The 71,790-nt window shown below is 49.0% G+C and overlaps 1 protein-coding gene, 1 long non-coding RNA gene and 1 other non-coding gene across 11 annotated transcripts; 1 reads left to right on the top strand and 2 right to left on the bottom strand.

Moving 5' to 3' along the window:
- Positions 1 to 38,162: 38,162 nt before the first annotated feature.
- Positions 38,163 to 38,243, bottom strand: TRNAL-AAG (transfer RNA leucine (anticodon AAG)). Its single transcript has one exon. It is a non-coding gene; the product is annotated as a tRNA-Leu (tRNA).
- A 258-nt stretch (positions 38,244 to 38,501) lies between these two features.
- On the top strand, positions 38,502 to 51,834 carry LOC123190577 (uncharacterized). Of its 8 annotated transcripts, XR_006496419.1 has the most exons (12): positions 38,502 to 38,756; positions 40,838 to 40,949; positions 41,494 to 41,572; positions 41,684 to 41,789; positions 42,360 to 43,221; positions 46,965 to 47,031; positions 47,105 to 47,322; positions 48,061 to 48,208; positions 48,292 to 48,350; positions 48,429 to 48,630; positions 51,285 to 51,338; positions 51,429 to 51,834. It is a non-coding gene; the product is annotated as an uncharacterized lncRNA (long non-coding RNA). The 8 variants fall into 8 exon arrangements; XR_006496416.1 differs by having other exon boundaries at positions 42,360 to 42,528; positions 43,128 to 43,221; positions 48,429 to 51,834; XR_006496405.1 differs by having other exon boundaries at positions 51,285 to 51,834.
- On the bottom strand, positions 44,274 to 46,690 carry LOC123190562 (transcription factor MYB61). 2 transcript variants are annotated; one of them, XM_044603244.1, is made up of 4 exons: positions 46,425 to 46,690; positions 46,230 to 46,332; positions 45,965 to 46,094; positions 44,274 to 45,847 (listed from the first exon to the last, which is right to left on the bottom strand). In XM_044603244.1, the coding sequence occupies exons 2-4, from the start codon at positions 46,285 to 46,287 to the stop codon at positions 44,821 to 44,823; spliced, it is 1,215 nt and encodes a 404-aa protein (XP_044459179.1). In that variant the 5' UTR covers positions 46,288 to 46,332; positions 46,425 to 46,690; the 3' UTR covers positions 44,274 to 44,820. The 2 variants fall into 2 exon arrangements, with proteins under 2 accessions (XP_044459179.1, XP_044459172.1); XM_044603237.1 differs by having other exon boundaries at positions 46,230 to 46,689.
- Positions 51,835 to 71,790: the final 19,956 nt, after the last annotated feature.

The raw sequence follows: 71,790 nt of genomic DNA, 5'->3' as shown, positions 1-71,790 counted from the left end.
GTACCTAGGTGTAAGCGACTGGAGGATCCTGTCAATGATCGAGTCATCTGGAAGATTAACTCCCAGCTGAGATAAGCGGTTGTGCAACCCAGACATTTTGAGTATATGCTCGCTGACAGAACTGTTTTCCTCCATCTTACAACTGTAGAACTTGTCAGAGACTTCATATCTCTCGACCCGGGCATGAGCTTGGAAAACCATTTTCAGCACTTGGAACATCTCATATGCTCCGTGCTGCTCAAAATGCTTTTGGAGCCCCGGTTCTAAGCTGTAAAGCATGCCACACTGAACCAGGGAGTAATCATCACTACGTGACTACCAGGCGTTCATAATGTCTTGAGTTGCTGGGAAAATGGGTGCGTCACCTAGCGGTGCTTCAAGGACATATGCTTTCTTGGCAGCTACAAGGATGATCCTCAAGTTACGGACCCAATCCGTATAGTTGCTACCATCGTCTTTCAGCTTGGTTTTCTCTAGGAACACGTTGAAGTTGAGGGCAACATTAGCGTGGGCCATTTGATCTACAAGACATATTGTAAAGACATTTTAGACTAAGTTCATGATAATTAAGTTCATCTAATCAAATTATTTAATGAACTCTCACTCAGATAGACATCCCTCTAGTCATCCAAGTGATACATGATCCGAATCGACTAGGCCATGTCCGATCATCACGTGAGACGGAATAGTCATCAATAGTGAACATCTCCATGTTGATCATATCTACTATATGACTCATGTTCGACCTTTCGGCCTCTCATGTTCCAAGGCCATGTCTGTATATGCTAGGCTCGTCAAGTCAACCTAAGTGTTTTGCATGTGTAAATCTGGCTTACACCCGTTGTATGCGAATGTTAGAATCTATCACACCCGATCATCACGTGGTGCTTCGGAACAACGAACCTTCGCAACGGTGCATAGTTAGGGGGAACACTTTTCTTGAAATTTTAGTGAGGGATCATCTTATTTATGCTACCGTCGTTCTAAGCAAATAAGATGTAAACATGACGAACATCACATGCAAATCATAAAGTGGCATGATATGGCCAATATCATCTTGTGCCTTTTGATCTCCATCTTCGAGGCGCGGCATGATCACCTTCGTCACCGGCATGACACCATGGTCTCCATCATCATGATCTCCATCATCGTGTCTTCATAAAGTTGTCTCGCCAACTATTACTTCTACTACTATGGCTAACGGTTAGCGATAAAGTAAAGTAATTACATGGCGTTTTCATTGACACGCAGGTCATACAATAAATTAAGACAACTCCTATGGCTCCTGCCGGTTGTCATACTCATCGACATGCAAGTCGTGATTCCTATTACAAGAACATGATCAATCTCATACATCACATATATCATTCATCACATCCTTTTGGTCATATCACATCGCATAGCATACCCTGCAAAAACAAGTAAGACATCCTCTAATTGTTGTTGCATGTTTTACATGGCTGCTGTGGGTGTCGGTGTCAAAACCGGCGGATCTCGGGTAGGGGATCCCGAACTGTGTGTCTAAGGCGGATGGTAACAGGAGGCAGGGGACATAATGTTTACCCAGGTTCGAGCCCTCTTGATGGAGGTAATACCCTACATCCTGCTTGATTGTTCTTGATGATATGAGTATTACAAGAGTTGATCTACCACGAGAACAAAGAGGCTAAACCCTAGAAGCTAGCCTATGGTATGATTGTCTGTTGTCCTATGGACTAAAACCCTCCGGTTTATATAGACACCGGAGGGGGCTAGGGTTACACAAGGTCGGTTACAAAGGAGGAGATATACATATCCGTATTGCCTAGCTTGCCTTCCACGCCAAGTAGAGTCCCATCCGGACACGGGACGAAGTCTTCAATCTCGTATCTTCATAGTCCAACAGTCCGGCCAAAGGATATAGTCCGACTGTCCGGAGACCCCCTAATCCAGGACTCCCTCAGTAGCCCCTAAACCAGACTTCAATGACGATTAGTCCGGCGCGCAGTGTTGTCTTCGGCATTGCAAGGCGGGTTCCTCCTCCAAATACACCATGGAAGAGTTTGAATACAAGGAAGGTGTCCGGCCCTGCAAAATAAGTTCCACATACCACCGTAGAGATAATAATATTTCCATGAATTTAATTTGCTGACACATTTTGACAGCATGATATCATGCCATGGCTCGGTTATTTATTCGAACCATTTTTCTCAACCAGCTCCGCACATAACGCGAGGCGGTTTTCTTGACACGTCTTGTCAAAGCAGAGATCGTGTCCCCCTTATCACGGGATCCTCATCAATACAAACATCGGTAACCCAACCGTGCCTGACAGCCACGAGGAGGACGCCTGATATTCACCCTCTTTATAAAGGGGACAATGCCTTTTCTTTTTTCCCTCCCGTGCTCAATCGAATCCTTCCCCGCCTCGAGTTCTAACACCCAAAGCTCAGGTCAGGTGCTTCACACCTTCAACTATGTCCGGATCCAACCTTCAAGGTCGGTGGATGCCTTCCTCCGTCAGAGAGGAGGACATCAAGAAGTTGAGAGAGGCCAGATATCTGAACGCTGAAATTTTGCATAGGCTGACCGCCCGAACCAACGAGAGTGTTGTGTTCATCTCCCACTTCCTCCGAGGACTAGCCCTCGCACTGGATCCCTTTGTTAGGGGTCTTATGTTCTATTACGGGCTGGATTTTCACGATCTGGCCCCGGATTCCCTTCTTCACATCTCATCATTTATTGTCATATGTGAGGCCTTCCTCCGCATTACCCCTCACTTCGTCCTGTGGCTCAAGACCTTCGATGTGAAGCCAAAGATGATCGATGGGCAGCATGCAGCGTGCGGAGGTGCTTTAATAAGAAAAATTGCTGACGCTCCATGGCCAGAGGGTTCCTTTCCAGAGGTGTCCGGATTGTGGCAGCGGGGGTGGTTTTACGTCACAGCTCCCCGAAGTGCCAAGTGGGTAGCTGCCCCCACCTTTCGCTCGGGCCCCCACCACAACTAATGTCATGGATCAGCAGGGGGCTGAGCTGGGGTCCAGCAAAGGACGTGCAAATACTGCAGAGCCGCATCCGAGATCTCTTTGAGAGAGATTTCAGTCTGGTTATGGTAATGCAAGTTATGCTAGTTCGTCAAATCCAGCCTTGCAAACGCCGGCCCCTCCGCGTGTGGGAATTCAACCCGGAAGGACCGCGAGCTATTCAGCATTTCCTCGGCATAACGCCCGAAGAGATGTACAAATCATTCTTCAGACCCCAAATAGAGTGTCCGGACACCACCGAGGACGTGGGTCTGAGCTGCAACCGCCCCGCTGCCCAAGTAAGTAATCCCATGCTGAACCTACTGTCCTTTTATTTATCATGGCATCATTATAAAGAGCCGCTTTTTGACCAGGACTGGATAACAAAGGCGATGATGATCAGGTGTTTGGCCCCCTTCCAGAGGGCTTGGACAACCCAGTACTGGACAAGATGCTCGAGTCGGCGCCTTATCCAGTGCCCTCAAAGGAAGGTGACGGGGGAACAAAGAGGGCGAAAGCGGGCCTCACTCGCTACTTATTCCAACCGGGGGACTGAACACCTTCGCGAGGGAGGACAATCAAAGGGAAGAATCTGACATTCTCTCTCCACGGGGAAGGAAGAGGACTACCTCTGAAGATCTAGAAACTAAGGTTTCCAAACGGGAGAAGAAATCTTCATCAGAGGGTCCTGCCTCGGAGGGTATTCTTGCCGCACAATGTCCGTGCGGGGATCAGCCCTCTACCGAGCTGTAAGTAATCGAAAAGTACTTAATAGTGGAAACATCCTACCTTACTTCCGAAGACAATAACCGATGCTTATAAATTGTAGTCCGAATCGTAGCCCTTCTCGACAGAGTTCATCTTTGGGGGATCTTCTTCCGGAGATGATGGAGAGCAAAACGCCTCCCTCGGACACCCCGCCTCATGAAGCGGGCGACCTTGAAGTGTCGTCGCGGAGGGTATCTCCGGATCCACTAAGGCCAGAGGATAACCCTTTGGCTACCCGAAATCCCCAGTATTCGGCTCCTAAGGAGAGCGACAGCAAGGGTCCGTACAGTGTGCGGTCGGACGCGCTGAAGGATCTTCTGGGGCAAGCGGCCATCTCGGAAGCGCATCGTACGCTAATGGGTACCGTAATTGAAAGGATTTCATCCACTGAAAGTGGTTTGCATGAAGCTTTTATGAGTCTGCTGAAAGGCTTTGAGGTACGTGAAATAATGTATGTTTTTAACAGTACCGCATACGTTAGGTATGCCCTATGCAGATAGTAGCCCCTGAGACTCTGGTTGTCGTCGAAAACGGCGGCAAACAGAGGATCATAGTCCCAGGTAATAACCAGACCGCCTTTATGTGCAGGTGGTTGAAGCTCCGGTGGCTAGCTGGACTGATGGGTTTGCCGAGCTAAAGCGGCAACTTGATGCGGCAGATGCCGACATCGTGCTTGTCAACAAGCGGCTTGACGAGGCACAGGGTGAGTGATTTCTCTGGTGATCATCACATAATAAGAGTAACATGATGCCAGTATCTTTAATATGTTGTGACTGCAGATGGAGTTGCCACCGTGGAGACCCTTCGGGCGGAGCTTGCCCGAGCCAAAGAGCAAGCAAGGAGTAGCCATGCGGCCGCTCTAAAGGCGGCCGAGGAGTTAAGGGCCGAACAGGCCACGCATTGCGAGAGCAAGGAAAAAATAGCCAAGATGGCTGTAGAGTTAAAAGATGCCGCTGACCGTTACCAGCTTCTTGAAGAAGAAAACCGGGCGAAGGCGACGGACCTGGAGAAGGCCCTGGTGGCTGCCAAGGAAGCCTGCTCCAAAATTAGAGCGACGAAGGAGGAGCTGAATCAAGCTGCAGATATCATGTCTGGGAAGCCCTTCTTGTTGCGGACTAAGTTCGAAGATCCAAAGTATGCTCCTCTAGACCGGCTATGGAGTTCTGCGGACGCCTACATGGATTTGGCTACAAGTGCTGCTGATGCGGCCGAGTACTTCAAGGATCAGAAAGGTCCCGAAGTGAAAAAGCTGTTCTGGTCACAGTTTCATGCTCCAGTCCGTCTGCTGCTGTTGAATGAGCGATTGGCCGAGTGGGCCGAGCTCCATAGGTTGTCCAGACTTGCCATGAGGTCCGTTGTGGATCACCTGTGGCCGGGAGGGCCAAGGCCGAATAGCTACTTTAGCTTAGTGCAACAATTCCTTGGTGTTGTGCCACGAATCGATGTTGTAAAGAGATCGGCGTGCATAGAGGGTGCGCGGATGGCCCTTGCCCGTGTCAAGACATACTGGGCGGATATGGAGGCCACCACTGTTGCAACATAGGGTTCGACCGTAGGCCGAGTGGCCGCCGAGCACTACTTTGAAGAAGTTCTTGAAGGCACTCATTCGATAGAGGCTCAGTGCTCGAAGAATATTATGTTCTAGTGACATGTATTCCCATTGTAAAAACAATGTTCTACTGAATTATCAAGGTTGTATTTATACTTTTGCCTGAAAGTACTATGATGCCTCCTATGTGGTCGTTTATGTATATATGTATATAACCTAAAAGTTTGCAGTCGTCGGCTTCCGCCCCCACGCATATAATGTGGGGGTGTTCGCAGAAAATGCATATCAACACTTGGTCCAACGTCTTGGTCCGTTAAGGAGGTGATAACACAGCGAACGAGGCAATCAGACTATATTGCTTTAACACTTTCACTTAACCATAGGAGTTTGATGGTGGGGCTACTATATAGCCCCTGGTACTTCTGCGCTCGTCCGAATACGGGGAGGGTACATACATGACCGGGAAACGGCCCTTCGTTAATGCGGAGGAATCCCGAAGATTCCGATGAGTCATCGAGTGGTTGACCAGTCTCTAGCTATATCATGACAGTCAGTTTTCGGCTTTCTCTACTGAGGTGCTCGTCCAGATGAAGCAGGGTACAATAGCAGTAGTTCACCCAGTGCTACCTTAGCCGATATAACGGAACTTAAGGTACCAAAACGTGGGAGCCGGGCAAACCCAACATGTGACCAAAGACATGATTCGGAGCTGATGCATATAGGGCCAAACTCGCGACGCCGAACACTCCCTAAGGTGTTCGGTCTTTGTAACATATTCCGGGCTAAACAATGCCCTTAATAAGAAATCCCATGTGTCCAGGTACGTGCAAAATCCTGACGTGGCCACATGCCTATAACGTCAGCATCCTTCTCGGTCGTGTGGAGTATCCGGAGGATGTGAGCAACAAGAGACAGTAAAAAAAGTTTACGCAGGGTCTTAATCAAAAAAGAAACCTTTGGGCGGGTCCCTGCTGCACGTCTGCGCATGTGTCTCTGTTGTGCCGTGTCCTGAACGGGTGTAGCACGATTGTCATCTGCAAAAGGAAAGAACTTAGGTGAAAGTTGCCGTGCCAAAAAGAAGAATTGGTTATTGTCAATGAACTATCAAAATTCAAGACAAGCCAAGTTGAGTCGGGCTGGCCCTAATTACACGCGGGAAGCCCCTGGTATCGTTTATGAGGGTTTGATCATCAAACCAATTGTCGGGGGTTGGGTGCGACATATGCCAAACGATGGCTTATCATAGTGGGAGCGAGTAGAACGTCACCAGTGCTCGGAAGCGGGATTAGGCGTAAAGAAGAACGTCGGCGTACTTTACCCAGGTTTGGGGCTCTCCTAGGAGATAACACCCCTAGTCCTGCTCTATGGGGTCTTCGCATGATCACTAAGGCAAAGTGAGTACAAGTGTCGGTGTCAAAACCGGCGGATCTCGGGTAGGAGGTCCCGAACTGTGCGTCTAGGCCGGATGGTAACAGGAGGCAGGGGACATGATGTTTTACCCAGGTTCGGGCCCTCTTGATGGAGGTAAAACCCTACATCCTGCTTGATTGATATTGATGATATGGGTAGTACAAGAGTAGATCTACCACGAGATCAGAGAGTCTAAACCCTAGAAGGTAGCCTATGGTATGATTGTTGTTCGTTGTACGGACTAAAACCCTCCGGTTTATATAGACATCGGAGAGGGCTAGGGTTACATAGAGTTGGTTACAATGGTAGGAGATCTACATATCCGTATCGCCAAGCTTGCCTTCCACGCCAAGGAAAGTCCCTTCAGGACACGGGACGAAGTCTTCAATCTTGTATCTTCATAGTCCAGGAGTCCGGCCAAAGGTATAGTCCGGCCATCCGGACACCCCCTAATCCAGGACTCCCTCAGTAGCCCCTGAACCAGGCTTCAATGACGACGAGTCCGGCACGCAGATTGTCTTCGACATTGCAAGGCGGGTTCCTCCTCCAAGTACTTCATAGAAGATTTTGAACACAAAGGTAGTGTCCGGCTCTGCAAAATAAGTTTCCACATATTGCCATAGAGAGAATAATATTTACACAAATCTAATCTGCTGATGTATTCCGTAGTGTGACATCACAACACGGCCAAGTCTTTATTCGAATCGTTTTACTGTCCCACCTTAGCGCGTTTAGCGAGGCGGTTTCCTTGGCATGTCTTGTCAAAGCAGAGATTGTGTCCCCTTATTCCGGGATTCTCATCAATACGGGCGTGGGTAACCCAACCGCGCCATTGATTATGGCGCTTGGGAGATAAGCGAGTTTTACCAGGCTGGTGGGGGCGCATAGTCGTGTCCGCCCATATAAGGGGATAAGGATCCACCTTTTCACCCACGCCTTCTTCCTCGTTTGCCTATCCATTTCCACGCACTCGAGCTCCAGCGCCAAAGTCCGCACACCCCACCTCAACCTTCTCCAGCCATGTCCGGAGCGGGAGGCAAGTGTATGGTCTCCTCCGTCATGGAGGGACACTTCAAAAGATTGAGGAAGGCCGGATACTTGTCTAACGACATTGCGCACCGGCTTCCCGAAGAGGGGCAGCTCATCCCCACCCCTAGGCCCCATGAGAGGGTGGTGTTCCTCCCCCATTTCCTCCCCGGACTGGGATTCCCTCTCCACTCATTTGTCCGGGGGCTCATGTTCTACTATGGCCTGGATTTCCGCGATCTGGCCCCAAACTTTGTCCTCAACATCTTGGCGTTTACCGTCGTGTGCGAGGCTTTCCTCTGCATCCGCCCCCATTTCGGCCTATGGCTCAAGACTTTCAATGTCAAGCCGAAGGTGGTGCGCGGCACCCAGGCGGAGTGCGGAGGCGCCATGGTGGGCAAGATGCCCAACGTCCTATGGCTCGAGGGCTCCTTCGTGGAGACCCTAAAGGGGTGGCAATCGGGGTGGTTTTACATCACCGAGCCGCGCGACCCTGAATGGGTCGCAGCCCTCGAGTTCCGATCCGGACCCCCTACGCGGCTCACCTCCTGGAAAGAGACGGGCCTGTCGTGGGGTAAAAAAGGAGAGCTGACCGGACTCCAAACATGCGTCCAAACCCTAGTGGACAAGAAGCTCAAACTTGTCAACGTAGTCCAGGTTATGCTCATCCACCGGATCCTCCCGTGTCAACAACGGGCTTTCAACTTGTGGGAGTTCGACCCGGCGCAGCACCGAACTCTGAGCAGGCTCTTCGACACGATGTACGAAGATGCCTGGAAGGTGCTTTTCAAGGGCGCCGAGGCCCCCGCATCCGCTATCGAGGATCGCGGATTCAGCATGCAGCGTCATGCTAGTGCGGTAAGCTGTTTTTACCTTTTACAGGGTATTAGTTTTTCATAGTTTGACTCCATGCAGGATCTAAGCTCCCTTACCTTTGACAGGATTGGCAGGAGACATCCGGACAGATCAACTGTCCGGCTCCTTTGCCTGAAGGCCCAGCGGACGCTCGCTTGGCGAAGCTGCTAGTTCCGGCACCCTACGTGGTGTCGGAGAAGAAGGCCAAGAAGAAGGCCACGGGGACTCGAAAGAGTGCCCGGCGCCAGGAGGTGTCGGATTCATCATCCAATGACTCCAAGGCGCACTCCTCCCATGAAGACGAGGAGGAGGAAGAAGAGACCTCTCCCCCTCCAGTGGGGGGAGGGAAGAAAAGGAAGGCCACCCCAACTGGGGAGGACGAAGGGTCCAAGAGGGGGAAGACCCCTCCTCCGGACTACTCCACCAACGCCGACGATGGCGAAGAGGAGTGGCCGCATAGGGCCAAGCCCCTAGCGAGATCGTAAGTATTCGGATACCAGAGTGATTCATAGTATTCCCCCATTGCACAGCTTTTCCTTACGTCGAACATGATTGTGCAGTCCGCCCAAGGCCGGGCTCGACGAGTCGTCGAGCGGCTCCCTGGATTCGTCAGATGTGAATTCGCTTCCGACGGCTTCCTCCCCCCACCCTACGGACGGCGCTGAGGTGGCGTCCCAACAGGTTCCAAGCCAGGAGGAGGTGGTCCTGGAGGCGCCGCAAGGCAACCTCCCGGACTCCAGGCGTAAAGGGGATAGAACCCCCAAGGGCTCCATATCCGGCCTTGAGCCAGACACCGCGCCGGAACCTTCAACGGTTCCGGACTCGGGTAGGCAGCCTCCTTCCAAGAGGGGCAAGCCTACCGAGCCGGTGACCTCCGTCCAACCGGAGGCACCAGACAATTTGCTGGAAACGCTTAACGGCGCCTCCATCGACGAGGAGCACCGCACTATTATGAGTGCGGTGATTCAGAAGGTTCATTCCGCCAAGAGCGGACTGACTGAAGCCTGTGCCAGCCTTCTAACGGGCTTTGAGGTAAGTAAAGAATATGTAAAAATATTACCACATAGACAGTAGCCCCTGATGCTCTGTTCGGCGTTCGGAAAGAAAAGCCGAATAGAGGATCTAATAACATTCGCATGAGTCTAACATAATCAAGTCAATATGCGTATGCAGGCTTCGCTGCTGGCCTCCATCGTACTGACGGTGGAGGTGGATACGCTGAAGCAGAACCTCGAGCAGTCCGAGCAAGAGCTCGGCCTAGCCAAGCAGCAGCTCGAGGTGAAGGAAGGTAAGAAATACCTTATTGAAATATGTGAAAGGTGCAATTGCAAAAAGTGACAGGATTAACGCGGCTATTGTAGGGGCCACAACTGAGGTGGCGACCCTTAAGCAAGGGCTGTCCGAGGCCGAAAAGAGGGCGGCCACGGAGCGCACCGAGCGGGAGAAGCATGAGACACAGGTTGGCGAGGTGCGGCAAGAGCTCCAGGCTCTCATGAAAAAACATGAGAGCTTGGAGCTTGACTCGAAGACGCGAGAGTCTGAGCTCGCGGCGGCCATTGAAGATGCCAAGTCTGCCAAGGCCGAAGCCCAGAAGGCCCTCTAGGAGGTTGAGGCAATAAAAAAGATAGCGGCGGGTAAGGCATTCTTTATGCAAAGTAAGCACGCAAAAGTGAATTACTTGTTACTTACCCAAATCCGAAGCTCTCCAGGAGCATTCACAAACTTGCCCCGTAGCATGTCGGATGCCGCTGCCTTCTACCGAGCCGAGGAGGGAAGCTCGGTGGAGAAGGTGTTTTGGTCTCAGTATGCTGAGGCTGAACATCCGGTGCCCTTAAGCGACCAGCTGAAAATAGCTAGTCGAGCTCCATAAGGTGGCTGAACAGGCCATGAAGGGCCTCATAGTCTGGCTGTGGCCTGGAGAGGCCATGCCTGGGAGCTACTTCGGGCTGGTGAGGCGGCTGGTGGAGGCCTGTCCAAGGCTTGAAGTCATCAAGCGCTCTGTATGCATCGAGGGTGCCCGTAGGGCGCTTGCCCGTGCGAAGGTGCACTGGGGCAAGCTGGATGCTGAGAAGCTTGTGAAGGACGGGCCACTGCCGGGAAAGGAACATCGCAAGCCCGAGATGTATTATGAGGGCATTCTGAAGGGTGCCCGCCTTGTGGCGGATGAATGTTCCATGGATGTAATTTTTCAGTAAACTCGCTTGTTTTGTCCTGTGCGCTGAAAACTTGTTCATGTGCGCTAAGCAATGCTTTTTGAATTTAAAATATTACCTTCTGTGCGGCCGTTTATCAAATTTGAGAGATGGCGAGTCGTCGGCTTCTGCCCCCATGGCACGAGTGCTGGGGTGTTCGGGATAAACATGAGCGCTCTTTTTCCCATTCTTGGGTCCTTCGAGGGAGGCGCTCAACACAACGAACAAGGCAATCGGACTATAATGCTTGAACACTCTCACTTAGCCATAGAATTCTATAATTTTAAATTTCGGCAAAGCCCCTAGTGTCCGGAAGACCGAGTTCGGGGCGCTATCCACGCCTAGGCCGGACAAAGCCGACTCCTCGCTCTAAGCGGCATAAGTCTTTAGGGACTCGAAAACCTCTCGAACAGCGACCAACTCTTGCCTCATCATGACGGTCAGTTTTAGCTTTCTCTACTAAGGCGCTTAGCCCAGCTCAACTGGGGCACAATCGCAGTAGTTCTCCTAGTGATACCTTAGCCGATATAACGGAATGTAAGGTACCAAAATATAGGAGCCGGGCAAACCCAACTATTGACCCAAGACATGATTCGGAGCCGATGCATATAATGCTATAAGTTCGGGGTGCCGCACTTGTGAAAGTGTTCGGACTTCTCACACCGTATTGTGGGGTACTTAAGCCCCTGGTGTATTGGCCGTACCAAAGTGTACGGGTGCAATATGTCATTAATGAACATATATTCGTAAAAAAGAGTAATGCAATAATAGACGGAAGCTATGCATTGTTTATTTAAAAAGGTTGCGATCAAAGCAGGACGATACAAATAGTGCGATAAGCAAAAGATGGGACTATCAAATATGTCCTTTCCAGGGGCGAGCTGCGGAATGTTATGCGAAACAGGTATACTGCTCGTTATAGAGACCACCATAGAGTTCCGTAGGGCGACATAGCTTTCTGCTTCCCTGGTTGTATCGTTTGTGTGACAATTGTACTGCCGGACAAGCCTTCCGAAGAATGGAGTCCTGAAAATAAGAGAAAATTAAGAAATCGGCAACCCCTAGTGCGGTTTAAGCCGCGTTTCGAGCGTGCCGTGATGGTGCCCCTCCCCCTGTGCCCATGGTATTTCCAGAGCATAGTTATGTACGCGCAGCACTGGTTTTGCAAGTTCGCGAGGGCTGGGGTTGGGCCGCATTGCTACGGTTGCTCTAAACATGCCGGGCGGTCTTGGTGTAGGTTACTCCGGGCGCGCTTGATGGTGTCCAGACGTTTAATGGCCAGACTAGAGAATTGCCTTGAGAGGCTGCTTTGTACTTCCGCTGCGATAGCAGCCGTATGCTCCTCCATTCGGAGAGAGCGTTCGGTGTTTCCATTGACTGTGATGACGCCTCGAGGGCCTGGCATCTTGAGCTTGAGGTATGCATAGTGCGGCACCGCATTGATCTTGGCAAATGCGGTTCGCCCGAGCAGTGCGTGATAGCCACTGCAGAACGGGACTATGTCGAAGATTAACTCCTCGCTTCGGAAATTATCCGGAGATCCGAAGACCACTTCAAGTGTAACTGAGCCTGTACAGTTGGCTTCTACACCTGGTCTGACGCCTTTAAAGGTCGTTCTGGTGGGTTTAATCCTCGAGGGATCAATGCCCATTTTCCGCACTGTATCCTGATAAAGCAGGTTCAGGCTGCTGCCGCCGTCCATAAGGACTCTAGTGAGGTGAAATCCGTCAATAATTGGGTCTAGAACCAATGCGGCGAATCCGCCATGATGGATGCTAGTGGGGTGGTCCCTTCGATCAAAAGTGATCGGGCAGGAAGACCATGGGTTGAACTTTGGGGCGACTGGCTCCATCGCGTATACGTCCCTTAGCACACGCTTCCGCTCCCTCTTGGGGACGTGGGTTGCGTATATCATGATCACCGTCCGCACTTATGGAGGAAAACCTTTCTGTCCACTGTTGTTCGACGGCCGGGGCTCCTCCTCGTCATTGCTATGCAGCCCCTTGTCTCTGCTTTCGGCATTTAACTTGCCTGCCTGCTTGAACACCCAACAATCCCTGTTGGTGTGATCGGCTGGTTTTTCGGAGGTGCCGTGTATCTGGCATGAGCGGTCGAGTATTCGGTCCAAACTAGACGGGCCTGGAGTATTTTTTTTGAATTGCTTTTTCCGCTGACCGGGTTTAGAGCCTCTGAATTCGGCATTAACTATCGTATCCTCAGCGTTGTCACCGTTAATATGGCGCTTTTGCTTGCTGCGACGCGACCTACCACTATTGTCCTTGGTATCCGAATTACCAGGGCTCTTGGTCATGTTATTGCTGCGAGCTAGCCAGCTGTCTTCTCCCGCGCAAAAGCGGGTCATAAGTGTCGTGAGGGCTGCCATAGATTTCGGCTTTTCCTGTCCTAGGTGCCATGCAAGCCACTCATCACGGATGTTATGCTTGAAGGCTGCTAGGGCCTCTGCGTCCGGACAGTCGACAATTTGATTTTTCTTGGTTAGGAATCGTGTCCAGAATTGTCTGGCCGATTCCTCTGGCTGCTGAATTATGTGGCTTAGGTCATCGGCGTCTGGTGGTCGCACATAAGTGCCATGGAAATTGTCGAGGAATGCGGCTTCCAGGTCCTCCCAACAACCAATTGATTCTGCTGGCAAGCTGTTAAGCCAATGCCGAGCTAGTCCTTTAAGCTTGAGTGGGAGGTATTTGATGGCGTGTAGGTCATCATCGCGGGCCATGTGGATATGAAGGAGATAGTCCTCGATCCATACCGCAGGATCTGTTGTGCCATCGTATGATTCGATGTTCACGGGTTTGAAACCCTTGGGGATTTGATGATCCATTACTTCATCTGTGAAGCATAGTGGGTGTGCGGCGCCTCTGTATTGGGCTACATCACGTCGCAGCTTAAACGAGCTTTGTCTACTGTGTTCGGCCCGGCCGGATTTACTGTATCTGGCATGACGAGTACCGTCTCGTGCCGTGGGGCGCCCACGTGATCCGTAGATCGATCTTGTTTGCCTTGCCTTGTTCTCCAATATATCTCGCAGGTCTGGTGCATTTTCCCATGCCTTGGTATTTTTTGAGCAGCGTCGGGGTGCGGCTTGAGTGGAGGGCCGAGAGGCCTCTCTATCGCGGCCACAGGGTGGCCGGTCGGCCGCATCATGCGCTGGTGATGTAGGTTTAGGTGCTTCCCCCTCTAATTGGGGTAGCAACCTGCGCTTTGGGTAGCTCTTGGAGGGCGTTCGAGTTCATACTCTTCGGCCGCAAGGACTTCAGTCCATCTGTCGGCTAGCAAATCTTGATCAGCTCTAAGTTGTTGCTGTTTTTTCTTGAGGCTGCTCGCCGTGGCCATAAGCCTGCGTTTGAAATGCTCTTGTTCGATGGGATCCTCCGGCACGACAAATTCGTCGTCGTCGAGGCTTGCCTCGTCTTCGGAGGGAGGCATATAATTATCGTCCTCGACCTCTCTGTCTGCCGCTCTCTCATGAGGGCTGGCTTCTCTATCCTCCCGCGCTGAATCTTACTGGAGGTGGTTGTCTTCGGCACTATCTGGGGTGTTATTATCTCCCGTGCCGGAATCACCGTTTTTGTTTTGGCGGGATTTAGAGCGGCGCCGCGGACGCTGGCGCTTAGGCTGCTTCTTGGAGGGGTCATCCTCCGCTGTTCCATCGCCATTGCCTTGTTTTGGGGTGTCCACCATGTATATATCATATGACGAGGTGGCTTTCCAGTGCCCTATAGGCGCTGGTTCTTGATCGTCTCCTGCATCGGCGTCCATACCGTCGATGTCTTCGGAGTCGAAGTCGAGCATGTCGGTTAAATCATCGACAGTGGCTACGAAGTGGGTGGTGGGTGGGCTTTGAATTTCTTCATCATCCGCATCCCAACCTTGCTGACCATAGTCCGGCCAGGGCTCTCCTGACAAAGAGAGACTTTAGTGAATTCAGAATATCACCGAAGGGCGAGTGCTGAAAGATGTCCGCGGTGGTGAACTCCATGATCGGCGCCCAATCGGGTTCGATCGGTCGGGGCTCGGAGGGCTCGGAGTCTGGAGAGGAGTCCGGCTCCTTGGAGTCACGGGCTTCGCAGAGAATAGGGCTGGTGTTCGGCTCGATCGTCATAGAGATTGCAGCCCCCGAGGCGGTGTCTAACCACCCATCCTCGATTGGTGTGATCGGCTCCGAGCTAGGGGTCGGAGCGGACACAGGTGCTGCCTCCAGGGCACTGTTCGGCGGCAGAGCTAAATCATGCCCATCGTGACAGTGCGGCATGCTCGGCTGTGGCTCGAATCCGTCGAAGATCAAGTCTCCGCGGATGAGGAGGAAGGGGTGGGGATGGGCTGCACTGTAGCCATCCCCTGCCCGCCCCCCTTGATGTGGGTACGGGCTTCAAAGGGGCCGCGGGCCGACTCCTCGGAGCCGGCTTCTCTGAAAGCCGCCTGGCAGGAGTCGGCTCGTCTCGACCTTGCCTTCTGGACTCGGCCGTCTACGGGCAGTCGGCTATTTCTCCAGCCGGCTTCCAGAAGGCGGCTCTTTTCCTTGGCATCCTGAGGGGCGCGGTCAGCCCGGATGTCTTGAAAGGTTATGGGCGTCGGGTTAGCCTACCCGTGGCCCATTACTCCGACAGTAGTCCCCGAAGCTGGTGAGGCGCTGGGGGCGACTGGTCGAGGAGCCTCAGCAGTTTCCTTTCTCCGAGTGCTTGAGGCGAAGCTTCGTTCGGCTTCTCCCGGGCCGACTGGCAAGAGTCGGACTCGCCCAATCTGACTTGTCCAAAATTTTCGAATGCCTCGGTAGGATCCAAGTGGCGTGCTAGCTAAGCTTCCGGGCCGCCGCTTGTTTCGGGCCTGTCAAGTGGCGACGTGCGGCCGGGCCAGTCTGCCCACCCACGCGCGTGACGGGACATGCCTATAGGCGGGGCCCACCACTACCATGCCACGGCACGCGAGCGGATCCGCTGCAGCCGGGGCGGACGATTGAGATTCCCGCAGAGTTACTGTGCGCAGTAACTTTGTGTGATAAACGTGGGGGCATGGGGTAGTGGGCGCAGCAAATCCTACACCCGCCCCTTGGCTTCGCAGCCCACCGGTCTATAAGTAGGGGGAGGAGGGGGAGCAGCAGAGCATGCGCGCCCCTCCTCCTCATTGCTTCCTCCTCTTCTTTCTCTTGCCGCCGCACCCCAAACCACGCCAAACGCCGCAATGACCCGTTCCCGATGAGCTCTTCTTCCGCCGCCACGCCCCCCGTGGTGCACTCCGGCACCGGGATGGTTCGGAGGTCCACGATGACCACATAGATTTCCTTCGCATGACACGGCGGCTGCCCGGCAAGGACTTCATGAGGGTCCGCCTCGCGCCGAAGAAGGAAATCTCACCGGCGCCGGAGGAGGGCGAGCGGGTCGTCTTCCGCTCGCACTGCCTACGCGGCCTTGGCCTTCCGGCGAGCGGCTTCTTCCGCACCTTTCTCGAGTTCTACGGTCTCCAGCCGCACCACCTCACCCCCAACACGGTGGTGCTGCTGTCCGCCTTCGTCGCCTTGTGCAAAGGTTTCCTCGATGTTCTCCCCACCATCGAGCTCTGGGGGGAGTTCTTCTACTCCAAGCTCGGCCCCCAAGCCGCAGGCGTGCCGGCTCAGTGCAGCGCATTCATCGCCGTGCGGAGGTCGGGGGCTGACAACCCATTCCCCCCCATCCGGCTAATAAAGTCGGTGAAGATATGGCAGCGGTCGTACTTCTATGTGAAGAGCGTCTTCGCGGAGGGCGACTGGGTCAATCTGCTGGCCTACGTAGCCGGCCCGCCGGCTGGGAGATAGCCCAATTGGTCGTATCGGGCCAGGACGCTGACGCCCGCTGGAGCCGGCGCCATCGCGCGACTCCGAGTGCTGACGTAGTCGGAGGGCCTGACCGGGCCAGATTTGTCGGCCGCCTTCGTGGCGCGCCGAGTGCTCCCACTCCAAAGTCGCCCCCCATGATTTGCTAGATGAGCGGGCATCGGGACCCGAGTCATCTGTGCACCAAGGAGATGCCTCACACGGAGGTAGCTCACATGGTAAACTACCTTGCGAACTGCGAGCTCACGGGAGAGTGGCAGTTTGGCAAGGAGTCGTATTCACACGCCAACCCTCCACCCATGGTGAGTTGTTTCTTTTCCTTTTTCTCTGACTCCTTTGCCGCCGAGTCCGTCTTGTCCAATTTGACCAATCGGCTTTGGTTAGAACCCCCTCCTTCATCCGGCAGCCGGCACCGTGGGGCCAGCCCGCGAATTCCTCCCCGACTAGGCGGAGAGCGACATCGACGACCCCGACTTGGGGGCGGCGGCCTTGGAGGACGACGCCGAGGGAGGAAGTGGCGAAGTGGGCGGCCCGAGGCTCGGGGCCAGTTTCGAGGACTGGCCTGACGATGACGCGGACGAGGTCGCCCCACGCCACCAGCCAGGAGCCGGCCAGCCCGGCGCAAGCTCTTCTGCCATGCCAGACGCCCAAGGCGGTGTGAAGAAGCGCAGGGCCGCGCCGAGCCTGTTCGACAGCCGGCTAAAGAAGCCCAAGGGCTCGGCCGTGGTGACCAAGCGGGACGAGGCAGCCGCAAAGGCCCACCGCTTCCGCAAGGAAGTGAAGAAGCCGCTGGTGGTCTCCACGTAAGTGCTACCTTTCTTGCGCTTTCATTTTTTCTTTCGTTGATCTTGTCTGAGTTTGCTTGCTTGCCGCCCTTGGGTCCAGGGCTCCCCTCTCTCTTGACAAGGTCACTGCCGCCTCCATCGTGGGGTCGGCAGAGACTTCCGCCACCACTCGGCGGATGGACCCTGCCGCCGACCTCCGGGAGGCAACAGAGCGGAACGCACAAGAGGTGCATGAAGAGCAGGAAGCCGCCTGCCTGAACAAGGCGGAGGCTGAGAAGGCGGAGGCCGCTGCCAAGAAGAGACTGACGGAGGCCGAGGCCGCCGATGCGGTGAAGAAGCGAGCTAAAGAAGCCGTGCACTGCCAGTCGGCGGTTTTTCTCGTTCCTCTGAACTCCACGCCGCCACCCCTGGAGTTCACGGCGCAGACTGGGAAGGCCAGCGGTGAGAACCCGGTCATGGAGATGGATGGCGGCGACACTGCCACGCCGACGTGATCGTGCCGCCACCGCCGCCATCTGGGAGCACGCAAGGCGAGCAGCCGACGGACCCATCGGTGCCACCGACTAAAGACGAGGTGGTGGCGAGCCTAGTTCTCCAGGTCGGCACACCGACACACCGCCGTCTTGCGAAGGCGGCTTCGGCGTCGCGCCCTCTAGAGACCAGCGCCGCGAGCTCCGCGATCCCGGACACCGAAGCGAAGAGCGCCGCGCCCACTGGGCGGGTGCGGGGAGGCGGGACGGGCCCATTGAACCGGGCGCTTCTGGACGTCCAAGTCAAGCTCCGAGCCGAGGGCGATGCCATCAAGAACTGCACCAAGGTGTATTTGGCATCACGAGAAGTCGTCCGAGTACGTTCCCTTCCTCTTTGTTTCTGTTTCTTGTTCTTCTCGGGCGGGGCGCGCCAGCGCACCCACTGGGTGTAGTCCCCGAGTTTCGGGATGGCTGCTGAGCAGGCGGCCCGAAACTCTGATCGGCGAGTTCCAAGTACTAATACTTGTCTGAAATTTTTTCACAGGACTACCACAATCTTCGTGTGACCACCTTCAACGCCAATGTGGAGGAGCTGTCCAAGCAGACCGCCGAATTGTCGGAAAGCCGGAGTGATTCCTCTTCCTTATCTGCGGGGGCGCACTGGCGCACCCGCGGGTTGTAGTCCCCGAGATTCGGGCCGACTGTTGAGCAGTCGGGCCGGATCTCCCCGGCGACTATTCTTTGTTCTGTTGGTGACTAACACCTTGTTCTCTTCTTTCTTTTGCAGAGGCCAACGCCGCCCTGCAGCAGCAGCTGGGTGAGGCTAACACCGCCCTGCGCACCAAGGAGGAGGAGTGCGGCCAGCTGGCTGAGGAGCGCGACCGGCTGGCCACGCAACTGGCGGAGCAGAAGGAGCTGCTGAAGAAGGCCCAGAAAGAGGCGGAGGACAAGGAGACCACCCTCCTTGCCGAATTTGCGTCCGAGCGCTCCTCCTGGACCGACAAGGAGGCGATGCTGTCCTTCGGCTTCCATGAGATCGAGGATCTCGTCGACGGTGAGCCTCTCCTCACTTTTCTTCTTTGAGCTGCCGGCTGTTGGTCGAGCCAGCTTCTAATCTTCTAATTTGGCTCTTTGCCTTCCTGTCCTGATAGACTTCTTCACTGGCCACTCGGACGCCGCCAACCAGGCCATCGAGGCTGATCGTGAAGGGCGGAGGGCGGATGGTGCGAAGATCGCCGCTGACTCCCCCCGAACCCTTAACGAGCAGATCCTGAACATCGAGGCTTGTCTTCGGCCGGCTCACCGGATGTTGTGCCGGCTTCAACGTGTCGGCGCCCAGGCGATCGCCGCCCTGTGGTCGGACATGCCGGCACCGCACACCCCAAGTCGGACTGCCGACTAGCTGGAGGTAGCGGCTGGCCGCCTTGAAGCCTGGAAGGGCTCTTCGGCCCGGGCTGGAGTGCGTCGGGCCTTAGAGTTCATCAAGGCGTGGTATCCTGGGCTAACTCTAGCCCAGCTAGCCACGTTCCGGCTAGAAGCTCGGGCGGAGTTGGCGGTCGTGGAAGATGACCTCATCAAGCGCGCGACGTCGATCGCCGAGTACACTGACACCAGCGTCTTCGTCCCAGAGCGGGCTGAGAATGGCGACGAGACGCCACCGGAATGGTTCGGGATGAATCCGGCTGACGGCGAGGATTCAGTGGAGGTGATCGACTCCAGTGGCGAGGAAGAAGGCGGGGAGGAGGAGGAAGGCGAAGGGGAGGTGCCGGAAGTCGGAGCGGACGGCCAGCCTCAGCTCGACCACGCCTCCAACAATGAGCGACGCCCACCCGAGCCGGCTACCACTTGAGGTGACCAAGCGGAGACTTCCCAGCCGGCCGCTTCACCAGCCGGCGCCGCCGATTCCGCCGTTCCACCAAGCCCGCCTGCTGCTTCCTAGGCTGCCACTTTACCTCTCTTTTTTTATACCTGCTTATCGGTCTCGATGAACTTTGTTAATTTGCACAATTCCACCCGCGGGGTGTATCTTGAACAGTTGTTTGAAGATTGGCCAAGGGCCTTGCTATCTAAATATATTCCGAGTTCTATCCCTTCTTGCCTGTTGCTCTTTGGCTTTTTTCCTTTCCGCCTTCCCTTGGTTGCCGTCTTGCCAGTCAGACAACCGCTCTGTGGACTGTTGCTGGATCAAGTACTTAGCATCTTTTGGGAAGGCAAGTACTTAGCCGTTTAGAGTTCTTTGGCAAGTTAAGTAGAACACGGCGAGCCGACTGCTCAACAGTCGGTCGTAAGAGGCGGGAAGCCAGCTTAGACTATGCCCATGCTTGTATCCTTAGCCATTTTTCATATGGGCACCCTTTCTACCTTACTCCTACCCACCGTCTGGTCGCTCTACGAGCCGCGGCTTCTGGCAGGAAACGGCTTAGGTGCCACACATTACTTGTCCAGCTGCAGGAAGCATTTCGTAGTGCAAGGCGGCAAGTCCCCAGGCCGCCTAGTCAGACCCGGTGCCAAGCGGCATAAAAAATAACACACTTATTGGCATGATTCTTATCATATAGATAAAAGAGGGCAGTCCCCGAGCTTGTCTCGGGGGACCCGGAGTCTTCGTACTTAATACAAAAGGTAGCATGGTACATACTGCTTTAACTATAAAATCTTCGGAGAAGGTTTGCGTTCCACGGCCGTTCCGTCTCCTTACCGGAGTCGTCCCTCTTGCGTGCTCGAGGCTTCTGAGCATCGATCAGGTAGTAGGAGTCGTTGCCTAGCACTTTGCTGATGATGAAGGGGCCTTCCCAAGGCGCTGAGAGCTTCTGTTGACCGGCTGTTTGCTGGATTAGCCGGAGCACAAGGTATCCCTCTTGGAAAGATCTTGGCTTGACCTTCCGGTTATAATATCAGCGCAGGCTCTGCTGGTAGATGCTGGACCGACTGAGTGCTAACAGTCGGCCCTCTTCCCCAGCAGATCGACGCCGTCTTGACGTGCTTCTTCTGCCTCCTCTTCGGTGTACATAGTGACTCGAGGGGAGTCGAACTCTATGTCTGTTGGGATGACGGCTTCGGCACTGTAAATGAGGAAGAAGGGCATGAAGCCGGTTGACTTGTTTGGAGTTGTGCGCAGGCTCTAGAGGACGGCCGGCAGCTCGTCGAGCCAACAGCCGGCTGAACGCTCCAGAGGCTCGACCAGTCGAGGCTTGATGCCGGACAAGATGAGGTCGTTTGCTTGCTCTACTTGTCCGTTTGACTGCGGATGGGCAATGGACGCTAAGTACAGTCTGATGCCCTGCGTCGTGCAGATATGGGCCAAGGCGCCTTTGGCAAAGTTTGTGCCATTGTCGGTGATGATGTTGTGCGGTATGCCGTATCTGATGGTGATGTCAGAGATAAAAGTCACAACAGTCGGACCATTCAGCTTCTTGATTGGTTTGGCCTCTATCCACTTGGTGAACTTGTCCACCGCGACAAGCAGATGGGTCATGCCGCCTCGCGCTGTTTTGAATGGTCCCACCATGTCCAGGCCCCAGATAGCAAAGGGCCAGGCGATGGGAATAGTCTTGAGCGCAGAAGCCGGCTGATGTGGCTTGGAACTGAACTTCTGGCACCCTTTGCATTTTTGGACCAATTCCTTGGCGTCTTCAAGAGCAGCCGGCCAGAAGAAGCCATGGCAGAAGGCTTTGGCGACGAGTGCTCTTGAAGCCGTGTGGTGGCCACACTCGCCTTGATGGATGTCTTTGAGAATCGCTTGGCCTTGCTCCGGCTCCACGCAGTGCTGGTAGACACTAGTGACACTGCGCCTCACGAGCTCTCTGTTGACAATGGTGTAGGCTGCTGCCCGACGTTGCACTTGCCGGGCCGAGATCTCATCAGTTGGTAGCTCTTTGTTCACCAAAAAACTAAGGATGGGCTGGGCCCATGAAGGTGTTGCGACTTCTGCAACTGTCTGGACTGCAACTTGGACAAGGGCGGCTAGGCCGGGAGGCGGCGGGTTGGAGTCGGCAGCCGCTTGCTGTGTCGATGAAGTCTCCGGGCCGATTGGTGCAGTCCTTGGGCCGAGTTCTGAAGTCCCCGGGCTAGTCGCTGCAGTCCCCGGGCCGGGTTCTGAAGTCCCCAGGTCGGGTGCAACTGCTGCGACCCCTGAGCCATCCGTCAGAACTCCTGTGCCGGCTAACTGAGCTCTCAAGTTGGATTCGACTGCTTCAGGAGGAGCTGGCACGAAGATAGAATCTGACTCTGGTGATGGCTTGACAGACGGTTTGAGAAGGCGCTGAAGGGCCACGCCGATTGGTATTGCTTGACGGGTGGAGCCGATTCGTGCCAGGGCGTCTGCTTGGTCGTTGTCGTTTCTTGGCACATGGAGAAACTCGCATCCCTCAAAATATCCACTGAGTTGTTGTACGAGGAAGCGGTAGCTCGCCATGTTTGCATCTTTGGCGTCCCATTCGCCTGACGACTGCTGGACCACCAAGTCGGAGTCCCCATAGCACAGGATCCGGCGAATGCCGAGCTCTTTGGCAAGCCGGAGCCCGTGAATGAGTGCCTCGTATTTGGCGACGTTGTTGGAGGCGGCAAAGTGGATTTGCAGCACATATTTGAGCTTGTCGCCTTTGGGAGAGGTGAGGACGATGTCGGCTCCCAAGCCGGTGCGCATTTTGGAGCCGTCAAAATGCATCCGCCAATGGGTGGAGTCAGGCGCTGGCGGCAAGTACTGGGTCTCGGCCCAGTCGACGAGGAAGTCGGCCAGCGCTTGTGACTTGATGGCGGTGCGAGGCTGGTAGTAGATGGTGTAGGGGGCCAGATCTATGGCCCATTTGGCCACTCGGCCCAAAGCATCCCGACTTCCAATGATCTCGGCCAGTGGAGCTGTGCAGACCATAGTGATTGGATGCTCTTGAAAGTACGGTTTCATTTTTTTGGCGGCAAAGTGCACACCATAGCACATCTTCTGGTAGTGGGGGTAGTTTTGCTTAGAGGTCGACAGTACTTCGCTCAAATAATATACCGGTCTCTGGACTGGTAGGGCTTTGCCTTCCTCCTTGCGCTCTACCACGATGACTGTGCTGACCACTCGGCTGGTGGCGGCGATGTATAGGAGCATGGGCTCCTTAGGAGTCAGAGCCGCCAGGATAGGTGGAGTGGTCAACATCTTCTTCAACTGGAGAAAAGCTTCATCAGCCTTGTGGTTCCACTGGAAAAAAGTGGTCTTCTTCATGAGTTGGTATAGGGGGAGAGCCTTCTCGCCCAGCCGACTGATGAATCGGCTGATGGATGCCAAATAGCCGGTGAACTTCTGTATGTCCAGCAGTCGGCTGTGTACTTCCATCCTCTCAATGGCCTTGATCTTCACAGGGTCGCATTCTATGCCGCGTTTGGAGACCAGGAAGCCAAGAAGCTGGCCGGCTGGTACTCCGAAGACGCATTTCTATGGGTTGAGCTTGATTTGAAATCGGCACAAATTCTCAAAGGTCTCCTTGAGGTCTTCTAGTAGCATTCCACGCTTCTCCATCTTCACCACCACATCATCCACGTAAACGTGGGCGTTTCTGCCGAGTTGCTTGAGGAGGCACTTCTGCATGCAACATTGAAAGGTGGCGCCGGCATTCCTCAAGCCGAACGTCATAGTCAAGTAGCAGAAGGCTCCAAATGGCATGATGAAGGTGGTCTTCAGTCTGTGAGCCGGGTTCAACTTGATCTGATGGTATCCTGAATATGCATCCAAAAAAATCAATAGCTCGCATCCGGCTGTGGAGTCTATTACTTGGTCGATTCTTGGTAAAGCAAACAGGTCCTTGGGGCATGCTTTGTTGAGGCTGGTGTAATCAATACACATACGCCACTGCTTGTTCTTCTTCAGCACAAGGACCGGGTTGGCCAACCACTCTGGAAAGAACACCTCCATGATGAAGCCGGCTGCCAGCAGCCGGGCAATTTCTTCTTCGACGACTCTTCTCTTCTCTTCTGCCAGGCGGTGCAAGGGCTGCCTGATTAGCTTGGCATCAGGCCGGACGTGTAATTTGTGCTCGGCGAAATCCGTCGGGACACCTGGCATGTCTTTGGGGGACCATGCGAAGATGTACCGATTCTCATGGAGGAAATCGATGAGCTCGCCTTCTATTTGCTGTCGAGGTTTGTACCTATGACAGCGTACCTCTCCGGGTGCTCTGGGTCCAAGGGTATCTTCTTTGTTTCTTTGGCCGGCTTGAACGAGCCCTCAGCTTCTGACTCCTTGGGATCGGGCGACATCTCTGGCTGCTTGCTTGCCATCGCCACAACCTGGTTAAGGAGCCGCTTCTCAGCTGCGATCACGAGGGACTCGGCCAATCGACTGCTCTCTGCCATGCAGGCGGACGACTTCTTGTAGTCGCCAGTTATGGTCAAAATCCCCTTGGAACTTGGCATCTTCATCTTGAGGTAGGCATAGTGGGGAACAGCCATGAACTTGGCCAGGGCAGGCCGGCCAAGTAACGCATGGTATGGGCTCTCAAGGTCCACCACTTCAAACCATACTGACTCTCGGCAGAATCTTTGTCTCCAAAGAGGACGTCTATCAGAATCTTGCCGATTGGTGAGAAGGAAAGGCCAGGAACTATGCCATAGAATACTGTCCGGCTGGGCTGAAGCTGCATTTGTCTGATTCCTAATTTCTCCATGGTATCCTTGTATAGGATGTTAATGTTGTTGCCGCCGTCTATCAGGACTCGGGAGAAGCGAGCTGCTCGCTTGTCTGTGGCAAAGGTGGCGTCCAAAATCAGGGCATAGGAGCCGGGCTTTGGCATCACCTCTGGGTGATCAGCTCAGCTCCAACTGATGGGCTTTTCAGACCAATGCATGAACTCTAGGGTCTCTGATGCTACCGCATTTACTTCTTGTTGCCGCAGCCGCCTGCTACGTCGATCATCGGCTACACTGGTGAAGATGACATAGGCTCCATGCTTTTCTAGGTATTCGTCTTGTATTGCGCCGACTGGTCTGACCGCCGGCTGCTGGGGGAGGAGGAGGAGGAGGCTGCCCAGCAGGCGGGGGTGGCATGAGGCCGTCTCCCTTGACGATCCTGGTGAGCTAGTGGCATTTCCGAGTGGTGTGATTGGACGGCTTCGCACCACTATGGAATTTGCAGGGAGCATCCAAAGTCTGCTCATATGATAAGGCCGGCAACTAGTTGGGCTTGCCGCCCTTCTATCGTTTGGGCAGAGGCGGCCCTTCCGGCTGCTGGTCTTCGACTGTTGCCACCTGTCGGCTGATGGAAGCCGGCTGTGTGGCCTTGCGCTTGTGGTCGTTCTGTTGCTGACGCCGACTGGCGTCTCTAGCCGGGGTTTGAGGAGCCTGAGGAGCCACCTTGCCAGTCGCACTAACTTGGATTTCCGCCTTCATGGAGGAGTCAGTCGTGGCATATTTGTCTGTTATGATCAGCAGCTCGTTGAGGGTCTCTGGCTCGTCGCAGAGGAGCTTGTGCTTGAGGAGGGTGCCCTCTCGGCACCCGGCGGTGAAGTATTCTATGGCCTGCACCTCATGCACGCCCTCGCAGGAGTTACGGAGCTCGGCCCAGCACGTGAGGTAGTCGCGAGTTGACTCGTTGGGGCCTTGCACGCACAAGGAAAGCTGGCAAGGTTTGGGAGGCCGCTTGTACATGCTGGTGAAATTGCGGATGAAGGCATCGGTGAAGTCGACCCAACTGTTGATGTTGCGGGGCTTCAAGCTGTTTAGCCAAGTCCGGACCGTGCCCTGGAGCATGAGCGGAACATACTTCACGGCAACACGCTTGTTGCCGTTTGCTATGCTGACTGCTATGGAGTAGTTAACCAGCCAATCTTCTAGATTCACAGAGCCGGTGTATTTGGGCGTGTCTCTTGGGAGTGTGAATCTCTGGGGAAAGGCTCGTCTTGAATGCGGGGGCCGAAGCACGGCAGGCCCAGCTCATCTTCTTCTTCAAGCGCCAGGGATCGGTGGAGATTGTCGATCCCGTGGCGGGCATCATTCTCTCTGACTCCCTCTCGGCGGCCAAGACATTCGCCGAGCATCGGGTGGTCAACAGGCGGCGGGGAGACTCGCCTTTCCTTGCGAGGGGGAGGAGGCGGACAGTCATCCCGTTCTTCCACTGCTCTTGGGCGGCCATCTTGGTCGCGCTCTATGGTGATATGAGTCCAACTATGGCTAGCAGCCGGCTCCTTGTCTTTTCTTCCACGGACGCCGTGGTCTCGGCGGGGGTGCAGGTCGTCATTCTGCCGTCGCAGCGCGTTGGTGCGGCAGTCGGCCTCGTTCTGCTCGGCAGCCGCGTCGAGGAGCCGCTGAACGCGCTCCGCCATCAAGCGACGCTCCTCGCCCTCGAACTTGTCCAGCTCAGATGTTGCCGCTTGGGCAGCTCGGATGTTTTTCGTCGGCGTGGCGTAGACGGGGCGATCTGCCCCGAACAGGTTGGCGATGGCCATGCCGCGCTACTGGACTACGCCAAGGCGGTTGGGCCCAGCGGGAGCCGGCGTGCCACCCACAGCGCGGTCCACCTTGCACTGATAGGCCTCCGACAAGCGTCTCATGCTGGCCAGCTTCTTGGCGCCTTTGACAAGCTGAAGGCGGCGCGCCTCCAACATCTCGACTTCGGCGTCTTCGGGAATGGGCATGGTCAGGTCTTGTACTGCAGCATCAAGCGGGTCACGAGCAGTGCTCGCCGTGACCGATGACAAGCACCTCCGTGACGGTGCTTCCGCCGCTCTCCGCGCGAGGGAGCGGCTCGTCATAGACCACCATGTGGTGGGAAACACGTCGAGCAACGCGGTGTCGGAGTCGACCAGCATCGGGTCGCTGGAGCCTAAGGACTCCAAGTCCACAGCAGGCTCACTGGCGACATGGAGTTGGTCGAGGAGGCCCGCGAGGAGGCTCTCGGGGTCGCTTGTGCCCGTGTCGGATGCGGGCTCGTCGGAGAGGCAGACCTCGCCGACAAGATCGGTGAGGCAACTGGCCGCGCAGGCGATTTCTGCGCCACGCAGCGCGTCGGCACAGATTCCATCTGGCGTGCTGGGCTGGCTGCGCTCGCCAGGGAGAAAAAGGGTTCCCGTCCAGAACAGGTCTCCGGACGACGGTGCACCTTGCCCCATGGTGGGCGCCAAATGTTGGGGGTTGGGTGCGATATATGCCAAAGGATGGCTTATCATAGTGGGAGCGAGTAGAACGTCGCCGGTGCCCGGAAGCGGGATTAGGCGTAAACATGAATGTCGACGTACTTTACCCAGGTTCGGGGCTCTCCTAGGAGATAACACCCCTAGTCCTGCTCTACGGGGTCTCCGCATGATCACTAAGGCAAAGTGAGTACAAGGGTGCTCCTCGAGCTGTATGTTGGAGGTAGGAGAAGGCGAGGCTAGCTTTATCCTACCTATACCTCTGGTCTAGTTCTAATGGGTCCAAACCCTTTGCATGGGCGCCCTGGGGGTTTATATAGGCCTACCCCCCAGGGGTACAAGGGTAATATGACTGGGCGTAGGCCCAGCTGTCAGTCTCTTCGGCCGCCGACTGCTGGGGCCTGCCGATCGGGGGGGGGGGCGCCGACTGGTCTGGTACGGAGCCGACAGGCCATACCCGCTGCTTGGGGGTCTTGCCGGCTGCTGATCACTGTGACGCGCTTCTAATGACGTAGGCTTGGTCAAAGGATCATGGCTATAGCACCGCCGTCATGGCGGGCGATTACTATAGCCATTCCCCGTCTAGTCTTGTTAATGGCGCGTGGGGCCCATGGGAGGAGCAGGCCGACTCCTAGGGGCCGACTCCCATCGGGTCCGATTGGTAGGGCTCTTCGACGTCTTCCTGACTCTCGCTGACTGATGGGGCCCGTCGTCCTTGGGCCGTACAGACAAGCCGTCGTGGGAGTAGGACTCCGCATGCCCGTGGTGACGTCAGGGCTGGCATGGCAACAGTGCCGCGCTGGGTGGGGCTCCTCGTTGGTACAACGCACTGTGGCCGTGCCAACCCTTTAGGAAGGGGTGGGGATGGGCTGCACTGTAGCCATCCCCCGCCCCATCCCCCTTGATGTGGGTACGGGCTTCCAAGGGGCCGCGAGCCGACTCCTCGGAGTCGGCTTCTCTGGAAGCCGCCTGGCAGGAGTCGGCTCGTCTCGACCTTGCCTTCTGGACTCGGCCGTCTACCGGCAGCCGACTATTTCTCCAGCCGGCTTCCAGAAGGCGGCTCTTTTCCTTGGCATCCTGAGGGGCGCGGTCAGCCCCGATGTCTTGAAAGGTTATGGGCGTCGGGTTAGCCTACCCATGGCCCATTACTCCTTCACCAATCTCATGTATACATGATGGAACGCAGGACTCGTCTAACCATGTCCGTGGTCTTGACGACCTGCCATTTTTTTGGTTGGTGAGGCCGTCTAGTTCGCGATTGTTAGAGCCGCCACGTCCTCTTCCGTACGTAAAAAACGCTCGGTATTTCCGCTAACTGAGATGATGCCACGTGGACCGGGCATCTTGAGCTTGAGAAAAGCATAATGCGGTATTGCGTTAAAACGAGCGAACACTGCCCTTCCGAGTAGTGCTTGATAATCACTTCAGAATGGAGCGATGTGAAAAGTTAACCTTTCGCTTCGGAAGTTATCGGGAGAACCGAATACCACCTCTAGTAGTAGAGAGCCCGTACAGCGGGCCTCTTGGCCTGGTATTACTCCCTTGAAGATAGTATTATTGTGGCTTATTTGTGTCGGGTCTATCCCCATTTTGCGGACTGTGTCCTGATATATCAGATTTAGATCACTGCCGCTGTCCATGAGGACTCGTGTGAAATGGTACCCATTTATTATTGGGTCTAACACCAAGGCCGCCAGTCCTTCATGCCGGATATTTGTCGTGTGATCCCGATGATCAAAAGTGATCGGGCAGGCCAACCAGGGGTTGAACCTAGGGGTGACGGGCTCTATGGCGCGTGTGCCTCGGAGTGCATGCTTGCTTCTCCTCTTTGTCACATGGATCACGTTTACTGTTTTAACCTCTGGTGGGAACTTTTTCTGTCCTCCGACGCTTTGCTGGCGAGGCTCATCATCGTCTTTGCTTGGTGTCTCTTCCCCTTTGTGTTCGGCGTTTAGCTTACCGGCCTGCTTGAAGACCCAACATTCTCTGTGGGTATGATTTGCAGGTTTGTTTGGGCTGCCGTGAATCTGACAGAGTTTGTCAAGAATTTTGTTTAGGCCCGATTGTCCTTCTCTGCTGCCTTTGAAAGGCTTTTTCCGCTGACCTGGTCGAGAGCCCCTGAATCCGGTGTTTACCACCGTGTTATCCGGGCTACCTTCTTTATTTCGACGCTTGTTTTTGTTACGTCGTGGTTTACCATTGCCATCCCTGACTTCGGATGTGCTTGGGTTGCTGGTGCTGCTACGGGTCAACCAGCTGTCCTCGCCCGCACAAAAGCAGGTCATGAGGCTTGTTAGGGCTGCCATTGTTCTCGGTTTTTCTTGGCCGAGGTGTCTAGCGAGCCATTCGTCTCGGACGCTGTGTTTGAAAGCTGCCAAGGCTTCGGCATCCGGATAGTCGATGATTTGGTTCTTCTTGGTGAGGAACCTGTTCCAGAGCTTTCGGGCGGACTCTCCGGACTGTTGGATTATATGACTTAAATCGTCTGCATCCAAAGGTCGGACATAAGTCCCTTGAAAATTAGCCCGAACAGCGTCCTCGAGCTCCTCCCAACTTCCAATTGAGTTTTCGGGGAGGCTTTTCAGCCAGTGCCGAGCTGGCCCTTTAAGCTTGAGGGGCAAGTATTTAATGTCATGGAGATCGTCTCCACGGTCCATATGAATATGGAGGATGAAGTCCTCTATCCAGACTCCAGGGTCTGTGGTCCCGTCATACGCCTCTATGTTCACCGGTTTGAATCCCTTTGGGAATTCATGATCCAGCACCTCATCAGTGAAACATAAGGGGTGTGCGGCACCCCTATATTGGGATGTGCCGTGGTATTCAGACGGTTGCAGTATTCGGTGTTGGTTTTGTACCGTAGCGCGCTTCCTAGATCCATAGATGGATCTGGTCGCGTCGGATTTTTGACGCAAGTTCTCACATAGATCGTGTGTTGACTTATGCGTGACTTTGTTAGCCGCTTTGTCGCGTTCACAAGGTGGTGGATCCGGCTGGTTGGTCGTATCATTCTTTGGCTGTATAGGCTCTAAGGCCTCGTCGTCGAATTCTAGTAATAGCTTGCGCTTTGGATAGCTATTTTTATGGTAGCTTCCACCATACTTTGTTACTTTGTTCCACCTGCTGTTGAGCGTATCTTGTGCTACCTTGAGCCTTTGTTTCTATTTCTTCAGGCTCCTCATTGTGGCAATAAGCCTTCTATGGAGGTTCTCTTGCTCCAAGTGTGTTTCCGGGATGATGTGTGCATCTTCGTCCGGACTGTTTTCTTCCCCAGACGGGGTTTGATGAGGCTTATCTTTGGCACCATCGTGTTCGGACGTCGGATCCGTACTATGCTTGCAGTTTGCATCTTGATCGTGCTCTGCCACCGGGGTGGTGCAGTCGTCGTTTCTTCTAGAGTCGACTGGACTGTTATTTCCTCTTGCGCTGCTATCGTTGTTTTTGCTATGGCGGGACTTAGAGCGGCGCCGCTGACATCGTCGCTTGTGTTGCTTGGAGGGGCATCCTCCGCTGTCTCTTTGCCATTGCCCTCTCTGGGTGTATCCACCATGTATACGTCATGTGATGAAGTGGCGGTCCAACGCCCTGTGGGCGGTGGTTCCTGTTCGTCTCCTGCATCGTCGTCTATACTGTCGATGTCTTCGGAGTCGAAGTCGAGCATGTCGGTTAAGTCGTCGACAGTAGCTACTAAGTGGGTGGTGGGTGGGCCGCGAATTTCTTTGTCGTCCGCATCCCACTCTAGCCAGACCTAGTTCGGCCAAGGTTCTCCTGACAGGGAGAGAGACCTTAATGAATTTAGCACATTTCCGAAAGGTGAGTGCTGAAAGATATCCGTGGAGGTGAACTCCATGATCGGCGCCCCGTAGGATTCAATAGGCACGGATGTAGGCGGCTCAGAGTCCGTGGCCGGGGATAAATCCAGTGGTTCGGCGACGCGGCTCTCGAAAGGGGTGAAGTTAGTATCTGGCTCTATCGCCACTAAGAGTGCGGCCTCCATGGTGGGGTCTATCCCTCCGCTCTCGGACGGCGCAGTTTGCTCTGGATTAACGGCCGGAGTAGCTGCGGACGCGACCTCCCGAACACTGTCCGACGGCAGAGTTACATCTTGCTCGTGGCGACTGTGTGGCGCGTCCGGCATGGGCTCGAATCCGTCGAAGATCAAGTCTCCGCGGATGTCGGTCATGTAGTTCGAGTTTCCAAATCTGACCTGATGGCCAGGGGCATAGCTCTCGATCTGCTCCAGATGGCCAAGCGAATTGGCCCATAGTGCGAAGCTGCCGAATACGAAGATCTGTCCGGGGAGGAAAGCCTCACCCTGGACCGCATCGCTAGCAATGATCGAAGGAGCCATCAAGCCTTATGGTGACGACACAGTGAAACTCTCAATGAAAGCACCAATGTCGGTGTCAAAGCCGACGGATCTCAGGTAGGGGGTCCCGAACTGTGCGTCTAAGGCGGATGGTAACAGGAGGCAGGGGATACAATGTTTACCCAGGTTCGGGCCCTCTTGATGGAGGTAATACCCTACGTCATGCTTGATTGTTCTTGATGATATGAGTATTACAAAAGTTGATCTACCATGAGATCAAATAGGCTAAACCCTAGAAGCTAGCCTATGGTATGATTGTCTGTTGTCCTATGGACTAAAACCCTCCGGTTTATATAGACACCGGAGGGGGCTAGGGTTACACAAGGTCAGTTACAAAGGATGAGATATACATATCCGTATTGATTAGCTTGCCTTCCACGCCAAGTAGAGTCCCATCCGGACACAGGATGAAGTCTTCAATCTCATATCTTCATAGTCCAACAGTTCGGCCAAAGGATATAGTCCGGCTGTCCGGAGACCCCCTAATCCAGGACTCCCTCAGTGGGTTTCTAGCAAGAACGTGTCTTACCTATGCAAAACCACAACGGTGATGTGTCAATTGCTATTTACCCTTCATAAGGACCCTTTTCATCGAATCTGATCTGACTAAAGTGGGAGAGACAGACACCCGCTAGCCACCTTATGCATCAAGTGCATGTCAATCGGTGGAACCAGTCTCACGTAAGCATACGTGTAAGGTCGGTCCGGGACGCTTCATCCCACAAGGCCGTTGAATCAAGATAAGACTAGTAATGGTAAGCAAATTGAACAAATCATCGCCCACAACTACTTTGTGTTCTACTCATGCATAGAATCTATGCATAGACCTAGCTCATGATGCCACTGTTGGGGAACATAGCAATAATTAAAAAAAAAATTCCTACATGTCACCAAGATCAATCTAGGAGATGCTAGAAACGAGAGAGAGGGAGTACATCTTCATACCCTTGAAGATCGCTAAGCGGAAGCGTTGCAAGAACGCGATTGGTGGAGTCGTACACGCAGCGATTCAGATCACGGTTGATTCCGATCTAAGCGCCAAACAACGCCGCCTCTGCGTTCAACACACATACAGCCTGGGGACATCTCCTCCTTCGTGATCCAGCAAGGGGAGAGGAGAAGTTGAGGGAGAACTCCGACGGCACGACGGCGTGGTGGTGATGGAGCTCGTGGTTCTTCGGCAGAGCTTCGCCAAGCGCTACAGAGGAGGAGGAGGTGTTGGAGAGGGGGAGGGCTGCGCCAGGGGAAGGGTGTGGCTGCCCTCCCCCCTCCCACTATATATAGGGGCAAGGGAGAGGGGGCCGGCCCCCCTTAGATGCATCTAGAGAGGGGGCGGGGGCCAAGGGGGAGGCTTGCCCCCCAAGCTAGGTGGGGCGCCCCCTCTAGGGTTTCCCCCAACCCTAGGCGCAAGGGCCCTAGGGGGAGTTGGCACCCAGCCCACCTAGGGGCTGGTTCCCCTCTATATTCATCCCATAGGGCCCTTCGGGGCAGGTGGACCCTCCTAGTGGACCCAGGAACCCCTTCGGTGGTCCCGGTACAATACCGGTAACCCCCCGAACACTTCCGGCGACCGAATAAGAACTTCCCATATATAAATCTTCATCTCCGGACCATTCAGAAACTCCTCGTTACGTCTGGGATCTCATCCGGGACTCCGAAAAACCTTCGGTAACCACATATTATTTCCCATAACAACTCTAGCGTCACCTAACCTTAAGTGTGTAGACCCTACGGGTTCGGGAACCATGCAGACATGACCGAGACATCTCTCCGGCCAATAAACAACAGACGGATCTGGATACCCATGTTGTCTCCCACATGTTCCACGATGATCTCATCGAATGAACCACGATGTCAGGGATTCAATCAATCTTGTATACAATTCCCTTTGTCAATCGGTATGTTACTTGCCCGAGATTCGATCGTCGGTATCCCCATACCTCGTTCAATCTCATTACCGGCAAGTCTCTTTACTTGTTCTGTAACGCATGATCCCGTAGCTAACTCCTTAGTCACATTGAGATCGTTATGATGATGCATTACTGAGTGGGCCTAGAGATACCTCTTCGTCATACGGAATGACAAATCCCAGTCTCGATTCGTGCCAACCTAACAGATACTTTTGGAGATACCTGTAGTGCACCTTTATAGCCACCCAGTTACATTGTGACGTTTGGTACACCCAAAGCATTCTTACGGTATCCGGGAGTTGCACAATTTCATGGTATAAGGAAATGATACTTGACATTAGAAAAGCTTTAGCAAACGAACTACACGATCTTGTGCTACGCTTAGGATTGGGTCTTGTCCATCACATCATTCTCCCAATGATGTGATCCCGTTATCAATGACATCTAATGTCCATGGTCAGGAAACCATGACCATCTATTGATCAACCAGCTAGTCAACTAGAGGCTTACTAGGGACATATTACGATCTATGTATTCACACATGTATTATGGTTTTCGGTTAATACAATTATAGCATGAACAATAGACAATTATCATGAACACAGAAATATAATAATAACCACTTTATTATTGCCTCTAGGGCATATTTTCCAATAGCCGATGACTTGACTGGGAGTCATAGGACGGAGCACATACTCTTTGCCATTCAACTTGAAGCCATAGTAGTTTCTGCACCTGATGAGTCCAATTTATGTGATAATTTTGGTAGTTATTTTGTGCCTACATGGTAGGCTTTATGAGATTTTTATCGCGTTCATGCACCTCTCTTTGTCGGTATTCCGCATGTAATGCCTTTTGGAGGAAATAATATTTTATGGAAGGAGTTCCAGAAAATAGCAGTGAGATCATGTATTTAATGTGATAATCAACTACCATAAAAGAATGGAGCAAAAGGACCAAATAAGATTGCTTGCGGCGCCTCCAGAGCAAAAGATGGTGCTCCATAGGAGCACGCCTGCTCATATGGGCAGTCGTATGATGCACCAGGGCCACCGCCTCGTCCACTAATTTCACCGTGTGAAATCGAATCGGTAACGGGATGCATGAGACACTAGAAACACATTCAGAATGTAGAACCATAGCCTCTGGAGATCATCCGGATGAGGGATTGGCAAGAAGGAGATTGCATCTTCACCACCAAGCACAGGGGGGTTACAACATCATCACCATTGTCATCATCATCATCATTCACATCCATCTCATTGTAACATCAGGAACCCTAATGGATCATCACGTGTGTTACGTGTGTGGTTCATTCATGTTTACCATCAATCCCCTTATGATGTTTGTTGTTTCCATGTGTGAGTAGACCCCTAGTTCTTGGGGATATGGATAAACCTTGGTATGTGTAGGATCTGAAATGTTATATTGGATATGAGATCCCCTATTAAATGCTTAGTTTAATAGACTCCGTGAATGTTGTGAAGGGGCCCCACTTTGCATTACCGTTGTAAGGCCATGAAGTGTATCACCATCATTGTAAATAGTGGCAGAGCTTGATTGGGATGTTGGGGGGGGGGGCAAAGTGTGCATGTGGGGGGGGGGGGAGGGAAAGTGTGCATGTTTGGGAGGGGGCCAATGAGAAAATTTTCTTCTAACTATATGTCCCTTAAAAAAATTCTAGAGGAATTTTTCATGGGCTGGGGGGCCACAACCCCCTCAGGAATGCCCATAGCTCTGCCCCTAGTTGTAAACGTTCGGATGTGAAGGTAATTTGAGGTGACAGCAAAAGCCTTTGCTTCTAGCCTTTTCAATTGATAGGAGATTTACGGAGAACCCTTAGTGAGGCCGCGTCCATGGGGTAACCCTTAATTACCATAGTCATAATCTGCAGGGGGGGATTATGGTGGTGTGTGTGTGGCACGAAGTCTATCTAGAGTAGAACGTGTATTGTACCAGGCTCCACCCCGCATAATCATCAAGAGTGGCTCAAGTATCTAGACCATATTATGCATATGCATGTATTGCACTAGAAATACCAATGGAGATTCTGGACTCCCTAAGAACGCCTTACTCCTCTGCCATTGCCACTTGTTACTCGTGTTGTTGTTTTCTATTTACTTTTATGTTATTTATTTTCAGTCCACTCTAAATCCAAATCACTATTTACCTCCACCCTCACTTTATCTGTAGTCTACAATTACTTGCAGGCACAAATCCATAATTAACTACAAGAGGCAACACTCAATTCCTATGCTCCATGTGGGATTGATACTCTTATTTTGAAAAGGCTACAAATAACCTTGTGCGCTCGCAGGCCATCAACACCCATCATGGGTGACGTCCTGGTCATATAGCCAAGGTCGCCCCAATAGAAGGTGACAAACAGTCATGGGCATCACATTGCATTCCAAAATATCCTCATAGGCTCCAATTTTGAAAAAAACACTTGCACCATGTGCTCCACTTGGATGTTGCCGGAGTAGCTGAACCATTGTACCTTCTAAGGACGAGGATGTCGCTTCTTTGAGAGATGCAACTTGGGGCAAAGTTCTTCATTTGCTAAGTTTTGACAACTTCCGCTGTGGATTATGACCTTGATAGATTGTCCTTGGATGTCCGCTTTGGCGTGGAAGATGTTTCACCATTGGTCACCATCATTGTGTTGTTGAAGTGTAAGACTTTGGAGACAATTAGAGCGAGGCTCGTGTCATTGTCACAAAACTCTTGAGCATCTTCATGTTGATTGAGTTGACGATGACAAGTGACTTGTTGCAAAGCTTCCATTTCTCCTTCACTCAAAGCTCCATAGTCTCCATCTTCATCGATCATCATGGTTCACTTTGTTGGGAACTCAAATGACTTATGGCTGAGTCTCTTGCAAGTGAAGCACTCAATCTTGCTTGCATTCTCGTTTGAGTTCCTTAGAGGATTGGCACTTGTAGCAGTGGTCAGCGCCTTGAAGCTTGAAGTACCACCACTAGTGGGTGTAGCTCGAGGACATGGCACCAAACTTAGAGAAGCTTGATTGTTGGAGTCAAATGTTCTTGATGGTAGGTGGAGTACTTGGCATTGAATCTGACTACTCCCAAGTTATCTCGCCCCTTGATTCTAATGCTCCAAACAAGATTGTTTTGTTTTCGATTGTTGCTGACATAAAGAACAAGATGGATAACTTTCAAGAGATCACACCTATGTCAAATAAAAAGGGCAACAACAGACTTGCCGACGAGCTTGGGGCGCATGCAAGGATATACGGATATCCGGTGATGCTTGCTGACGTTACCATGACTTGAAATTTTTCCTCCTGAAAGAGCGCAAGCAGTTGAATGTTCCCCTTAATGTATGGATGTGCGTCTAATCTTAAAATAAACTAGATCATATTTGGCGCGCGTTGCTGCACCCGTCTATTTGAAGACTAAATATATGAATGTATGAAATATATAAATTTTGCACAATCGAAACGTCTATCAGTCAATCAATCATAATTGGTGATTCAACTTCGCGGCTGTTCGTCACCACACCCCATCCCGCCGGGCCGCCCGCGTCCGTGCAACCGACCGAACCGACGAGGCGCTGTCCTTCGCGCCCATGCAACTGAAAAGACCGACCAGGCGATGTCCCTCGCATCGGTGCAAACTCAGCTAGTCGCTATTGCAGTCCAAGTCCCACATTGGTCGGCACCTAGATTGGTCAACCATGGAGAGGCGCCGCCAGGCGAGATTGCGAGCGTAGGAAACCAGGGTCACGAGTGTCCAGATTGTCTTAGTTTTCCGCTTTTGCGTTGCACAGTAGCCTAATACTGGCTCAATAGGCCCAACTGAATCTCAGAGGGCCGAAAAAGACTACCGAAGTAGCTGCCCGCGAATTTGCTCGTTAGGCTGGAACAAAGCATGTACGCGCAATGGTGCTATTTAGAGTCAATCAGACGGCCGAGAAGCCTGAAAGTGATGATCCAACGGATACAAATGCTAATGGTCTGAGAGGGCATAAAAAATGTGCAGTTATAAGACTACCCACGATGGGAGTAACATAGATAGTAACATCACACATATCTAGATAAAGTAGATGGCGTGGCAAAACAATAAATGAAGAAAAAGAAGAAAGTAGTAACATAGCTAGTAGTATGAGTAACATCACACATATCAAGACAAAGTGTGTCTATAGCCTAATAAATGAAGTGTTGCATGTTACCATACATATGTTACTCCCCACTATAGAGGTAGTAACATAGACTAATAACATGTGCATGTTACTAGTCTATGTTATTACCCATTATGACTAGTCTAAGGTATACATCTAAATTTTTAAAGTAGTAACATGGCTAGTAGTATAATTAACATCACACATCAAGACAAGATGTGTTTATAGCCTAATAAATGAAGTGTTGCATGTTATCATACATATATTACTCCCCACTATAGAGGTAGTAACATAGACTAATAACATGTGTATGTTACTAGTCTATGTTATTACCCATTATGACTAGTCTAAGGTATCCATCTAAAATTTTAAATTAATAAAAGACGACTATTGAATTTAGTATCTGCTTGTCAGCCATCAAGGTCCCCTACCTAGCAGTATACAACCGGAGAATGAAAATATGCATCTTATGTTTTGGAGGGGAGGAAATAGACAACCTTTTCTTTCATGTACAAACCAAACATGTTCTTTTCCCTCCCTCAAAAAAACCATGTTCTTCGTGGTACTATGTCAAACTTCTTTGAAGAACCGCAAATTAGATGGCCCCAGAGCACCCGTAAAAAAAGAGATGGCGTCAGAGCGATTCAGCAGGAGGGAAATCCTGGGGTCTGCCCGAGGAAAGCATAGGGCGAGATATTAGGGTCTCTTCCCGAGGAAAGCATACGGGCGAGAAATCATGTTTCATAAAAAAAAATTGACCAGAGTGGGATTTGAACCCACGCCCTTTCGGACCAGAGCCTTAATCTGGCGCCTTAGACCAACTCGGCCATCTGATCTTGTTATGTAAATTTACTTTTAAATTCCTATAAACCGTGAGACCTAATTGTGCTCGCTGTGCTCCCTCGTCAAAGTCACTCATGCCTGCATGAAAATTCTCGACATGTCTCCCTTTGCTTTTCGGAAAACATCTCCCCTCGCCCAACTGCTCTTCCCTATTCCCAGTTCAAAGAAAAACTGCTCTTCCCCATTCACGGCCCGAGCCGTAATTAGCTTTGCGGCCCAACATAAATGCTTAACGCGCTTTACAGCCCAACAAACAAAATCCTTGTGGCTCACCCAACTGGCCCATTATCCTCCACGCGCACCTCCCCGGCCGAAATCGACGGCGCCCCACTGCTACGCCCCGAGGAGACAGGCGTACGAGCGACGGAAGTACCGCACCACCGGCAGCGCAGAGGAAGAGAGAGGCGCAGCCAAAGCACCCTCGCCGCCCGCCTCCTCCCCCCGCCGGCCGCAGTTTCTCGCCGCCGCGCCGCCAATGCCCTGCTCGACCCCCGCGCGTGATCACGGTACAGGTTCCCCCTCCGCTCCCTCCCTCCCTCTGCCTCTCCGCTCGCGATGTTAATTTCGAATTAATTGGCCGCACCCTCACGCCTGGCCTCGCGCGTACGAATCCGGCCTACGATGGTACCTCGCATTGCTAATCGCGGTCCATCCGCAGCCGAATTGATTAGCCATTTTGGTGGGGGAGCGGGTGGATTGATCTCTGTTCCTGTGCCTGCTGCTGCAGTGGTTACCACTTACCACCAATGCGGCATCAGTCGATCACGGAAATGTTTTCCCCGCGTGAAATCGCGGTCCCAGTGCCCCCCGGTGTCAACTATCGGGCGTACGATTTGTCATTTGCGGAAGGGGGCTCGCTGCATCCGCCCTGACAGGGAGGGTTTGCTAGGGTACTGGCCAGGTTCAACGTCCCTTAACTCCTTTGCTGGCGGTCTCCTCAGGGAGTCAGGGTGCGGTCTTGAGTCCTGGGCTCACTTCATTGTTACTTGTGGATATGGACCGTGACGCCCATGCCGACATTGCTATTTGCTGGTCGAAATAAATAATTGATCAGTGTTCACGACCGTACATACAATCATGCTCTGTAAGCTTGTGACCCCAGCCAGTTACCTGTACTTTGTCTGAACTATTGCTTTCAGGAAAGCAGGGCGCCTTGCCTTTATAAAAACAACACTGCGTTGATGGTCAATCAAGTTGGATAAGTTGGGTGTTTTCGTGTAAAAAGACAACTCAGCTGTCAAAACCATAATGGTCTGTTGATAAAAAAAACCTTAAAGGTTTGTAGGCTTTGGAGCTGAACCCAGTTTCTAGTGCTGTAGGGTTTGCATATAAGTACAGCACTGTTGTGGTAGTTGAGTGCTTGCAAGAGCAGCACTGAAGAAATACATTGGGTCTTAATTTCTTAATCCTGGAGTAGAGAGTTATTAGCTTAATCTCTTGATCCTAGACTAGTTTCTTTAGCTTTAGATGATACATTTATGCTTTTTGTATGTGCCTATGTGGTAGCTATAACGTCCTAAGTATACATCGGAATCATGAATTTAAATTTTCTTATGGTAATTCTTCACTTCCTTGAGATGTCACACCTTGCTCTCCCTCACCTGTGTGAAGTCAATATTTAATCTTCTTTTGACATATTTCAAGCTTTGACATATTTCAAGCATCACCCATTGCTTCTTTTTTTATCAAATTGCTATAGGGACCTAGAAGTGACTGTTTGAAACAAGAACCCGTGTTACCTACGTTTTCTCCTAACTGGCAACTATGATGAAAATGTGATACAGTTTCCTTTCTGATATCTGTGCTGCGATCTTATCATCTATTGAATATGGTTTCTCCAATCAGCATTTGGAAATAATTCAGAACGACGGGCTCTCAAGTTCCATAGAGTACATTTGTTAGATGTTAGTATGTTTTTCCTGGAGAATAGAATTTAGTATCAATGCTGTAAAATATGTTTGCTGTACTGGCTGTTTCTAGTTTCTAGAACAAACAGTAACAGAAAAGGATCGAACTAGTTCTACTGCCATTTGGATACTGCCCTGTGTAACTGATGTAATGTTGATCAATATTATTGTGTTATCTACTCCCTCCGTTCCTAAATATTTGTCTCTCTAGAGATTTCAAATGGACTACCACATACGGATGTATATAGACATATTTTAGAGTGTAGATTCACTCATTTTGCTCCATATGTAGTCACTTGTTGAAATCTCTAGAAAGACAAATATTTAGGAACAGAGGAAGTAGTAATTTATTCTATTTGTTTCAGTGGATTTATGTTCATGCCTGTTGACATTATGCAATGTTATTTTTCACCTGTTCAATTAAGTACATGTTAAACCTAATGCGTCCAAAAAATAATAATTTTCATTTTACAGTATCACCTAAATGGATAAACATGTTGACATATTTTTAGATTGAACACTGCTTGTGGTTTGTACTTTAATTCCATGAATCTTCTGGAAGTGCAGTGTGTTTAAGTTGATAATAGGTTTAGATACAACGTTTTGGCCTGTTGGAGCACCGCTATAAATTTCTGAAATTTGCAGACTAACTGGGTACCAAATTTTGTTGTTTCATGTAGGATCAAGGGTAGTTGGTACTGGTAGCTTGGTATAGATCATGGTGCTATTGTGTTTGATAAGTTATGAAAGGCTAAGGACACCTTTTTGTATGTCGGGAGTACCTTTCAAAGTGTAAGGATTTCCTATTTATTTTCAAGTCCAAGTTCTGTAAATTAACATCGTATTATTTTTGGGTACTGTGATTTACTTATGTCAGTGCTTGCCTCATTTCATAGGCTGGCAGTGCATCCTTAATACATAATAAATTGTTTTGCTACATAAGTCTCAACTGTTTGTTCTAAAATGAATGTACAAACTGGATAAATCATAAAGCAAAAAGATAATAAACAGCAAAGCTAATGCCTCTGATTTGACCAGATAGGTAGTAGAAATAGAGGAGGGGCGCATTGTCAAGATAGATACATATTTGGATAATCGAAAAATTAAAATTTTGCAATGTAGCAGTTGTAGTTTCGTATTTATGGACAGTCTAAGTCAGGTTCTCAGAGTGAAGGACTCCCAGAGAAATAAAGGTAAAGTCATAATGGTCTCAGCTTCTGCTCTTAGGTTCTGTTGTCGTAATCTGCATCAATCTTTCTTATTTTTATCAACTGAAGTGCAATTGTTACTTACACTTTGACCAAGTTCTAACATGAATTGGGAACTTTGGCAACAGATCAACCATACGCGCTGAGGTGCTGCTCAATGAGACATTGTTGGAGACATTCTAGATCGTCCCTAAGTTGTTAAAGAGAGTAAGAGAACTTCCTTGTCCTGGGCGAATGCTTGTGATTTACATAGTAGGCTCACAAGAATGACCCTTAAACTGCTGGTACGCTAATGAGAAGATGGCCTTGATTTGCCAGGACTTGTGCTCCCGAACATAGCAGCCAGCCTGTGAAGGAGGAAAGTGCAGCAGTACTCTTCACAAGGCCTATTGACTCATCCTCACCAGCAAAATGTGTCATAGAGGTAAAACGAAAACTCAGAAGAAAAAAGAAGCATGATGCCTTGCCATATGATTCCATGAATTAAATTGTTGAATGCACATACACTTGGGTTGTATATTAGATACATTCATTGCCACTGAGTTAGGCTGTATCTAGTTGTTATTATTTTCTTGGTTGATGATACCATCTACTTGCACACCTTCATTAGTAGACAGTCAACTGAAGGATGGTTCCAACTAATTAAGCTGCTCATATTTGCTGCTTCTTCCTATCTTATGCCATTGGGCCATTCATTTTGATTGAGTGGACCTATTGAGTAGTGGCTAAGGTATACACTGTTGAAACTCTGCAAATGCTATTCTTCTCCCTCTACCTGATCCTGGCATGGTTCATAGAACCATAATCTCATCTTAGTTCTTTGAGCTTCTTATGGACTATATAAGAAGAGATTGCTAACATGAGCACAAAGATGTACCAGCTTTGACATTTGCCTTTACATATCTGTGAATTCACAGTTTAATAATAACTGATGGAACTATTCGTAGTAAGTTAGTCATGTCTCCAGTCTGTAATTGACACATGTTGTCTGCAGAGACAGATAGTGCTGAAGACAGGGAAATTAACTTGACACGTGCAGCCCCAAGATGGAGAAGCCTTTTATAATTACAGAATTCCAAACTTAAAGCTGTGCCAATATGCTTTCCTATTTCCATCATCATGCTGATGTCAAAGGGAGGCTGAGAGGAAAGAACTATTCGCAAGTACATATATCATGCAGCAGTAGATTCGTGTCTTGCTTTTAGTTATTTGCTTGTAAAACAAGAACTCTATGGCTTTTATTTTTTGCTTTACCTAAATTTTATGTTTCTGTCAAACCAAAGCAATACTTGATCACAAATTCACAATCAATTGCAGTGTGGGTTGTGTCAAATAGAATGGGTGAACTGGCTGTTGATTGTTCCTTTGCTCCATTTGGACCTCATAATAGTACACACATTACAATATCTCAGATCTAATGTTGCGAAGTTACTGTTGCTTGAGTAATTATGCAAAACGACATGCAGTCCGGTGCATGTTCGAGGAAAAAAAAACTGCTGATTGTGTAATTTGTGATATTATTCCTTCTCATCTGTTATCTTCCATTCGTTAATGATGATGTTAGGTGGTCATTATTGCAGTCTACTGCTGCTGGCAATCTTGACACTACATATCAAATTATTAAATTAAATGTCCTTTTTCATCTGGAAGAGCACTAGCATCCTCCTTTTTGAACAGTTGCTATTTTCCCGTCTTGTTACTTCTTCCTTTTCAACCTTTTGTTTTTTCTGTCAACTGATGTGTCAATTTTTAAAACATGCAGATGCATCCAATAATACAGCTCATACGTCCAAGAAGACACAGGATATAAACAAAGCGAATTAAAGTGCATATGCCACATAAGTTGAAACGGCATGGTACGCAACCAAGCTCTTATGAAGTGTAATTCATTATGAATTATTTATCAGAATCTAGAGATAGACATGTACTCCCTCCGTCCCATTGACACTACACTAGTGTCAAAAATGCTCTTATATTATGGGACGGAGGGAGTAGTATTTATCACTGCATTCCAGAATTATTGGGCTTCTCTAATTTTCCTTTAGGTGCTAATGGTCCTTATGAGCATTATTGGTCTCATCGTGTCTTTGAAAATGAAAGTGTCAATCACTTTATGCCAGCCTTTTTTTCCACATGACCGAGCCCTGTTAGTTGTGTGATGTAAATATAGTCTGTAACTTCTAAAGCTAATTTATTGTTTGGGAACCTGATTTCATAGGTCCATTATTTAGCACTATTGCAACCCATAGAAATAAACCCATATTTGAGGGTTTGAACATGAGGAGTCATAAAGAAAGGATCCCACCATGGCCAAGCCAAATTGGTTAACAATCTAACTCAGCCCATGACATGGTCCCTCAATTGTATTATTAGCAGGAGCATTAGTATTATCGCCCTTGGTACAGCGATGTTGAACGTTGAAACCAAGTTCTAGTACTCTATTTAGCCTTTTCAAGTAAAGGCTAACTTTTCTGGAGGTTGGTTGTGGGTTACTTACAGTGTCACCTAGCTCGTACCACAATTTGTTCGTGATAAACCAAATAAGCACCCAAAATGGCTTAAGTTTCATGGTTGCCGAATGTTGAGCTCCTAGCCAAGTTTAAGTTACATTTTGCAACGCTATGATGTAATCATGGGGAAACCATGATGCGCAGCCATAGTTGAGCATATGGTTGAGTGCTCACCACAAAATGAGGTTTCATATGCTACCCATCTTGCATGGTAGGTAGATATTCTTAAATACTTGCCTCCTTTTCTCTCAGCCGTGTTTACTCTCTCCTGAGGATGGTTACCTCTTTAGACCATATCAAATCAACCAATCCTTTTCCATGCTGGTATTGAAGTAGAAAGCGATCAAGTAGCTTCGTATTCTCCACAGGGAAAAGATTAAGACAGAAACAGGAAAGGGAAAGCCAGAGAAAAATTGCTCGTGGGTCAATATATTCCAATTTTCTGCCTTTACAAATATACGACTGCAGTTTGTCAGCAACTTCTCAAAAGATATAAAAATACAACTTGCAATAATTAATTCCCATCTACGTGCATGGCAGCAGTTGAAAAGTTTGGGACTACTAGTATGGTCTGTGATAGCTACCGACACATGCAGTTTTTCCCATTCCTGTCTATTTATTTGATAAACAGAGAGTGAACAAAAACTCAAGTATCCAAAAGTTGAGCTGTCGTGTACAGAAGAAAACAACAATTTTCAAGAGAAAGAAAGGGAGACTCCAGAATGTACTTTTCTGTGCAATTTGACGCCACTCCTGATGACAGAGCTGTCTTTTCCGTGGCACTGCATGATCTTTATAACCAAGGAAGGTTGTGGAGGGTTGATTTCTGTATCAACCCGCATATGTATCTATGCAAGCACCTCAGCATAGCCTGCTCACGAAATTGTGAGACAAGTCTCAGCTTCTGCTGATCTTCTCTGTTCCATGTATGGCAGAACATGGTACCTAGATATGCTCAAAAGACAAGGGCATTCTTTGCAAGTCTTTATCATACATGTCTGATGCTGCTTGCAGCTGTTGCTGTGGCTGCTGATTCTGGAACCAAGAAGCACATATCCCTTCCATGTTGAACTGGCTCTCTGCTTTGATCACATCATCGTATAGTGATTGGCTCTGGTTCTGCATCGCTGTGGTTGCCTCTGCAAAGGTTCCATGAAGCAAGTCAGGCCACTTGAGTTCCTCCACTAACTGAACTCTGGTATCCTTTTCTTGCCCAACTCCGATATCTGTCCATGGGAATACACTGTTCTCCAGAATTGAGTTCGTGCTCTGTGGCTCGAACCCCATGCTGTTGCTTCCGCTGCTCCCAGTACTACCGCTGCTGCTAGGATTAACACCATCCCAGTAGAAAGGGGCACTGCCGATGCCAGTGCCCCCATGGTGGTGATTGTCTGGTGGGAGGTTCAGTCCCATCGGCGTCGAGAGGGCTGATGGTGAAACTGTTGGCATCACAGTGGAAATTGTGTTGCAACTGAAATCATTCTGGTTAAACCAGAGTGAGTTCATATTTGCACCATCTCCACTGCCACACTCGTTGCTGTAGCCTAATTGCTGCTGGAAAGGAAAATACAGCGTTGGACCTGATGAACGGCAGCTTGATGGGCTCTCATGACCAGCAGTAAGCTGGTCCAAGAACAACTCCTTTGCTGGCACCTTAGGTCGTGCCAAGCTTGGAGTTTCAGGGCGCTTCTTGTCATACACCGGCAGCAGCATTGAAGACTGGGCTGTCTCGCTGAGGAGGTGACCAAAGTTCCCTAGAGCACCAGCGCTTGACGGGTTGACGTCACTGGAACCAGAGGTCCTCTCGGTGCTGATGGTGGGAGCTGCTCCACTGCGATCAGCCTCAGTGAGGGGCTTGTGGGTATTGGGGTCAATGCCCTTCTGCCGCAGCTTCTTCTTGAGGGACGAGTTCCAGAGGTTCTTAATCTCATTGTCAGTCCTCCCAGGCATCTGTGCTGCAATTTGAGACCACCTTCTCATGGAAAAAAAGGAGGCGTATTAGTTGAATTATTATCAAGGTTTGCTCTGCAGTTACTAATGCCGAATTCTGTTAGGGTCCTCCTAGTACAACTATAGGCTTAAAATTCACCTGTTCCCGAGCACAGCATGGAGTTCAACGATGAGGTCTTCCTCGTCCTGAGCGAAGGCACCTCTCTTAAGGTCTGGCCTCAGGTAGTTTATCCACCTCAGCCTGCAGCTCTTGCCGCACCTTTGGAGTCCTGCAGCAATTTACGAGGCAAATTTAGATAATTGGATTGACTAAGAGAGGGAAGCCTTCTTAGGAGGAGAAGAAGGGGGAAAGACTGGAAGTTGCTAATTGACGAGTGAAATGCAGAAGATTAGTTTTTGCTCACCTGCAAGTTTAGGGACAGAGCTCCAGCAGCCATGGCCATGCTTGGTGATGTGGTTCATGAGCTTCTCATCCTCCTCAGGGGACCAGAGCCCCTTCCTCAGCTTCTGCTTGTAGCAACACGAATGCCTCCCCATTTCAGTGCAATGCAGAGCCTGCGAGCTTGAAATTCGAGACCCGACGGGTTCGCGGAACTCACGCAGCTTGCAGTCGTGCACAGCAGAAGTCTCCTCTGGTAGCGCAGAGCTTGTTCAGGAATCCATGGCTGAAGGGGTGGGAAATGCCGAGGGTATAGTGACTTATATATGGGGAAATGATTGCTGAGAGCAGAATTGAGCAAGAAGAGCAACAGTGTGTATGGTTGCAGATAGGAGATTTCAGTGGAAAGCAGGGAAAGGTTAGGGGGCACTCCTCTCCTTTTCTTTGCAGGACACCCCCCCTTTAGCACCTTCTTTTAAAGGTGGTGGTGGTGGAGGTGGTTGCGAGAGGAGAAGGGGGTGGGGGTTTAACCCTTCTTCTTCTTCACTTGGTTGCTTCCGGCTACGTGTGGGGGTACGTCTCGTCATCTCTCCTAAGAATCTATGTCTGGTGCCAAAACCGGTGGGGTAGCCGCCTCCACCGATATTTTAATTGTCGCGGCCTTGTTTATGAAACTCTACTTTCATCTTCTCCTTCCTTGTGTTTCTTTGAGCACAAGCCAGTGAAAGTAAAACGGGTCCATCTGCCTCTGCATTATCAGGAAAGGGACTGCCTGCTCCTGCTCCTCCCATGGCGAATGACCACGACCCCCCAGAGCAGCATCCAGTGTACACCACTCCTCCTCCTCCTCCTGCTACTAGAAGCCTTGTCTTTTTATTTATGTTGGCTTCTTTTCTGCAGCTACTTCTACGTCACGAGTGTTCCATGCAGGGTAAAGCACACACACAGTTGGGGGAGGCGGCCATGCCCACCTTTCTTCTGCTGCTAATTAAAACTCATCTTTGTTAGCTGCTGCTGCTGCTGTTCGTTCGTGCATGTGCACCTCGTTTTCCCCCCACCTGCAAGAAGATTTTATGTGTCAGGCCCAAGAATTGTCCTCTATCTCCGTTGCTTTTCAGGTAAGTCACTGGATCACTTCTATGTGGGGGAAAAGCCATCGGCAATCAATCATCACAGTTGGGGTCCTGGGGAGAAAGAGGTGGCACTAGATGTTCGTATTCCAGGACAGAGGGCATCTCCCTTTTGTTTACCCGGAGCAGCAAGCTGCTAGCTAGCAATTTCCAATCAGAAATCTTTGCTTCTCCAATCCGGGACGGTGCACGTTGCCGCCGCTGAACCTGTCCGTGATCAGTGAAGAACCGGGCTTTCTATAATGACACGGGTACCAAGCATAATGATTTGCCTGCTGACTGTCGCTAGCCTCGTCAATGGATGATACTCCGATCATTGTAGAAAGGAAATAAAAAACTCCTTGTTTTCTAATTTCCCGGATACAAAATAGGTCCATAGGAGGGGACAAATATTCGCGGCACAGTAGTATTCCCGAATGAGCCAGTCAATGCACGTATTATTGTTCCCATCCTTGCATGTCCAATACAAAGGAGAGAGTTTAATCCATGGTTCCATGATTAGGATCGTAATGGCATCCTTGTGTGCCCATGTGATGGCCGATACTCGTCCCCATTAAACAAGACGCGGGGCGGGGACGAATCAAAAGGCATTGATGATTGGGCGTTTATATAGTCTGGTTTCCAGCTGATCGTCTTGTCCTTTGATTCACCATGCAGCGGATCTCATCCGTTCTGGAGGCTTGCATTGTCTGTTCTGATAGACTCTTGTATATATTGTTTATGCAGGTTTTTGGAGCAATTAGCACATCCCCGCTTGTTTCGTATCGCAACGATTAAAACCAACCGGTGCGTGTGTGCCCGTGGGGGTTAATGTCACCATCTGTTCCTCCTCCATGCAGGACTTGCGGTTGGGCCGAGATAAACCGACTTTTAGGTAACAACAACCTGCCTTTTGCTGGGCACTGCTCTAGCTGTTTCACTCACTAATTTGTTGGCTCCTCGGCTTTTCTTCTCCAGCACCTTGAGCCAAGAGAAAGCTCGCTCACTGAAGCACTCCGGGCGACCCTGCTGCCATGGTAAGGAAGCAACTCTATGACCTCTGCCACGACAATTGCGAAATTACAGCGTAATTCTGATCCTGTACTATCTTACAGGTGCATGCATTATCTAGAAGGGGGTGGGAGATAAGGGACGGCAGCGGCGTGGCGATTAGCAAGGCTGGCATTAGAAGATCACGGGGGTAGGGCGAGTTTGACGAATGAACGGGAGGGCATCTTTTCCGGGGTCCCCAACAGGACATAGGTCCACCCCCTCCCTCCCTCCCTCCCTACAGCACCACACAGGCACAGGCCAAAGGTGACTTACTCGCCCACTTTTCAATTCATCCCTTCCAATTGGGCTTACGATAATACTATTGTTACGATCAGCAGCATTATGCATGAGAGAGAAAGAGGAGAGAGAGAGGGAGAGGGAGAGGCGTTAAATTTGTGATGCATGGGTCCTGCCGTCCTGGCGATGATGAACGAATGATCGGTACAGCCGGGATTCAAGAGGGCTAAAAGAAGAGATCAGAACAGGACGGACGGCATCCCATAGTACGCCCGGCGGGCCCGTCGAAGCCAACACTGGTGCACGCGTACCTTTCGTCTCATTTCCTCTCCCCTCGTCTCCTCCTCTCTAGTCTCCAGAAGAGAGAAAAGAAGAGGGAGGAGAGAGAGTCGTAGGACACTGGGCCGTCGTCGGTAGGGGTGGGGGTACCGTCCAACCCAATCCAATCCACCCATCCATTGCTCCCATGTAGACACAGTCAGTGGCTGGCTACCCATCGATGGATGGAGCGAACGATGCAGCTAGCGAGGCTGCTAGGGGGGCAAAGGGGAAAAGGGACCACGTCTCCCGCGCGCGCGTGTGTGCCAACCAACTCGACGCGCACTCGCGCTATAGGCTGCTAAGCTACTGTACAAACCTCCTACGAATGAGTATGTTCATGTCGCAAATAGTTGGCAGCTGCCCTGGGCCTGGGGTAGCTACCCGGCCACTTCCCCTTGCCCGCTCTCTCGCTCGATTCCCCGTTGAATTCGGACGGACCATGGATGAAACGCTTGAAAGTTGCCTTCAATTCATATGGCGAAACTTTAACGACGATGTGACGCGGAACCCGGTGAAACTTCTCTCAAACATGTGCGTGCAGATACATCTTTATCTTTCTGTATGCATATCTGTTCTTTTGGTAGAATATAATCTATCTGTATGTGTACAAGATGCTTTATTTTACGTGGTCGGAGCAAGTGAATACTGCTGTCCTCCCTTTTTAGTCGTGTTTCGTCCCTGTCCGTGGCTAGCTGTCAGCCGTGCGCGCGTGTGTGTGGTATCCATGCGTCCGTAGCCAATTCTGCGCCTCCTGTATCCCACATAACCCCAATGCATGCCTCTGGAAAGCATGCATGTGGGCGCTATAGAATGGCGTAATCGGCAAGAATCTGGGGTAACATGGCCTGCTTGCCATAGGTTTGCGGCAAGGAGTGCTGTTTAAGTACAAGAGGACATTCATTCCACGCCACACAAACACACACGAATGCCACTCTACTAAACATGCTACAAATACTACTCGCATAGCGTGGGCACGCGCTTTACCGCCCTGATTAAAATACCTGATGTAGTCATTTCAATTTGTTTTCGCATGTCTTTGCCTCTTGTTTTTGCCGTTTGTGTACCTTGGTGGCCAATTTGAACAATTCCGATGTTCTCGGTTCTGAGTCCTGCAACTATGTGAAGATTTTAGGGGTTTTCTGACCGTGCTTAATCGAACGGTCCTCTTGCCATTTCTCCTTCTCATGCACCCTGAAAGAAACGGTATCTTCTTTTGTGTGAAGTGGATGCGTTTTGGGATATATGTGACAACTCATGGACAATTTCCGCATGCACGCCCACTTCTCCACCGATCCAGTGGCCAGCAGTTAGAATCACCTTTTTAATCAACTATAAATTGTTCGTCAAAGACTACACCAGGATTGCCCAACCATTTGTAGCTCTAGCTTACCTTCCTAATGTAGTCTATCCAGGATTAAAAAATGTAATTAAGGACGAGATCCATGCATGCCTCTCTCGCCCGTTGTCCTTTTCATGGCAAACAAATGGTCTATATGAATTTGCTTTCATGTGGTATTCTGGAGAATTTGCTTTCATGCGATTGGCATCACTTTCTCCAGCCTAGTATATCCATGTAGCTTGAAAAGAGCCCGACCTTAATTCTATTCTAGTCTCTTTCTTTCTCCCTTCACTCTCAGCGATAGACACCCGCAAAACCAGTAATAGATGTTGCATTCTTGGTAAAAGGCGACATCATGTGTAAATGTCCTCTAATCGCAAGAAACTGCCCATGGTTGGCACTTCTTTTCCATTCCAATATGGTAATATGAAATATCTGTTATAATATTATTACATCCAAGTTACATATACAGTGTTGTGAAAGCTTTATATGGAATTCAAGATTCTATTATATTCTCAATATGAGGTTAAAAAGGTTTCCACATTTGCTTTGACATGCTAAAATTAATTGTAAAAAGGAGAGAGCTACATTATTCATTCTATGGGCATAGGTTCTAAGTTAAGATGGGAGTTTAGTTAGATGCACATAGAGACTCATATCTCTTATACAAATAGTAGATTTTTATAAGAGGTATACAAAGAATAAGAATGCATCTACGTTCAATGAACATGTCTTTCTGATCCGCTTTGGCCATCACAAAATGCAAATAGGCTTGCTAACGGAGTTCACTGTGGTCACTATATGCATCTACTATGGTCACTAGCCCACATGTTAGCCTCGTCCACCCTCCATCCCCATAACTCTTTGTGCTCTCTTGCCATGATGCCATCACGTCGTTTGATTTAGGATTGTGGCACCAGTGAGACGCTGCTCGTGTAGCACTACATCCAATGACTCTATGCTCCTTAGTTTTAAGCTTCCACCCATCCATCACCATTAACAATTAACAAGAAATGTGCAGGAGACAGGAAAAAGGAGATGTATAGGTCACCGATGAATCAAATTGCTAAATAAGGTGAGCTTTCTTGCCCTAGATATTGGGCAACACAACAACACATTCGCCTGCAAGACCTATGTTTAATGATGTCACTGGTATGCGCCTAAGGATAAGGAGTCAGGGGCAAGGGTGCTGACGCAAACATGTTGAGGAGGACAATATATGCTTCAACGTGGTAGTGTTTGGAAACACACGAGATTGACCTACTCCCTCCGTTCCCAAATACTTGTCCTTCTAGGCATTTCAAATGGACTCAACATACGGATGTATGTAGACATATTTTAAAGTGTAGATTCATTCATTTTGTGCCGTATGTAGTCACTTGTTGAAATCTCTAAAAAGACAAGTATTTAGGAACGGAGGGAGTAGATGTCAATTAGCATGAGGATATCAGAGAGGACATGTAATACTTCCTCCGATCCTTTTTACTCTGCATATAAGGATTGTCTAAAGTCAAACTTCGTAAAGTTTGACCATATTTATATGAAAAAATATTAACATCTATAATGCTAAATTTATACAATATGAAAAATAAAGTCATGACGCATCTAATGTTGTTGATTTCACATTTTAAATGTTTGTATTTTTTTTCTATAAACTTGGTCAAAGTTTACGAAATTTGACTTTAGACAAATCTTATATGCGAACTAAAAAGGACCGAAGGGAGTACAACCTGTTACATCCGCCCATGCCAAGGTATCGTGCTGGCATGGATGGACATCAGCGACATAGCAAGAGTGGCACAAGCGCCCTTGGGTGAGGGCGTGGCAGAGAGCGTGCACTGTAAAGGCGGTTGCTTCGCTTAGGCCTCCATGAGCTCCATGGCTGCCTGGCTGCAGAGAGAGGGTAAGGAAGAATCTGACGTGTGGGGCCCTTCTAATGTAAATACACTACTATGTATAGGAGGTGTGCTAGTGACCGTATTGGACCTCTGAAGCGTAGTGACCATATATATTCTGCAATTTCCTGTATACAATGGCCAAATTGATTGAGATGAAGTGGTTCGTTGATGATAGATGAACCTTATACTCTCAAGAGAAAATACAACTACCCCCCAACAAAGAAATGACATTTATGCATGAAATGCAACTGTGTCTTTACTCTTTAGACATACACGTTGTTTGTGGGCAGAGCTTAGCTAGTTAAGAAAACGATAACAAGTCGTATGTAAGCTAATTATGCTATACATGCTAGTACAAAGAATGTAGAATACACAATTGTTCTTCGTGTAATATTAGAGTATATACGTACCAACCGACAGATTCCCTCCCATCTCTCTCCTCTCGTCTATGCATAACCTCCTAATTATGGTCAACATGTAAGTTAAGATAACAAAATAACACAATTTCGGAGTGGCAAAAGGCTGCAAATGCATGATTAGTTAGTTGTCAGTGTTGGGGAGGGGGGGGTCCAAATTACCCTACTACTTTTAGCAGGACATGACAGCAGACAGCACGGCTGGGCTCCATTTCCACGATAACATCACTTTCCATGACCCCCTTTTAATTTGTATGAACAAAACCTAATTAATGCTGTGCCGGATATGTACATGCATGACTGCAACTCGCACTACCACTCTAGTCTCCGAGATCTTATTCGTATGGTCAAGCTAAGCGCAAACTGTGGCACGAGAGAGAGCCACGTCACCGTATTTTCAGATACACGTAAGAAAGCCATATAGTGTGCATCATACCTATAGCACAACCCTTAGACTTTTTTGCCAACAATTTGTTTCAAAAGGTTTGCATGTATACTCTTTCACCATTGATGATAATACAAGATTCACTCATGCTCCAGTCCTGTACAACACATTCTAGTCCACACAATTGGGTTATCGATATCTATCCTACTACTACCTCCGTTTCAGTTTATAAGTATAAGTCCTACGCGTATATCTAGGTTGCCAATTTTATCACCTTAATATAAACTATATAACACAAAAATTATACGGTTTGAAAATAGAACACTTGAAGTTTATATTGTTATATTTTTTGTAATATATGACTTGTATTAGGTTGGTCAAATTGATGACCTAGGAGCACGCGCACGCCATGTAAACTGAGAGAGGTAGTAGTACTTATATTCATCTTAATTATGCTAAAATCCTTGATTAATTATGGCTGTGGTTAACCCGCAAGCCCTGGCCACCCTTGTTGACAAGCCATCAATTAATTAAGAGGGTCCAATCCGTAATAATACTAATTAATCTCCTGTCCCTACTTGATGTGAGGCCGCACCTTCCACGCATATGGTCCCCCCCATGCATCATGCATGAGTGTCACTCGTAGTGTAGCGCTTTTAGCAGCTAGCTGCCGCTAGCGTACCAGTGCACAGTTTTCTTCTTAGTTTCTTTCCAGTGTCACCATACATGCCCTGTCTGTGCATGTATCCGTCGACATCCGTGTAATCCCGTCAATCCCTTCATGCGTGTATACATCACGTACGCTGTCCTACGAAAATTGTATGTATCACGCACGTACACGTACACGTACGATGACACACATCAGTGTGCTCGCTCGTACACCGGCCTGTCCTGCTGGCAAACGTTGATACGTACATACGCGCATTTTACCTATGCACGTACTCTACCTACCATTGTAAATACTTTAAAAGTATGAATGCGTATTGTTGTATCTTTTGCTGGCTGCCCAGCCGTGTTAATAGTTCTTTGCAGGTCTGTATGCTTGTGTATTGTTGTACTTGTTGTATAGCTGGTGTACGCCCACGCGCGTGCAATATGCATTATGAAGATCACATGCATGATATCTACATGCGTGGTCCATTCTCTCCATCTTTGTTGGAAATTTTGCACGGTCCATTCCTTTTCGTCTGCATATCCTCAAGGCTAGCTAAGATCACAACTGTCCATTGGTGTAGCTCGAAGAGGGAGTGTCACAACTGTTCATTGGTGTAGCTCGAAGAGGGAGTGTCACAACTGTCCATTGGTGTAGCTCGAAGAGGGAGTGTACGCGTGGCCTCCAGTAGTATACGTAGCTATAGTATCCTCCTGCCATGCACGCCGGCCAGTGTCTTGTTCAGACGTCGTTTTTCCTGTCCAAGAGTATCTCCATCGGGTCCTAGGATGAGTGCTTACAAATAAAAGATGCCAGCTATGAATGGTCTAGCTTTTCTTGCTAGCTGCTAGCTAATTGATACGTATGCATGCGCATGGGCATATTCCACGTTGCCCAATATTCATCAAGAATTATGGGACAGGCAATTCATCCAACCCTGTTTAGTTATAACACAATAATTTCACATGCATGAAAATGTTCAATTCCCATCCCATAAGACCCACAAAATAAAACAGACCATTACATCGAAACCTTATGAAAAAAAAGCTGGCAACACATTGTTTGTGCTACATCTTATTTCGTTGGTTGCGACCATGATGCATTGATGCCCACCTTGATTATTTCTGCCGCCTGCAACTAGTGTACATGTTAATTAATTATCTGCTTTAAACACATGGCCATTGATGCTAAAATGACTGTATGTTATGTTCTCTTCACAAAACCATTATGCAGTTAGCGTGCTGTTACTTTTTTTTTCATGATAATACGTGTCTCATTCGTATTATAAAGATCAAAGTACAAGTCATGTAAGGACTGACATGACAAAATTGAAAAGATAGTAGAACATCCCCGAGCTTGACACAAACGTCTGTCACCTGCCTCCGGCACCAACATAGCAGTCACTGAAGAAAAGAATGACAAATCACCTCCTCATCCGAGCTCGACGCGGCTCCATCACTGGTTTGCAGCTTTGCGGACCAACAAGGTGGCTTATCAAAAGTGAAGCCCTTGCCGTTGAACGAATCAGACCGGGGCAACACCCCGGACACGCCATCGAACTCTAGATCTGACACCCCACCATGACTAAGACGCCGAAGGAGGAAACCATACCTGCCATCCACGAACCACGAATCCAGTACACGTTCCGTCTTCCAGATGCCGTCGATGCAAACCACAATTAGCATCCGCTCCTGAACTACCTCCCAAACTCCGCGCCGACGCAGACCGGCCGGTCTTAGTTTAATTTGGACACTACGTGACATGAAAGCAAGGCTAGTGGAGTTTTTATCTAACGGGAAATAGGGTTAAAATATACAGTCTTGTCAACCCAACACGGCACAAGCATACGCCAAGTGGTATGTACAACGGTCAGTAGAGTTCATATGCTAGAAACCGTTGAGGTGCAACGGAGAGATCAGAGAAGGCAAGGTGGGGGACACAATTATTTGTACAATCCACTTTAGCCGTGTGAACCAAGAGAGCCCGGTCTTAATTTGGTAGAGCAATTGCTGTTACAAGGATGCAGTACTCATGTATGGTCAACTATCAGGTATAGTCCTTCCCTTGTCTTGCACTTCTGTTTGTATTCAAAACACAGCTAGCGATCAACAATATGGTCATTATGAGCGTGATTTAGTGTGGTTCGAATCACATAATCACTTCAGGTCATCTCTAGCCGATCCCCTACAAGTTAACGGAGTAAAAACCTTCGTGGAGTATTATACTTCATTAATTTTTGGCCGTTTCTAGCCGATCCCCTAAACTTAAAATAGTAAACATCAATTTGATCAAATTCAAAGCAATTTGAACCAAAAGTAGCATGCATTCAAACATAAACATAGATATTTTTGCACACTGAACATGAAACATAAATTTAAACTAAACTAAAGCAACTAAACTACTTTCGATCGAAGTGGAGGTCGAGCCAATCCCTCCTCGTCAGGTACGGTGTGATGTGAGCCGGGTCCGGGCCGGTGCGTCTTCAGGGCCGTCAGGGAAGACACTCCTCCACTCGTCGATGTCGATCTCCTTGTCGTCGCCGCCCACCTCGCCGCCTTGGACCTCGTCGCCGGAGGAGATAACGATAACCTCGTCGTCAACGTTGGCAAAGATCATCCGCTCCGCCTCCATGAGCTCCGGGTGCTCCCGGCGGAGCTCTTCCATGTAGGCCTAGTCGGCGGACTCAGCCTCGAGGCGCTCCCTCACCTCGCGGTCCTCCCGCGCCATAGACGAGCTTACCACCCCCAGCTCCGGCGGGACGAGATGGACCGGACGTGTGCCCTGTGGAAATTGAGCCGCGCCGCCGCGCCATGGAAGCGGACCTTCCAGCGGTCATACTCCATGGCCACGAGCTCGGCCGTGTGGAAGGTCCCGAGCCACCGCTTGGCGTGGGTCTCTCGATCCGAGACTTCAGCCACCCACGTCCCCCAGTGCTGCTGCCGGACCCTGAGGTAGGTCCTCGTCAGCGGCTGCGGCAGAGGGAGGATGGGAAAGTCCTCGAACCGGCGTAGGGGCCCAGCGGCGAGCGGATCGGGCGACCAGCGACGGCGACTCGATGAAGAGCCCGTTGAGGACGACCCGTGCGCGTAGCGGCGCGGATCCGCACTGCGGATCAGCGGCGGGGACCCGCGGCCACCACGTCCGGCCATCGAAGGTGCGGGGGAGGGTGGGGGGCGTGCCGGCGGCGATGCGGGAGAGAAGAGGCACCGATTTTACTCAGCCGCGTAACAATGAAGTAAATATACTCAGATTTTTACGGATGGAGTAAAAAATTTACTCCACTAAACCGTATAGGGGATCGGCTAGGTCAAACTTAATGGAGTAAAAAGCCAAATTTACTCCACTAAGGAGATATATGGGAGCAGTTAGAAATGCTCTTAGCAGATGGGTGTGCCCACAGATGTATTACCGGTATGTATCTGAGTATCTCACAGGCTTGCATTTGTATGTATATAGAGTATTGCTATGCATTTAATCTAGTAAATGTGCATGCACCTGCAATTGTACTGTTCATCCTGTTGATGTTCTAGAACTTGGAAATTGAGCCATGCATGTATTTGTACGTGGAAACATACAGTAGATGCCTCCAGAAGGCGTGCGATTGCTTTCGCTCCTCCCTTTGATGCTCGCCATTTGCATGTGCTCTCTCGTCTCGTGCTACTGTGCATATTATGATGTCAAATACGGCCGAGATTCCAGTCGTACGCCCATCGTCGTCCGATGTGTACTGTCACTGTAGCTTAATTTACGTTTAATTATGCTATAATTAGCCAACCAGATTAATCACACTCGCTTGTTTTTGTCGTCGAGGGACAGCGATGCGTGGAACGGACGGCTCACGATTAGCGTCTGCATGCGGGCCCTCCCGTGTTGTCAAGAACGGACAAACTTACAAGCACACCTGTAAAACTTTGTTAATCCGTTGCTTTTGGTTAGTACGGCATCTGAGCAACATCGAATATGTGTGCGTGGATTGTTGTGGTATTAGGTGAGTGCTGATGATGCGGCAGTACCGTTAATTCGGTATGTGTCCAGCGTGCAGGACTCTTGTGCAGTGGCGCATCTTGAACAAGAATCCCTTCCCTTCCGAGAGCATCTCCAACAGATGCGCGGTTATGCGGTGCGCTAAATTATTTATTCAGCGCCGAAATAGCGTTTTTTAGCGCGCAAGAGGGCATTTGCTTCAACGGGCGCTGCAAAATATGGCGCACGCTAGCAGTTGGTGCTTAGAAAAAATTGAAGCAACAGATACGGAAAATATGAAACAACACATAGATTAAATTCATAGCATAGTTCAAGCCCAACACCACAAGCTAGTCCATACGATACAAATAAATCTAGATAAAAACGATACTACGATGCAAATATAGTAGATAAATGCGTCGATGATAAACTAGATAACTACTTCTCGTCCTCCTCGGTGGTGTAGTTTGATGATAGAAACGCGTTGAACCGCCGAGGATCATTCTCGTACCAGGTTGACGCAGGTCCTAGTTTGCACCGTGCTTCCACCAGCGCCTTCCGCTCACGCCTGTCCGCCTGATCCGCGGCTCGCTCCGCCATCCTCTGTGCCCAGAACTTGTTCTCGGTGGCGACATCCCGCGGGAAGCGCTCGCACCACACCACCATGGCGTGCTCATCCGCCTCGGCGATGAGGAGGCGGCGCTTCCGCCTCCGCTGGATGCGGCGATCCTCCGCGGTGACTAGCCGCGGGGAGGCATGAGTTCATGCGCCTGCTCACGCGTCCAAGCGCTCGAGAAGTTCATATGCGCCCGTGGCCTCCCGAGGCGCCACGCTGCCGCGTCGTACGCGTGGGCCCGTGACCATTGTGGATGTCATGAATCCAAGCCCGATACTTGAGACCTTAGCGCACAATGCTGTTGCGATGACGCCGCTTGGGCACCATAGTGAGAATCGGAGGGGCGGGCTCAACGATGGACTCCCGTCGATACAATGATCCGACTACAACATACATGTGTTTCCATCCCCAGCGGACCAAGGTGTAGAGGCACGGAAGATCCGCATCGCCTCAAAATCGACAAGGAGGTGGATTGGCTCCATGGGCGAGAGGGGTCCGTGTGTTTGAGTAGCAAACGAGTACGAAGTGCTATTCCCACACGATGAAGATCTTGAACGTCAAGGCCGTCGAGGGAGGTAGGCCGACAAACCTTAGCCCATTTGACACATCACTGGCCACCGTTGGTATCCTTGCGACCTACCTAAAGGAAGACGTGGATGATCTGGTTAACCTTGGCGAGGATGGGTATATTGAGGACGATGACCACGAGCAAATGTGTAGGCATTGCACAAAGAATGTGTCGGGCGAGCGCGTGCCTGTTGCCGACAGATGGCATGGAAGCCCGCCAAATGGTATAGTGGGCCAAGCGAACTATCGAAACTCCCCTAAATCTCCCCCAAGTATGGCTCAGGTTTGTGCGAATTTAGACATCTGGATTAGTCCGTGGATGTTTAATGCAGGGCACTGGAGGACAAAATGTGTCCAGACAACACATCTAGACATTTAGGGGCGTTTCGATGGACCATGCTGGAGATACCCTTATACCAATGGCGATGCTACATGGTGACTAAGATGTCAAGCGAAATCATAGAATTAAAGTTTGCAGCCAATGTGTTACCACTTCTAGGTATAGTTTGTGTACTCATAAGCTAAATTTCTTGCTTCCACATCACAACTTGTGACTCCTAGCGCCGCCACTGTCTTGTACCCTATACACCGTGAGTGTTACACCTTACTTAGCTACATTACCTGTCCCTCTATTTTAAATCAGTACTTGTCCCCAAGCAAATGTGGATGGAATTCTGGATATGACCACGTTGACATCCTCCCACCGCGTGGATAGCCCAAACTCTGCTATTGATGAGAGCTTGAAGGATCACATTGGTTCCTTTCTTGACCAATCTAGTGTCTAGTATTTCTACTGGTTTAGGTCAATGAATGTCCAATTGTACCGCCTTCAACAATTCATAATAGACACAAGTCTGCAATAAGATCAGAACTCCTTGAATCGCGAGACATGTATTATAGGGTGAACAAAAATTGTTGCCTCGTATGTCCTGTCGAAAAGTGACTGCGTAAATATGTTCCAAAGTTCGGTAGGTGGCAAAAAATATGCATGCTGAAAGATCGTGGATGTCGCCTAGAGGGGGGGGGGTGAATAGGCGCTTTAAAATAATTACGGTTTAGGCTTGAACAAATGCGGAATAAACCTAGCGGTTATTTTGTCAAGCACAAAACCTACAACAACTAGGCTCACCTATGTGCACCAATAACTTATGCTAAGCAAGATAAACTACTAGGTAATAGTAAGATATATGATAAGAAACAATATGGCTATCACAAAGTAAAGTGCATAAGTAAAGAGCTCGGGTAAGAGATAACCGAGGCACGCGGAGACGATGATGTATCCCGAAGTTCACACCCTTGCGGATGCTAATCTCCGTTTGGAGCGGTGTGGAGGCACAATGCTCCCCAAGAAGCCACTAGGGCCACCGTAATCTCCTCACGCCCTCGCACAATGCAAGATGTCGTGATTCCACTAAGGGACCCTTGAGGGCGGTCATCGAACCCGTACAAATGGCAACCCTTGGGGGCGGTCACCGAACCCGTACACTTTGGCAACCCTTGGGGGCGGTCACCGATACCCGTCAAATTGCTCGGGGCGATCTCCACAACCTAATTGGAGACCCCGACGCTTGCTCGGAGCTTTACACCACAATGATTGAGCTCTGAACAACACCAACCGTCTAGGATGCCAATGCACCCAAGAGGAACAAGCTCTAGGGTGCCCAAACACCCAAGAGTAATAAGCTTCTCAAACTTCACTTCCACGTATCACCGTGGAGAACTCAAATCGATGCACCAAATGCAATGGCAAGGGCACACGGAGTGCCCAAGTCCTTCTCTCTCAAATCCCACCGAAGCAACTAATGCTAGGGAGGAAAAATGAGAGGAAGAATAAGAAGGAGAACACCAAGAACTCCAAGATCTAGATCCAAGGGGTTCCCTCACAAAGAGGAGAAAGTGATTGGTGGAAACAAGAACTAGCAAGAATCATTGGAGGGATTGAGAGTTAGAAAGCTCGAAGAAGGTCAACAATGGGGGAAGAACACAAGCTCAAAGGATAAGGTTCATTGGGGAAGAAGACCCCCTTTATAGGTGGGGAAAAATCCAACCGTTATGCTCACCGCCCGCACAGAGTGGTACTACCGCTCCAAGGAGCGGTACTACCGCTAGGGCGGAAGTACCCCTTTGAAAAACAACAGCGAGGAGGCAAAAGGCCAGTAGAACCGCCGGAGCGGTACTACCGCTCGTCCTCACGGTACTACCGCTCGACCTCATGGTACTACCGCAAATGGTAGCGGTACTACTGCTTGCGAGCGGTACAAAAAAAGATACTTCCACGCCTACTTCCGCTGAGCAAAACATGAGATTTTGGTCCGGAGCGGTACTACCGCTTAGGAGCCGCGGTAGTGCTGCACTGGAGCGGTAGTAAAAAATTACATCCGCTCTAGCCACGGTAGTACCGCTGCAGCCTTTACAAAAACAACCATAACTTCTGCAAACGGACTCCGAATTCGACGAAACCAAATTTGTTGGAAAGCTAGCGACAAGGGCTAACACAATCTTGATATAAATACCAATAAGAAGAAAATGAGAAAAGACCCAAAAGAAAATGGTGAGAACCCTTCCTCGGATAAGACCGGTAAAACCTCCAACACCGAAAACATCATAGAAGACGCATGCAAACTCCATTTTCGATGAACTCAAGCTTGTCATCAAGATGACCATAAGCTCTAAGACTCACAAAGAGAACCAAACAACAACCAAGAAACATGATGCAATGATGCAATGGTTTGAGCTCTCGACGAACGATACGATCAAGGTACTCACTTGAGAGCCCCCCTTGATAGTACGGCTATCGATCCTATAACCCGGTCTCCCAACTACCACCATGAGACCGGTAAAATAGATCAAGGGAAAACCTTTGCCTTGCACATGATCCACTTGAGCTAGATGATGACGATCTTGTCCTTATCTTTCTTGATTGCATTGGGTCAATGGAGACTAGATGTTTGCTCCCCCATACTCCACTATGGGTGAGCCATTCTTCGGCACATCTTCACAAGTCCATTGACACCACAATGGATGGCAAGCTTCAAGCACTTAATCTCTTCGTGATGCTCCACTTGAACTTGCACACGGAAATCTTGATGACGATCACCACTTGATGTCATCCTCTCCATGGGTTGAGTGATATCTTCCTCTTGACGCAAGCCCATGAACACGTACCTAACCCCACATAGAACTCTCATATAGACCATGGGTTAGTACACAAAGCACAATGGACAATGCTTACCATGCCATGGGATCACTTGATCCCTCTCGGTACATCTTCTACGCTTTGTGAGTTGATCAACTTGATTCACTCTTGACTTAGTCTTGATCAACCTTGAATCTTTCCAACTCTCTTTATTTGGATGATGTCTTGAAGGTAAACATGAATGATCACACAATCTTCTTCTTCAAGACATGTTTGCAATAAGCTCAACACTCACATGACCAATCTTTGGATAATTCCTTAATAGCACCTTGGTCAACCCATAAACTCCTTGAAACCAACAAATGGACTTCAAGAAAAGCATATGGACAAAACCTTCAAATATAACTCAATGCAACCATTAGTCCATAGAGAATGTCATCAATTACCAAAACCAAACATGGGGGCACCGCATGTCCTTTCAATCTCCCCCATTTTGGTAATTGATGACAATCACTTTCAAGAGTTTATAAGGAATTATGCATCACCAATGCAATGCAACAACCAATAATGCATGCGTAGGAGATGCGAATGCTTAGGAACAAACCAAAGCCAGAAGAGACAACTCTCTAAACTTCTCCACAAAACTCTCTGAAACTTCTCCCCCATTGGCATCGATTGCCAAAATGGGCTAAAAGCTTAGAAGGCCAATATAAATGTGTTCCTCCATAAATTGTGTATTTCTCAACAAGAGAGTGGAATGCAATACACATATCCAACGGTAAATACTTGGAGGAAGACAAACTATATTGAGGCCCAAAGATTGCAAAAGGAAGATATGCCACAAAGACATAACAAAGAGAGAAACAAGCAATCAAGCAATCAAAAGATAACAATTGAAGCAAGCTATAAAAAGATACCAATTGAACCAACTAGGCCAATGATCCTACGAGCCACATGAATAAAGGATATTATGATAAGAGCGGAGCAGTGTTCTAAAGAAACTAGAGAAGCTCCCCATGATTTGTGCACATCAAGAATTTTTGTATTTGGATACAAAGTGCACAAAATAGGATCATAGCTCCCCCAAAATCAATAGAAACTTACAACAAGTGCAAGAGAGCATATAGTAAACTAAGCCTAGTACTTGCAACAAACACATGGTTGAGCGACAAGTAAGAGAGGCGACTTAAGAGTGGGCTCAACCAAAAGATGTGTGTGAGTCAAGGCAATGCACTTGAGAAGACTAATGTACAAAAGAGCATTAAGCATCAATAAAGTCTTCAAAGAATGAGGCACACAATGCAAGGCCTTTCATTCCCACACACAACTAGTAAATGGGTTCACAAGCTTACTAATAAGCATATAGAGAACCTATGCTTGTGACAACCCGCGGTGAAGATAGAAGATGAAAGGCGCATCAAGACGAGGGATGCCAATTAAGATGGCAAAAACCTCGTAAAGATAAGCATGAGGAAAATAATCTTCACCACACAAGAGCGCATCAAGATGCAACGATAGAAGACACACACTCAAGGCAAAAGCTTTCACGGAGCCACCAAATAAATAACATAAGAAAGACAAGGTGGACGTGAAAGAAAGGATATCATCTAGATATGCAACTTCTCTCAAGTGTATTAGATTCTAGGTAGACGAAATCATGATGATATATATATCTACAAAGAAGGATGTACACCCGAAATAGTTACAACACGAAGGAACAAGATATCCAAAAGGAAGTCATACATATACCAATAAGATATTTGCTTGAGAGCATAGCACATGGCTAGATATGGTCTTATTGTATATAAATGAATTCCAACCACACGAACATCAAAGACATCACAACTAACAACAAGACATCATTGTTGGGATGCTTTGAGAAAGGAAACAAGTATCACAAGAAAGAATGGATAACATGCCATGATACAACCTACACAAGGTTGATGCAAGAAATGTGTGCATGAAGTATATGAAGATACTTGTTACCGAGATAACATTGGAAGGATGTAGTAGATACCAATTGAAGGTACAAAGTAGTTCATTGATCATCCTAGCTTGACTCCAATAAGCACATGGTGACAACACCTTCCTTGTGAGTGAGCCGAGCATCCAATGCATCTCCACTTGTTCCTAGAACAACAACACAAACAAAATGGTACCCAAACTCATTGGGACCAAAGAGTTAGAGAACCAACAACACATAGGACAAACTCCACATAAATATGTGCATATAGATATGAAAATGAATTTCATGCACATCTCATCCAATTTGAGACTTGGTGGAGTTCCCCCTATATATTGGGTCAAAGAAAGAAAACATGCCAAAGAAACTACAAGAAGTAAATATGCATGCTCAAGACTTTCAAGAACCGAGACCAAAAGACAAAGAAATACCAAGCGAAGAAAAGATACCAAATGAATAAATCATCACTTGGAGGATATCCATAAAAGATACATCAAGGAATGAGATATCCATTGATACACTCAAAAAGAAAGATGTCAAACTCCCAAAAGAGAGAATGGTTCCAAACAAACCAAGCCCTCTACAAAGTTTCATGATGGCACAAAGCACCAAAAAGAAACGGCTTGCCTTCCACAAACACACACTTGATAAGGATCACAAGATGAGTGTTTTATAGAGAATAGGATAGCTCCCCCAAGACTAGTGCATTATAGAGAATTTGCATTTGAATACAAAATGCACGAGGTGGGATCACCACTTTCACTATATCTAGAAAACACTAGACAAGGTCAAGAAATTAACAAGATCCACAAGTGGTATGGAATACAATGGGAGTTGACACAATCCTAGGCAAGAGATAAAGCAAATAAAAGCAAAGGCCAATGTAAAGATGATCAATAATTTCTACCACACATAAGTGAGTACCAATTGTCAAAAGACAAGAAGTATTTGGAAATAATTCCCGGTGGTAGATAACAAGGATATCCGACATCATCTTCACACCAAACAAAAAGCAAATTGCAACTTGTAGAGCTAACATGCCACCTAGGAACAAGATAATTTACAATATCAATTCTAGGTGACAATATCTCAAATGTACACATTTTCTAGGCTAGTAATATACACATAGCATATTACTCCCCCATAATGTGATACCAATTAAAGATAAACAAGAGGCAAAATAACGATCCAACACGAGATAATTAATGGACAATATAGAATTTGAATTTCTCATGAGAAGACATACCACATAGCGACTAGATAATCTTGAAATATCAATACTAGATGGTATTACTCATGTACACACATATATAGGATTGTGAGGTGCACAAAGCACATCACTCCCCCATAATGGGATATTCCATTAATCTCTCACAAGAGCCAACTAAGAAAAGAACAAGATGCAAAAGGCTCAATGCATGACACACACGTACATGATGTGCAAACCAACACACACATACTTGATTGCTCAAGATAATCAAGTTGGAAGCACAACATATACAAACACATGCAAGGAACAAAACCAAACATGCAAAGGGGTAAGTAACTATCAATGTAAACACTTTAAGCACGAGTTACCGCATGGAGAAACATTGGATATAAGATAGAAACTTGATAATTCGAATAACTTGGCTTGAGACAATTAGAATGATGAAGTCCCCTTAATTCTTCATAAAGTAGCCAAGTCTCCAATGCCCTCCAACAACACCTATTGATCAAGTTTGAGCTTGTTGGTCCCCAACCAAGTTGGGTCCTAAGAGGTTAGTCACAATAGGCTTGGCTACCCAAATGGTTCTCTTCTTGACACCACTTTGAGTACCAACAACTTTGGCAAACACATTGCCAACCTTATCCTTCCCAAGAGAATAGATATCATCAATAATAATTGGGTTGGATAAGTTACCACTAGTGCATGAAGAGGCGAGGTGACCTTTCTCACGACATAAGTAGCAACGTCTACTCTTCACTTTCTTCTCACTTGATTTCTCAACTTGAGAAGCATTAGCTTGAGGATTCTTGGGAAGAGGACTTTCTTCAACTTGTGGTTGAGCATGAGATCGAACTTGTGGCCGCTTCCCTTGTTGCTTGTCACTAATGGCCTTCTTCTTCAATGGGCAAGATCTAACATGATGCCCTTCTACTTTGCACTTGAAGCAAACAATCTTGGCCGAATTCTTGACTTGTTCTTGGCCCTTCTTTTTGTTCATCTTGGACTTCTTCTTCTTCTTGGAGTTGAATCCAAGTCCACCTTTGTCATTGGGGGATTTTTGCACACTCAAGATATTGTTGAGTGTGAATTTCCCTTCATGACTCTTTTCCAAGTCTTTCTTCAAAGAAGTGACTTGGGCCTTGAGCTCTTTGATTTCCTCTACATGGTTAGTCTCAACACAAGTACTAGAGGAAGTATAAGCTTCATTGTTAGAGCAACAAGGCAAGGAAAGCAATTCATCACAAGATGTACCAACATTGTGAGTAGATGAATTACAAGGACTAGCACATGGCAACATAGCATTTTGACTAGAAGTAGTGCTAGTATCCACATGAGGCTCACTAGATGTTACCTTAGCAATCATGGCCTCATGAGCTATCTTTAGCACATTATGGGATACTAGAAGATCATCATGAGAGCTTGAGAGCTTTTCATGACTTTCTTCCAATTTCCCATAATTGCTAGATAGCAACTCAAGTTGAGCCCGTAGCTCAACATTCTCCTTCAAAATGGATGCTTCACAAGAATAGAGTTAGTAGCACAAGCATCATCATTAACAACAAGAGGAGAAGGACAACTTGGCAAGCTCTTTTAAATAAGAAGCTTCAAGTTGAGCATGAGACTCGGTGAGTTTGATGAGCTCACCCTTAATGACCCTTGAGCCATTTTCGAGGTGCTCAAAATCCTCAAGGAGTCTAGCATGAGCAACTTCAAGCTTAGCATTTTTAGTTTCAAAATCATTGGCCACCACAAGAGCTATATCACGAGATTCCCTCACTCTAGATAATTCTAGAGCAAAAGTCTCCTCAAGAGATTCCTTGGTGGTTTGTTCAAGTTCAAGAGCTTGAGAGAGGTCCGCAATCTCATTAGCGTAATCACGCTCATGACCTTCCATTTTATCAATGGTGACCTCATGCTCCTCAAGACGAGATTCCAACTCATCAATATATTTCTTGCCCTCAATAGCAATAGACATGATTTCCATGAAGTTGGAACGAGCAATTTTATTCTTAAGAAGGGATTTAAAAATCATTTGCCCCTTAATTTTTAAGGAGGCAACATCATCATTCTCTTCATCATAATCAACATCATCATCACTCTTGCCATCATCAATATCATCACAAGATATATTGGGATTCAAAGTGGGAGATACCTTTGAAGCCTTGGCCATAAGGCAAAATGCAATAGATGATGATTTAGGATCCCTTGAAGCACCATCCAAGACCACATCTTGTTTCATGAAGTGTTGGGTTTCCTCTACATTGTTAGCACAACAACTCGAGGAAATACATGCATTTTCATCATGGCAACAAGATATAGCAAGCATATCATCATGAGATTTAGTCAAGCAATTTCTACATGATATGCAAGGACTATCAACACAAGCATGTGAAACATTTGGAGTGCTCGAAGTGCTAAAGTCCAAAGATGAAGCATTGCAATAAGAAAGTGATGAAGGGTTATCAATAATAAGCCCACTATCATCATTGCAATGAACACCACTACTCACCATGTCATTACCTTGTGGCAAACCACACGTAGGTGAAGTAGAAGAAGTTGAGAACACAACACGGCCGGAGGTGGAGGGAGAACAATCATCCCCACAAAACTTGGACACGCCATATTTATCTTGAAGCTTTGTCCACAACTCATGAGCATCCCGGAACGACATGAGTTGAAATATAACTACATTGCTCAAAGCATCGAAAAGCACATTAGAAGCTTGAGCATTGAGATAAGAGTTTTTCTCATCCTCTAAAGATAATCTTTGGGGATCATTTGGAGGAGAAAACCCCATATCTACAATTCGCTCTAAATTTGGGTCCATGACCCTAAAGAGATTAAGCATGCGAATTACCCAAACATCAAAATTTGTGCCATCGAAACTAAGAGTGTCAGAGAATCCTAATCCCCTAGTCGACATCTTTACTCTCTAGGCGGTTAAGCCTAACAAAGAGAGACGAGGCTCTGATACCAATTGAAAGATCGTGGATGTCGCCTAGAGGGGGGGGTGAATAGGCGCTTTAAAATAATTGCGGTTTAGGCTTGAACAAATGCGGAATAAACCTAGCGGTTAATTTGTCAAGCACAAAACCTACAACAACTAGGCTCACCTATGTGCACCAACAACTTATGCTAAGCAAGATAAACTACTAGGTGATAGCAAGATATATGATAAGAAACAATATGGCTATCACAAAGTAAAGTGCATAAGTAAAGAGCTCGGGTAAGAGATAACCGAGGCACGCGGAGACGACGATGTATCCCGAAGTTCACACCCTTGCGGATGCTAATCTCCGTTTGGAGCGGTGTGGAGGCACAATGCTCCCCAAGAAGCCACTAGGGCCACCGTAATCTCCTCACGCCCTCGCACAATGCAAGATGCCGTGATTCCACTAAGGGACCCTTGAGGGCGGTCACCGAACCCGTACAAATGGCAACCCTTGGGGGCGGTCACCGAACCCGTACACTTTGGCAACCCTTGGGGGCGGTCACCGGTACCCGTCAAATTGCTCGGGGCGATCTCCACAACCTAATTGGAGACCCCGACGCTTGCCCGGAGCTTTACACCACAATGATTGAGCTCCGAACAACACCAACCGTCTAGGGCGCCAAGGCACCCAAGAGGAACAAGCTCTAGGGTGCCCAAACACCCAAGAGTAATAAGCTTCTCAAACTTCACTTCCACGTATCACCGTGGAGAACTCAAACCGATGCACCAAATGCAATGGCAAGGGCACACGGAGTGCCCAAGTCCTTCTCTCTCAAATCCCACCGAAGCAACTAATGCTAGGGAGGAAAATGAGAGGAAGAATAAGAAGGAGAACACCAAGAACTCCAAGATCTAGATCCAAGGGGTTCCCCTCACAAAGAGGAGAAAGTGATTGGTGGAAACGTGGATCTAGATCTCCTCTCTCTTTTCCCTCAAGAACTAGCAAGAATCATTGGAGGGATTGAGAGTTAGAAAGCTCGAAGAAGGTCAACAATGGGGGAAGAACATGATCTCAAAGGATAAGGTTCATTGGGGAAGAAGACCCCCTTTATAGGTGGGGAAAAATCCAACCGTTATGCTCACCGCCCGCACAGAGCGGTACTACCGCTCCAAGGAGCGGTACTACCGCTAGGGCGGAAGTACCCCTTTGAAAAACAACAGCGAGGAGGCAAAAGGCCAGTAGAACCGCCGGAGCGGTACTACCGCTCATCCTCACGGTACTACCGCTCGACCTCACGGTACTACCGCAAATGGTAGCGGTACTACTGCTTGCGAGCGGTACAAAAAAAGATACTTCCGTGCCTACTTCCGCTGAGCAAAAGATGAGATTTTGGTCCAGAGCGGTACTACCGCTTAGGAGCCGCGGTAGTACTGCTCTGGAGCGGTACTACCGCTCAGGAGCCGCGGTAGTACTGCTCTGTAGCGGTAGTAAAAAAATTACATCCGCTCTAGCCACGGTAGTATCGCAGCAGCCTTTACAAAAACAACCATAACTTCTGCAAACAGACTCCGAATTCGACGAAACCAAATTTGTTGGAAAGCTAGCGACAAGGGCTAACACAATGTTGATATAAATACCAATAAGAAGCAAATGAGAAAATTCCCAAAAGAAAATGGTGAGAACCCTTCCTCGGATAAGACCGGTAAAACCTCCAACACCAAAAACATCATAGAAGACGCATGCAAACTCCGTTTTCGATGAACTCAAGCTTGTCATCAAGATGACCATAAGCTCTAAGACTCACAAAGAGAACCAAACAACAACCAAGAAACATGATGCAATGATGCAATGGTTTGAGCTCTCGACGAACGATACGATCAAGCTACTCACTTGAGAGCCCCCGTTGATAGTACGGCTATCGATCCTATAACCCGGTCTCCCAACTACCACCATGAGACCGGTAAAATAGATCAAGGGAAAACCTTTGCCTTGCACATGATCCACTTGAGCTAGATGATGACAATCTTGTCCTCCTCAAGATGGACCACCTTTCTTGATTGCGTTGGGTCGATGGAGACTAGATGATTGCTCCCCCATACTCCACTATGGGTGAGCCACTCTTCGGCACATCTTCACAAGTCCATTGACACCACAATGGATGGCAAGCTTCAAGCACTTGATCTCTTCGTGATGCTCCACTTGAACTTGCACACGGCAATCTTGATGACGATCACCACTTGATGTCATCCTTCCATGGGTTGTATGATATCTTCCTCTTGACGCAAGCCCATGGACACGTACCTAACCCCACATAGAACTCTCACATAGACCATGGGTTAGTACACAAAGTGCAATGGACAATGCTTACCATACCATGGGATCACTTGATCCCTCTCGGTACATCTTCTACGCTTTGTGAGTTGATCAACTTGATTCACTCTTGACTTAGTCTTGATCAACCTTGAATCTTTCCAACTCTCTTCATTTGGATGATGTCTTGAAGGTAAACATGAATGATCACACAATCTTCTTCTTCAAGACATGCTTGCAATAAGCTCAACACTCATATGACCAATCTTTGGATAATTCCTTAATAGCACCTTGGTCAACCCATAAACTCCTTGAAACCAACACATGGACTTCTAGAAAAGCATATGGACAAAACCTTTAAATATAACTCAAGGCAACCATTAGTCCATAGAGATTGTCATCAATTACCAAAACCAAACATGGGGGCACCGCATGTTATTTCACATGCCACCTTGGGAAATGGTCGATTGGCGCATGAAGATTGAGCATACAATAGCAATTTCAATGGTACTTGAAATTGTTTGCCAGTTTGAATTCTTATTTGCCTGTAGCTTCGTCCAATTTTGCATTGCTACAATGGAGCTAGTGCCAACATAGACAAAAGGCGTCATGCAAAAATTGAGATTGCGCAACCATATAAAGCTTTGAATGTCGAAAAATAAAGACAGGTGTGGTATTTTAAATTGTGCCATAACTCAAGGAGTGAAAGCCAGGCTCACCACTTCTTGGACATGGGTCATGCATGACACATCAGATACATCTCCAAGAATTTGCCGTGCTCCATTTGGCCACCCGTGAATGGATGGTATGCCACAGAGAAGAGCATCTTTGTGTCAAAGATGGCAAGAAAATCCGCCCTCATGTGGTTCTTATGGCGATTTAAGATGATCGTGAATGGCATGACATGAAGCTTCACAACATTGTCAAGGAAGACATTGGCAATTTTGTGCGCTTTGAATGGATTATGTATAGGCACGAAGTATGGATAACTTGAAAAATGATCCACAAGGGGAAGCCCTTGGATGGAGTTAACACTAATGTCCTGCCAAGCCCCCTATGAAATTTGTAGTGATCAAGGGACGATCACAGTCAGATGGCATGGCGCTATGCGATGAGGACAATCCTTGCCCAAAATTGTGTTGTAGTTTCCTAGCAAGACTGTGCATATAATTGGCAAATGTGTTGTCTTGGTACCACAAAGTTAAATTTTCTACATGTTGCATACCCGGGAGCACTTGGCAATTGACGATAGGAACTTGGCCAAGTGTATTGGCATGTTGTGTTGAACGTACTATGCACATATAATCGTGGTGGTACTCGAAGTCAATGAGGACATGCATGGCTTGATTCTCGACAAGTGCTCTGATGTAAATGGTATGTTTATCTTGAGTGCCACTGTGTTTAGTGATCATGGTTGTACCATGAAGCTTAAACTCCTCCAATACCTCATCGGTCAGCTGGATATTTGACTCCTTCGT

This window comes from Triticum aestivum, chromosome 1A (assembly GCF_018294505.1).
Source record: "Triticum aestivum cultivar Chinese Spring chromosome 1A, IWGSC CS RefSeq v2.1, whole genome shotgun sequence".
Classification (NCBI taxonomy): domain Eukaryota; kingdom Viridiplantae; phylum Streptophyta; class Magnoliopsida; order Poales; family Poaceae; genus Triticum; species Triticum aestivum.
The sequence above is the reverse complement of the archived record's forward strand: the minus strand, read 5'-3'. Positions and strand labels throughout refer to the sequence as shown.

Coding starts and splice junctions, on each gene's coding strand:
- LOC123190562 (XM_044603237.1), bottom strand. CDS start 46,362: ATGGGGAGGCATTCGTGTTGCTACAAGCAGAAGCTGAGGAAGGGGCTC. Junction 46,095..46,229: donor CTCTGTCCCTAAACTTGCAG/GTGAGCAAAAAC, acceptor AAATTGCTGCAG/GACTCCAAAGGTGCGGCAAG. Junction 45,848..45,964: donor CATGCTGTGCTCGGGAACAG/GTGAATTTTAAG, acceptor TTCCATGAGAAG/GTGGTCTCAAATTGCAGCAC.